This window comes from Perca fluviatilis, chromosome 17, assembly GCF_010015445.1.
Source record: "Perca fluviatilis chromosome 17, GENO_Pfluv_1.0, whole genome shotgun sequence".
Lineage (NCBI taxonomy): Eukaryota > Metazoa > Chordata > Actinopteri > Perciformes > Percidae > Perca > Perca fluviatilis.
Genome location: NC_053128.1, coordinates 33,688,599 through 33,759,952, shown reverse-complemented (window position 1 = coordinate 33,759,952; position 71,354 = coordinate 33,688,599). Strand labels below are relative to the sequence as shown.

Sequence of the window (71,354 nt, the reverse complement as noted above, 5' to 3'; positions counted from 1 at the left end):
AGAGACACACACACACAGAGACACACACACACAGAGACACATACACACACAGACACACACAGAGACAACACACACACACACACACACACACACACAGAGACACACACACACAGAGAGAGACACACACACACACACACACACACACACACACAGAGACACACAATTTGGTGGCGTGATTACACACAAAGTGGGAACACACCACCACTCTCACTGTGGTTACTGTGGTTACTTTATCTATTCAGGGCAGCGTGGTGTAAACACTTTCCCATACTGTATCCATATAACAAACATTGTTGTCATTCTTATTGTTATTATGATTGTGTATGTATAGTTGTTGTGGTGGATGGAGGGGCAGAGATGTATGGTGACTGTTAACAGGACTGACCGATGACTGACTGAATGCATTGATATATAACGTTCCCACTCTCTCTCCATTGGTTTTGGGCATGGCACTGCTACTCACGCTTACACAGCCACCGTAGAGGCAGAAGAGGCACGAGGTATGCAACCATCATTATCTGTCTGTCTGTCTGTCTGTCTGTCTGTCTGTCTGTCTGTCTGTCTGTCTGTCTGTCTGTCTGTCTGTCTGTCTGTCTGTCTGTCTGTCTGTCTGTCTGTCTGTCTGTCTGTCTGTCTGTCTGTCTGTCTGTCTGTCTGTCTGAGCTCTCTTTGTCATGTTTTTAACTATGTCATGATGTCAAAGAAATGTTTAAAAGTCTGTTTTTTTTGTTACTGATTTGGTGTGCGAAGGCTGTCGCAGTTTAACTCTCTGAGGATGAAAGACGCACCAGCGATGTCTGACAAAACTCCGACTCAAAAAGCGATACTACAGAATTTCATTTCAGACATTTTATTTACTATTTTAATCATGAATAACCTACAGACTTTGGTACTAACTCACGTCATGCACCGAAACATTTCGTACAACACACACACACACACACACACACACACACACACACACACACACACACACACACACACACACACACACACACACACACACACATACATAGAAACACACACACACACACACACACACATAGAAACACACACACACACATACATACATAGAAACACACACACACACACACATAGAAACACGCACACACACATACATATAGAAACACACACACCTATAGAAACACGCACACACACACATAGAAACAAACACACACACATATAGAAACACACACACACACAGACAGACAGACACACACAGAGACACACTCACACACAGATGGACAGACACATAGAAACACACACACACACACACACACACACACATACAGACACACACACACTGACCGACAGACACACACACACACACACACACACTGAACGACAGACATACATACACACACACACACACACACACACACACACACAATTTATTTAAAAAAAGTCATTTTTTCAGTTTTTTTGTCACTTTATTTTGTCGATTTTTATTCCAATGTTTTTCTCACTTTATTCCAATTTTTTAGTCTTTTTTTCCTAATTTTTTTGTCACTTTTTTCAATTTATTTAGTCTTTTTTTTGTCTTTTTTTTTTTCAAACTTTTTGTCACTTTATTCAATTTATTTAGTCACATTTTTTTTATTATGATTTTGTCAATTTTCAACATGTTTTTGTTGTTGCTTCTTCCGATGTTCGTTAGCCTGCTGTCAGACGTTATTTACATCACAGCAGGAAGTGATGATCTGCTGCTGAACGAGCGTCACTTTGTTAATAAGAATAATAACCATAACCCTTTTAACGAGAGTCTGTTTCTTTGTCTTCATGCTTTCCTCGTCCTGTTTGGAAGTAAGTTTCCTCTGCTGGTCCAACCAGTGATCCCAGTATTCTCTATATACTTCATGTACTTCACTGTTTTATTGGGTGGATAATTCAAGTTTATTCCATTCTTATAACTGTGTGCAGAGCGATCTGAAATTGTACAGGAGCAAAAAAAAAAGTATGGATACCCTCGGTTTACACCTATCACCATTTCTAGCCACTGGGGGACCATAGGCAGGCTGGGGGAACTCATATTAATGTTAAAAAACCTCATAAAGTGACATTTTCATGCCATGGGACCTTTTAAAAATAGCTATTTTGAGGCTAGCATAGTAGTGCCCCTAGCACTCCCGTTCAAAAGGTTATTTGACCGAAAAACGAGAATACGGTAAATCTTAAAAGTGGCGTTTCCGTCCTAAATATGCTTTTAAACAAAAGTTTACAACTAGGGCTGCTCCCTCTTAGTGGATTAGTGGACTAATCGGTGGTTTTGGTCTTAGTCAACTTAGATCTCTTTACTCCATTAGTCATGTCTGATGCTGTTTTCATGCTGAATGACTTATTTCCAAGAAACGTACGAGCTCATCTCTGGTAAACACAAGAATTAAGGGTTGACATTTGACCTCACAGATATCACCGTGAAACCTACTTTGATAACTTTCATTAAGGCAGTTATTTCTTGTATTACACGTTTTCTGAAATGTTGTGTTTAAACATGCAAAGGAGGTCATTATCTTATTCAGTATATGCATCCTTTTAGCGTGACTCTTTGCGGAGAAACTCAGATTTACAGATCTGTCGATTTTAAATCGACTAATCGATCAGTCGATACAGTTGAATGAGAGTTAGTCGACTAAGAATTTCTTCAATGGAGCACACAGCCCCAATCTTTATTCTAAACCTTAGTGGTGGTTTCCATAAGAATAGTTTCTGTCGTTGTGGATTGTTTTGTCCCCCGGCTCTGCTCTGATACGTGTCTCGTTTCCTCGCAGCCATTCAAGGCTTCAACCCGCAGCACAAGATCCAGAGCTTCGAGGAGGCTCGGGGTCTGGACCGCATCAACGAGAGGATGCCCCCCCGCCGCGACAGCAAGCTGCCCGAAGCCGCCGCTGCCGCCCCCCCCTCCCAAAACAACCTGCCGGCCAGCACCGGGCCTCCGGACAAGAACGGCACCAACGCACAGGCCTAAATCCTCCATTTATTTCCCCTTTCCCTTTATCTCTTCCTCCTCCTCCTCCTCCTCCTCCTCTCCTTGCTTCCTTCCCTTCCCCTCTTCTCTCCTTTTTAAGAGCCGGGAGAAGAGGCCGTTCAGTCCGAGCGACTCTCGCCACGCTTAATTTATTTTATCATCTATTAAGATATCATAGTTTTAAGACTGAACAGGATGAAATCTCAAACCGTACGTGGACTTGCTGCAGGCGGCCACCGCCCGGTCGAATCCATCTTCTGTCTGTCGTCGGGAGGCGGTCGTTTCTCGGGGCAACGACCTGGTTCTGGTTCTGGTTCTGTCAGCGTTTGATTTTGGCGAGGGGAGGAAGTGACGCTGTGTTCATATATATAAATATATATATACACACACTAACACACACGCACACACTCTCTCTCTCTCACACACACACACACACACACACACTCTCTCTAACACACACACACACACACACACACACACACAAAACACACTCACTCATTCACACAAACTCACTCACACACTAACACACACTCACTCACTCACATAAAACACACACACACACACACACACACACTCTCTCACACACTCTCTCACACGCACACACACACACACACACACACACACACACACACACACACACACACTCATTCACACAAACTCACTCACACACTAACACACTCTCTCTCTCTCTCTCACTCACTCACACACACACACACACACACACAAACACACACACACACACACACACACACACAAACACACACACAGACACACACACTGACACTAACACACACACACACACAAACACACACACTGACACTAACACACACTCTCTCTCTCTCTCTCTCTCTCTTACTCACACACACACACACACACACACACAGACCTTCAGATTGCATAACTCCATCCTTTCTTATGCCAATGATAGTGTGACTGAGCTCTACGGAGCGAGTATTGACATTTATATTATATATGTATATTTTAATTGTTCCCTCTTTTCAATGTGATGTTTTTTTTTTTTTTTTTTACAACACATAGATTTAGGCTTAAGTATCCAGAGCGGGCGAAAAGGGATGGATGGAGGGAGGGAGGGAGGGAGGGAGAGAGAGATGAAAGGGTTATTCTGCTTTATTACAACTCGAGTCTCGAGTAGGGCTGCAACTACCGATATTATTCTCTTTGTTGACTGTTTTTCTCGATTTAATGAATTTAGTTGTTTGGTCTCTAAAATGTCCGAAAATGTGGATCAGTGTTTTTTTCCAAAAAAAAAAAAAAAAAGCCCGAGATGACGTCCTCAAATGTCTGGTCAAAGATATTCAGATTCCAGAAGAAACGAGAAACACCTTCACATTTTAACGAGCTGGCGTCACACAGAGTTCCTGAGTTTGATGGTAGAATCTGAACTCGAAGGTCTCGGCAGCTTTTCCCGTCAGATGTACAGTATCTGCGAGCAAACTCCGATCTTTTAGCACGACGTTGGTATGAAAAGCTCCGGGGAAAGGTCAGTGAATGCACCCTGAGTTCAGACTTTCATCACTTCTAAACAAAAAACAACAACACACACACACAAACAAACCAAAGGAAACGCTGAGACGTCGTTGCAACAGAGTCTGATGAGTCGGAAACAAATGTGCAGGCGAGTTTTCTCTTGAAATATTACGTGGACACTGCGTTTATATATATATATATATATATATATATATATATATATATATATATATATATATATATATATATATATATATATATATATATATATATATATATATATATATATATATATATATATATATATATATATATATAATACTGTAACAATGATCCCTCGTAAACACACCTCTCTCATCGCTTCAGCTGGGACCTTCTGTACTTCAGGCAGTCCTTCTGATTCTCTCTCGCTTTAAGATTTAACTCTCCCGTTGTCCTCGGGTCAAGTCTGACCCTTTCTCAAAGTTTTCTATATCAGAAATGTGGGTTTCTTTCAACAAAATTCCCCAAAAAGAGCCAGATGGTTCAACGCATTCAAAGAATGTCGACTACAAAGACATAAAAGTGACAAAAACATAAAAATAAAAAAAAAACCCGACTACAAAGCCTAGAAAACAGCAGAATAATGCGTCAAACAACAAAGCACTTACAATGTTTTAAAAAGAGACAAAAACGTAAAAAAATAAAATTAATTAAAAAATAAAAACGAAATAGGAAAAAGTGAGAGAGAGAAACGTCGGAAAAAGTGACCATAAAATTGGAGAAAAAGTGACAACGAAATTGTGAAACAATGTGACAATAAAATTGGACAAAAGTGGCCATAAAATTGGAGACAAAGTGACGATAAAATTGGACAAAAGTGACCATAAAATTGGACAAAAGTGACAATAAAATTGGGAAAAAAATGACAAAATTTGACAAAAGTGACGATAAAATTGGAGACAAAGTGACAATAAAATTGGAGACAAAGTGACAATAAAATTGGGACAAAAGTGACAATAAAATTGTGAATAAAATTGGACAAAAGTGACAATAAAATTGGGACAAAAGTGACAATAAAATTGGGAAAAAAATGACAAAATTGGACAAAGGTGACGATACAATTGGAGACAAAGTGACAATAAAATTGGGACAAAAGTGACCATAAAATTGGAGACAAAGTGACAATAAAATTGGACAAAAGTGACCATAAAATTGGAGACAAAGTGACAATAAAATTGGGACAAAAGTGACCATAAAATTGGAGACAAAGTGACAATAAAATTGGACAAAAGTGACAAAATTGGGAAAAAGTGACAATAAAATTGGACAAAAATCAACCAATACGTCGAGAAAAGTGTAGAAAAAGAACTCCAAAATGTTGCCATTTTGAGCCAGAAAAACCCAAAGGGGCATGATGTCGACATGAAGACAACCCGAGCGTTGAACCTATAGAACAGATGATATTAAGGCTTTCCGCTCCTACAGAAATTCCTCTGGTGTGAGTTGGTCGACTGGTTGATTATTTGGTGAAATCGACAGAGTTTCTCCGTGAAGAATCATGCAAAAGCACAACGAATATGAGCAAAGTAGACGGTTGGAAATTCCCTTTTGATCATGTGACTAGTGAATGTTTCTGACTCATCGGACTTCTTTTTCAAATATTAATAAGAATCCCGTTACTGATCGAGAAGACGGACAGAAATCTCCCAAAAACAAAGACCCACATTTGCCTAAATGTCTGTTTATAAATCTACAAAGAGAAGCAGGAGAGAAGGGAACCTGGGACCTTTTGGGTGCGTTTGATTTCATGTTGTTTTTCTTTCTGTTTGCGGGCGGGTGGGTGTTTGGAGCGAGGCCTCCTTTCTGACTTCTGTTCGGCTCTCAGAACATATCTCACAGAATGTACAGAAACCGTTTAAAAAGATGAAGTCCACTTTCATGTTCTCTGTGTTGGTATTATTATTATTAATGTGTTTTGTGTTGTGTAATGTTTTTTATTATTATTTTGTTTTGTGTTGTGTGTTTTTTTTTTTTTTTTTTTTTTTTTTTTTTTTTTTTTTTTTTTTTTTTTTTTGTGTGTTGTTGTTGTTGTTGTGTTTTATTGTGTTTGTGTTGTTGTTATTGTTATTATTGTTATTGTGTGTTGTTGTTGTGTATTTTGTTGTTGTTGTTGTTATTGTTGTTGTTGTGTATAGTAGGTGGTTAGGTTATTTGCATGTGTGTTTCCCTGTGTTTGTGTGTGTGTGTGTGTGTGTGTGTATTTGTGAGTGTGTGTGAGAGAGAGAGTGAGTGTGCCTGTGTTTCCCTGTGTGTGAGTGTGTGCGTGTGTGTCTGTGTGCGTGTTTTCTCTCGGTGTGTGTGTATTTGTGTGTGGGTTTCCCTGTGTGTGTGTAGGTAGGTGTGTGCATGTGTGTTTCCCTGTGTTTGTGTGTTTCCCTGTGTGTGTGAGAGTGTGTGTGTGGGTAGGTAGGTAGGTGTGTGCATGTGTGTTTCCCTGTGTGTGTGTGTGTGTGTGTGTGTGTGTGTGTGTGTATGTGTGTGTGTATTTGTGTGTGGGTTTCCTGTGTGTGTGTGTGTGTGTGTGTGTGTGTATTTGTGTGTGGGTTTCCCTGTGTGTGTGTAGGTAGGTGTGTGCATGTGTGTTTCCCTTTGTTGTGTGTGTGTGTGTGTGTGTGTGTGTGTGTGTGTGTGTGTGTGTGTGTGTGTGTGTGTGTGTGTGTGTGTGTGTGTGGCTCTCAAGGACTCCACGTCTCCTTCACCGTGCGGCTGCCAATCACAGCGCGGCGTGGGAGGCGTTGCTTTGTGTTGATGTGTGGGCCCGTCTGTTGCTTAGCAACACATGATTACCTGCAGCTCAGCGAGATGGAGGAAAGGTTAATGAAGAGGGAGGGGGGGGGACACGACACAACAACAGCGCTCCACAATCTGTCACGACAAAGACGTGTGTGTGTGTGTGTGTGTGTGTGTGTGTGTGTGTGTGTGTGTGTGTGTGTGTGTGTGTGTGTGTGTGTGTGTGTGATTGCTTGGTATGTGTTTCTGTGTGTGTGTTGTGTGTGTTGTGTGTGTGTGATTACTGGTATGTGTTTCTCTGTGTGTGTGTGTGTGTGTATTGTTGTGTGTGATTGCTTGGTATGTGTTTCTGTGTGTGTGTGTGTGTGTGTGTGTGTGTGATTGCTTGGTATGTGACATTGTGTGTTTCCCTGTGAGTGTGTGCCTGTATGTGTGTGTATCTGTGTGTTTCCTTGGTATGTGTGTGTTTTGTGTGTGATTGCTTGGTATGTGTTTCTGTGTTGTGTGTTGTTTGTGTTGTGTATGTGTGTTGTGTGTTTCCTGTTTTTGTTGTGTGTGTTTCCTGTGTGTGTGTGTGTTTCCCTGTTTGTGTGTTTTGTTTCCTTTTTTTGTGTGTGTTTTTGTATGTGTGTTTCCTATTTTGTGTGTGTTCTTTTTGTGCATGTGGGTTTCCGTGTGTGTAAAAACCCAGTGAAAATTGGGACAAAAGTGACAATAAAATTGGACAAAAGTGTCTGTGTGTGTTTTCTCTCTGTGTGTGTGTGGGGGGGGGGTTCCCTGTGTGTGTGTTTGTTTCCCTGTGTGTGTGTGTGTGTGTGTGTGTGTGTGTGTAGGTAGGTAGGTGTGTGCATGTGTTTCCCTGTGTTTGTGCGTTTCCCTGTGTGTGTGTGTGTGGGTAGGTAGGTAGGTAGGTGTGTGCCTGTGTTTCCCTGTGTGTGTGTGTGTGTGTGTGTGTGTGTGTGTGTGTGTGTGTGTGTGTGTGTGTGTGTGTGTGTAGGTAGGTAGGTAGGTGTGTGCCTGTGTTTCCCTGTGTGTGTGTGTGTGTGTGTGAGTGTGCCTGTTTAAACCTGTTGCTTTCAGAGCAACAAATGTCCCCCCAGGGCGCGATGGGTTCAAGAGACACACGACATCAGACCAGCGTCTGTTTTTCTCCCATTTATTTCACTCGTTTACACCGTACAACAGAGACACTGAGGACCAGATGGAGTGCAGATGTTTCCAGATGAAACTGGTGAAGAACGGAGAAACGGAGCGTGAAGACGGCGCCCGAGAGACGCTTTCTATCCGGTATAGACGCTACTATGTCGATTAGTACGAACTGCTCCTTTTTAAAATGAAGGTTATGTAGTCGCGGGCGAGTTGAGCGAGGAATAAAGTCTTTTTAAAATGACATCTGTACAGCAGAAATAAAATGTTCAAAGTAAAAACAGTTCACAGTAAAAACTTACAACCTTGAAATGAATACAAAAAAAGCTCCACGTAATAAATAGACATTACAACCTGTTACATGTTGAATACGTGACGTTATTAAGGTCCAAGTTCAGAGCAGAAACTGGGCAGAGGACTGAAGCAGGACGGTCTGTTAACCGCTGTCGTGAAACTGGTTTTAGACACCCCAAAAAACACACAGGGAAGGATGTGTATGATAGGAGATGAAATTAACATAACTGAAATGAAAATTTAGGTTTCTGTGTTTGCAAAAAGTGATGTTTTTAGCTCCGTAGAAAGTGTGATCGGCAGCCAAACGATGGCAAGCTGTTTGAACTTTTTGACCAGTAACGGACCGGCTACATACGAAGACATATCCTAAAGGCAGCTATAGTGAGCGTATACATGGCATGTGTGTATACAGGGGCGTAGCACGACATTCTGGGCCCTGTAGAAAGGCATTTTCTATTTGCCCCTTCCCCGCATCCATAGCTATTAATTCTAGCATCTCTTTGGGCCCTCCTCACATCAGGGCCCTGGGTACTCAGTCCTAGGGAAATCCAAGCAGTTATCCCGAATCCTGCCCTAATTGTCCCGAAAATTGGAGCAAAGTCTCAAGAGCAAGACTCTTGAGTCGTTATAGCCCGATTTGAACATTAAAAACTGTTCAAGGTGATTTTTTTAATTGAGTCGTCCTGCAGCCAGCTACCGTCACCACCTGACTTCATGATTTTAATGATTTGTTTTATTTGTATTGTCGGGTTTATAAGACAAGACAGTTGAGTTTCTGAACAAAAATAATTAATCAGAGTTTTGAAATTCATGTTAAGTGCAGGCAGCCACCAGAAGGAGTGATTGGAGTGGATGTTGCTGATGTTAAAGCGCAGACATGACAGACAGTTGAATTCCTGAATAAAAATAATTAATCATTCCAATCAATCACCCCCCCCAGTCTCGTCCCAAATTTTACCCATTCTCATCTGGTCACCCTACTCAGTCCCCTTTCTCCCCTCTAGTCCGATGCCCCTGTGTGTATAGAATACATATATATATATATATATATATATATATATATATATATATATATATATATATATATATATAATTATATATAATATATATATATCGAGACACGTTCGCGAGTCTGCCCTCTCATTGGCTACCAAACATCGAGCACTTTGTCACAGGGAATGAATTGACTCGCTCCGCTCTGCCGATATTTCGGCTGCCTGTGGAAACCCAGCGTAACGTACGCTGCCGAGATCTGCTCTACAAGAGTAAAAACAGGACCGTCTTCTATTTGTATGTTTTACGCGAGATGTGTGTGGCTCTTTTTACACAGAAATGGATCACAAAGTGTCTATATGTCTTTTAAATTAAACTACCGATACACAGGAAACAACGTATTGACTGTCAGTGAGCGTGTTGGCAGTTTTATATTGTTTTTATTTCTTGTTTCCCTCCCCTGCGTCCTCTGATAACAGCTGACAGTAGGTTGATGTTTCCACAGCTCTGTGCCGGCTCCCAAATTCCCAAATCAAAAAGCGCTCCGTCTCTCGCCTGGGACTCCCACAATCCTACGCTGCGTGGCGCTGCAGGTGGACACGGTTAAAAGATACATTCAGCGGCACAGATACGCTCCGCTAACGGTCCGCATACGTTACACGGTCAATGCAGCCAAAACGTAACAAATTAAGTACATATATCTGCAATAAATATCCTGTTTTTTTTGTAATTTTTGCAGACAAAAAAAACCTGCCTGCCACAGCTTTAATTAGTGGATGTTAGAAGTGTGTTTTCTTTTACTTTGGATACAATATTCTAATGTTTTAACAGTCTTGAGTCTGTAGTTTTTTTAGCTTAATTGACCTTAACTGAACAGCTTCGGAGTCATTGGAACGGTTATGTGACTTTTTTCGGGTTGAATGGTGGCCGTCTCGCTTCCCCCCTAGCGCCTGTGAGCGGAAAAACCTCCCTCGCAACTTTGGGACGGCGAGCCAGCGGCCTCAGCGTCAGGAAGTATGGCGTGATATCAGGTCTCAGCGTCAGGAAGTATGGCGTGATATCAGGTCTCAGCGTCATGAAGTATGGCATGATATCAGGTCTCAGCGTCAGCAAGTATGGCATGATATCAGGTCTCAGCGTCATGAAGTATGGCATGATATCAGGTCTCTGGGTCATGAAGTATGGCATGATATCAGGTCTCTGCGTCAGCAAGTATGGCATTATCGTTACCGCGCTAAGTATGGCATGATATCAGGTCTCTGGGTCATGAAGTATGGCATGATATCAGGTCTCTGCGTCAGCAAGTATGGCATGATATCAGGTCTCAGCGTCATGAAGTATGGCATGATATCAGGTCTCAGCGTCATGAAGTATGGCATGATATCAGGTCTCAGCGTCATGAAGTATGGCATGATATCAGGTCTCAGCGTCATGAAGTATGGCATGATATCAGGTCTCAGCGTCATGAAGTATGGCATGATATCAGGTCTCAGCGTCAGCAAGTATGGCATGATATCAGGTCTCAGCGTCATGAAGTATGGCATGATATCAGGTCTCAGCGTCATGAAGTATGGCATGATATCAGGTCTCTGCGTCAGCAAGTATGGCATGATATCAGGTCTCAGCGTCATGAAGTATGGCATGATATCAGGTCTCTGGGTCAGGAAGTATGGCATGATATCAGGTCTCAGCGTCATGAAGTATGGCATGATATCAGGTCTCTGCGTCAAGGGTATGGCATGATATCAGGTCTCTGCGTCATGAAGTATGGCATGATATCAGGTCTCAGCGTCAGCAAGTATGGCATGATATCAGGTCTCTGCGTCATGAAGTATGGCATGATATCAGGTCTCTGGGTCAGGAAGTATGGCATGATATCAGGTCTCAGCGTCATGAAGTATGGCATGATATCAGGTCTCTGGGTCAGGAAGTATGGCATGATATCAGGTCTCAGCGTCATGAAGTATGGCATGATATCAGGTCTCTGGGTCAGGAAGTATGGCATGATATCAGGTCTCTGGGTCAGGAAGTATGGCATGATATCAGGTCTCTGGGTCAGGAAGTATGGCATGATATCAGGTCTCAGCGTCATGAAGTATGGCATGATATCAGGTCTCAGCGTCAGGAAGTATGGCGTGATATCAGGTCTCAGCGTCATGAAGTATGGCATGATATCAGGTCTCAGCGTCAGGAAGTATGGCATGATATCAGGTCTCAGCGTCAGGAAGTATGGCATGATATCAGGTCTCAGCGTCAGGAAGTATGGCATGATATCAGGTCTCAGCGTCAGGAAGTATGGCATGATATCAGGTCTCAGCGTCATGAAGTATGGCATGATATCAGGTCTCAGCGTCAGGAAGTATGGCATGATATCAGGTCACAGCGTTAGGAAGTATGGCATGATATCAGGTCACAGCGTCAGGAAGTATGGCATGATATCAGGTCACAGCGTCAGGAAGTATGGCATGATATCAGGTCTCTGGGTCAGGAAGTATGGCATGATATCAGGTCACAGCGTCAGGAAGTATGGCATGATATCAGGTCTCAGCGTCAGGAAGTATGGCATGATATCAGGTCTCTGGGTCAGGAAGTATGGCATGATATCAGGTCACAGCGTCAGGAAGTATGGCATGATATCAGGTCTCTGGGTCAGGAAGTATGGCATGATATCAGGTCTCAGCGTCAGGAAGTATGGCATGATATCAGGTCACAGCGTCAGGAAGTATGGCATGATATCAGGTCACAGCGTCAGGAAGTATGGCATGATATCAGGTCTCTGGGTCAGGAAGTATGGCATGATATCAGGTCTCTGGGTCAGGAAGTATGGCATGATATCAGGTCACAGCGTCAGGAAGTATGGCATGATATCAGGTCTCAGCGTCAGGAAGTATGGCATGATATCAGGTCTCAGCGTCAGGAAGTATGGCATGATATCAGGTCTCTGGGTCAGGAAGTATGGCATGATATCAGGTCTCAGGAAGTATGGCATGATATCAGGTCACAGCGTCAGGAAGTATGGCATGATATCAGGTCTCAGCGTCAGGAAGTATGGCATGATATCAGGTCTCAGGAAGTATGGCATGATATCAGGTCTCATGAAGTATGGCATGATATCAGGTCTCTGGGTCAGGAAGTATGGCATGATATCAGGTCTCAGGAAGTATGGCATGATATCAGGTCACAGCGTCAGGAAGTATGGCATGATATCAGGTCTCATGAAGTATGGCATGATATCAGGTCACAGCGTCAGGAAGTATGGCATGATATCAGGTCTCATGAAGTATGGCATGATATCAGGTCTCATGAAGTATGGTGTGATATCAGGTCTCGCCATGTAACGAATCGCTTCACGGCACTGCACACACACAGGAACCGGCCAGCTATAAGAACAAGGTAGCGATGGAGTTTATCACACTATCGTCATGGCTGAGCCGGCTAAGAAGAAGCAGAAAGCCTCGTCGGAGGAACAGAGGAAGAGGAAACGGCAGACTGACCGAGAGAGGAGTCAGACACGAGGAAACATCGGAGCTGTAGTTTCCGAATGGCGAGAACGGAGACAAACGGAAGCCTGCAAATCCGATGCTGACCTGGCGTTCTGGCTGTTGCAATGGTAAGTATCTTTGGGATAAACTCAGTTTAATCTTTGTATTTCTTGTTATTGTGACCTCACGATGTTTGCTATTGTCTGTAAAGGTTTTTATTATGATCGCTGTCTGTTACGGGCTTACTAGCTAGCTGTTTACCTCAGTGGACAGCTAGTCTACCTCAGTGGACATGGCTCTGTGTGTTCTTATTGGACATGGCTCTGTGTGTTCTTATTGGACATGGTTCTGTGTGTTCTTATTGGACATGGTTCTGTGTGTTCTTATTGGACATGGCTCCTTGCGTTCGCTGGCTTCTTTGAAAACAAATGCACATGACCAGAGAGAGAAGATGGGGGGGGGAGAGTCGGCAACGAGTTTTTAGGACAGTGTTGCCAAATATCAAGAAATAACTGGAAAACAACGAAGAAATGGCCAAAACTGCATAGCGCCCCTTTAATTTCAGTTAAAGGTGGTCAGTGTAGAGCCAGAGTCTCTATAAAAGAAGCAGATTGAACATCCCATAATCACATTCTTTTAGTCTTGAGACGTAATCCGTCTTCTAATGGCAGTCGTTATATTTAATTATAAATATTTAAAAAAAAGTCACTTTATTATAAATAAACTCGTGACTTTTGTCCCTGTCAGGATCCTGTAGGAATGATTCTTTGCAAGATTTATTTTTTTTTTTTGGTCGGTAGTCGTAGGGTATCCCTGCAAAAAAAAAATAAATAAATAAAAAAGTGACCCAGCTTCAAGACACCAAAAGAGTTCGACAGCTGCTCAATAACACGCAAACTTCTCACGTTTTTATTTCGTTTTTCACGTGGTATTTTTGGGCGGAGGGATTTGCTCGCAGCACCTGAGAAGCCCCGAGCAGAGAGTAGCAGTGCTTCGCCTCCTGAGAATATAGTCCCCAGTATGTATACGGTTAGAAGATGCCTGTGTGTCATGTGACCTTGTTATCTGTACACGCTGTGACTCTACAAATCACAACATGGAAATAGGAACATGTTGGTGTTATTTTGTCACTTATTGGGAGCAGTAGGCTAGATGGAGCCGTTTACCTCCAGGATCTGTGCTAAGCTAGGCTAGATGGAGCCGGTTACCACCAGGATCTGTGCTAAGCTAGGCTAGATGGAGCCGGTTACCTCCAGGATCTGTGCTAAGCTAGGCTAGATGGAGCCGGTTACCTCCAGGATCTGTGCTAGGCTAGATGGAGCCGGTTACCTCCAGGATCTGTGCTAGGCTAGATGGAGCCGGTTACCTCCAGGATCTGTGCTAAGCTAGGCTAGATGGAGCCGGTTACCTCCAGGATCTGTGCTAAACTAGGCTAGATGGAGCCTGTTACCTCCAGGATGTGTGCTAAGCTAGGCTAGATGGAGCCGGTTACCTCCAGGATCTGTGCTAAGCTAGGCTAGATGGAGCCGGTTACCTCCAGGATCTGTGCTAAACTAGGCTAGATGGAGCCTGTTACCTCCAGGATGTGTGCTAAGCTAGGCTAGATGGAGCCGGTTACCTCCAGGATCTGTGCTAGGCTAAGCTAGGCTAGATGGAGCCAGTTACCTCCAGGATGTGTGCTAAGCTAGGCTAGCGATGGGTGCATCAGACACTGTTAGGACACGCACAGAGATGAGAAGGGTATGTATGGACTTCTCTAACTCTGGGGATACGCTGAATAAGACAAAGTACCGATAAGTCGGTGTGTTCCTTTTAACCAAATAGTTTAGTTTGACATTGTTGTTTAAACCAGACGAGTTGGGGATGAGAACGAGGCTTTAAATGACACAGGAAAAACTTAAAATGCTTCAACATGATGCGTGAAATGTCCTTAAAAGTGGGCGTGTTATTAATATGTTTGGCTAATGTGCTAATGTGCTAACGTCTGACGTCCTGCCGCAGACCTCTGGAGCTCAGAGAAACAAACTGTGTGATGATGATGATGATGATGGTGATGACGGGCGGACACGTAACGAGCGGGTGGGGGTGGGGGGGGGCAGTTATAAGTGCAGCACAGGTAACATGTCTGAGTGTCAGTGCATCCGTTAGTAAAGGGTCGGTCCAGCGACGTGATTGGTTAGTTAGATGGCGGACATGTTTTGTGGGGTTTTTTCACATTTGATGTTGTTTTTTTCTCTCCTTCCTTTTTCCCAAAAAGCAGGCGGTTCATCAAAAGTTATCTGCGCGGGCAGCGAGGTCACTTCCTGTTAGAAGAGCGAGGCTTTCTTCTTGAGTTCGTTTCGTCTCCACAGCGAGAGGCGGTCGAACTCGCCGATCGGCATCCCGAAGATCTCCTCAAACTGCTCCGTGGACAGATGCCTCTGTGAGAAGAAGAAGAAGCAGAAGCAGAAGCAGAAGAAGAAGGAGTGGAAGAAGAAGCAGAAGAAGAAGGAGTGGAAGAAGAACCATTCAGAAAACATAACAGAAGGTATGGAAGCACATTGGTGCCACAAAAAAACACAAAAACATCGAGTAACGCCTACCAAACACTGGAAGACTTTGAACTAGAGGGTGACACGGGAATCAATTGTCGCTCCCACCCATACCCGAGCCCACGAAAATACTCCAGTCACATCCCGATCACATGACTGCCCCCCAAAAAAATCCTTTCCTGCAAAATCCAGAGAGAAAGACTCCTGTATCCCATCCCGTTCCCTATGTTGTCTAAAGTTATCAGACTCTGTGTGTGTGTGTGTGTGTGTGTGTGTGTGTGTGTGTGTGTGTGTGTGTGTGTGTGTGTGTGTGTGTGTACAGCTGCAGCGATGGCCCGAGGGAGCGAGAGCAGCTCCTCTGCAGCACGTAACCCGTGGGAGTCCCGAAAAATTGTGACCCTCTACTTTGAACAGACTGAAGTCTGACATCATCTCACAAAGACATAATATGTAGAGACTGGGGATCTTGCAGGTGTCACACATTGCAAGACTACAACTAGATTCATTTTGAAAAATGTCACCAATTTAAAGGAGAATTCTGATCGATTTCAACACGTAGCTCTGTCGTTTGTGGTCACGTAGAGCTGTCAGTAGCGAGAAAAACGAAAACAATCGCTGCTGCCTACTCCGTGTTTTCCTCCTGCTAGCGTTAGCACCCAGGAGGCTGAAACAGGGCAGGTTTTAAAATGGGATTTTTAGCCTCTTAACATGTTGGAGATGTCATTACAAGTGCCTAGCCATGTGAAGGGATTCCTTGAACACTGAATCTGACTGCTGCAGATGTGAAAGAAATGCATAAAAGTTGTGCTAATTTAGCCAGTAGACACATACCTCTGTTTAGTTCTGGTGTTTGCTGGCGAAGTCCACACAAGTCGATTGTCGAACTCATACAATCCAATATTCCAAAACGTATTTTTTTCCACCAAATAAACGATGGTCACGAATTGCCGTGGTTATGTCCATAGTAATGACTATGTAGCAACATAGATCTGTGTGGACTTCACCGGAAATAAACCGAGGTATGTGTGCAGTGGCTGAATTAGCACAACTTTTATGCATTTCTTTCACATCTACTGCAGTCAGATTCTAACCTGACTCCACCAGATGGATCGCTTCGCATTTGCTCGGCATATCCATCTGGGAACTTTCCATTGGAGAACTTTTGGGAAGAGGAGAAAATCCTGGTTAGCTGATTGGATAAATCATCTGTCTATCACCTATGTTGGTGATAGACGGGCCAAATCAACCAATCAGATCAACGAAGCGTATGCAAATACAACCACAAGCCAGGCTAACCCCTGCTGCTGCTGCTGCAGGCAAAGCATAACTCGTTAGCTCAGCAAGCTAGCAGCATGTCGGTAAAGGATATTTGCCGTTTGTGTAACGAGAATTTAGGAATAAAAGGCCCCATTTCAGGTTCCTGGTCCATACTCCAAAAGAAGGATCCAAGAGGAAAAAGCATTAGCGAGCGGCTAACAGAATTAGGGCTACCGCTGTCTGAAAATCCTGGTTAGCTGATTGGATAAACGCTCTCACCAGGCTACTCAGATTCACTGTGTTCACTCAGAAGGAATCGCTTCACGTGGGTAGGCACTAGTACTGACATTTTGATTTTTTTCCTGGCATTTTTTAAGCTTTTTCCAACAATTTTGTCACTTTATTTTCCAAATTCTTTTGTCAAAACACCCAAATTCAATAAAAAAAGTGAACTGTTCATTTCATTTACTTGTGAAGAGCGTTGTAGGGAACCATCCAAGTTATTTTCTTTGACAAGTTGGTTGAAAGAAACCCAAAATGTCTGAAATGTTGGAGGGTTAAGTAGATGTGCTCGGTTACTCAGCACAGATGGAAGTACTTTCACAAGTTCTTTAAAATGCTTTGACTCAAGAGACACAGACAAGAGGTTTTTTTGGGCAGTTAGGACTTGTTTTCTGCTCTGATAAATCCAGCCGCGGAGGGATAATTGATGCGTGAGTCATTATTGACGCAGGCCGACACATGCAGACTGATCATACCTCCAGGCGAGTGCGGTCGACCCCGGGCGGCAGCTTACAGCGCCCTCTGTGGGTCACGAGCAGCGCTTCATACGGATAGATCTGGAAACAGAAAACAGACAAACATCAGGAGTAGGGCTGGGCGATGGGGAGAAAACCAGATATCACGATATTCCTGACCAAATACCTCGATATCGATATTGCGGCGATATTCTAGGGTTGATAATTGGTGCTTTAACAAAATATCTTCACACTTAGATTTTAGATAAATAATCAGTAATGTGGATGTAATGACTGAGTGGGTAAAGGCAAATAATAGAACAGCTAGAACAGTCTTGTAAGTTCAGAAAAGTACATCACTTTACTGTAATGCAGCCTATAAAACCAGGAAAACACACTCATGTCATATCAGGATATTACGATATCCAAAATCTTAGGCAATATCTAGTCTCATATCACGATATATCGCTATAATATCAGGAGCTGTTACATCACCGGGCGGCTGTGTGAATAGGGCTCAGGTCTTTAAAAAATCAAGGACCGTGCACAAAAGAATTTACTTCTGAATGTGTCTTAAAATGAGAAGAGATGCTTTGTGATTGCAGGTAAAAAAATTAAATATATTATGAAAATAGGTTATGATTCAGGGCTTAGCTCACCTTCTGCTCCAGGATACTTGGCAGAGAGTTTCCTCTGTCCATCCTCTCCCTCCGAGCTTCTCCGTTCTGCACACACACACACACACACACACACACGAAAAAAAAAAAAAAAAAAAAAAAAAAAAAAAAAAAAAAAAAATATTATGAAAGATAGTCCTGAACAATCCGTTAGACACAAACACTGTCACAGTGATGCAGAGCCGAAGAAAGCAAGGTTAGAAATCGGTGCGTGGTGATAGTGTAAAGATGCAGCTGTAGCACACACACACACACACACACACACACACGCGCACGCACACGCACGCATACACACAGTCGTGCAGAAACTGAAGCTGAGTGCAGGTGAGTTAGAGCAGACTTGCAGTTGTTCAGTAAGACGGCAGGTGTCATGCACGTGCCACACACGCACGCACACACACACACACACACACACACACACACACACACACACACATATACCTCCCCACACAAACACACACACACATACACACGCACACAGACACATTGTGACGAGACATCTTGCTTACCTGAGCAGCTGCAGAGACACGACGACAGAAGAGAGAGTGAGATGAGAGCAGCAGATTTAAAGTCCTATCAGAAGGGGTTTCATGCTCCCAAAATGTGATTGAAAAGTGTGAACAAAAGTCTTAAATTAAATAAGAAATACTGTAACGCCATGTAACGGAGGCGTGAGGTGATTCTCCTCTGAGTCATGACTCGGTCAGGTCTGAACACACACACGTGAAACACACCTTTACAGATTCAGTGTGACTCAGGATGTCTTTATACATCATGAATGGAGATATCTGTCCATAAATCTGCTGAGAAATCTTAACCGCAGAACTTGCCTGGGAATCATCCCCTGTGTGTGTGTGTGTGTGTGTGTGTGTGTGTGTGTGTGTGTGTGTGTGTGTGTGTGTGTGTGTGTGTGTGTGTGTGTGTGTGTGTGTGTGTGTGTGTGTGTGTGTGTGTGTGTGTGTGTGTGTGTGTGTGTGTGTGTGTGTGTGTGTGTGTGTGTGTGTGTGTGTGGATATAAAAGGTGGTAGTAAATCTTTTTGGTGCTGGTTAATATACCAGCAGATGAGCTAATCCAGCACAATTTAGTGCATAAAAGTCACCAAAAAGAAGTATTTTACACTCATAATTAAATACAAAAATGAGGGAAAAACTTAAAAAATATCCACTTCTTGAAAAGGAACCATGTATATGACAGATAATACTAATAAACGGTCTCTGATACTGTGTATATGACAGATAATACTAATAAACGGTCTCTGATACTGTGTATATGACAGATAATACTAATAAATGGTCTCTGATACTGTGTATATCACAGATAATACTAATAAACGGTCTCTGATACTGTGTATATGAAAGATAATACTAATAAACGGTCTCTGATACTGTGTATATCACAGATAATACTAATAAATGGTCTCTGATACTGTGTATATCGCAGATAATACTAATAAACGGTCTCTGATACTGTGTATATCGCAGATAATACTAATAAACGGTCTCTGATACTGTATATATGACAGATAATACTAATAAACGGTCTCTGATACTGTGTATATCGCAATAATACTAATAAAGGTCTTGATACTGTGTATATGACAGTAATACTAATAACAGTCTCTGACGTGTATATCACAGATAATACTAATAAACAGTCTCTGATACTGTGTATATGACAGATAATACTAATAAACAGTCTCTGATACTTGTATTACAGATAATACTAATAAACATTCTGATACTGTATATAATAATAAATCTGATACTGTGTATATCACAGATATACTATAAACGCTTTGTACTTGTATATGACAGATAATACTAATAACAGTCTCTGATACTGTGTATATGACAGATAATACTAATAAATGGTTCTGATATGTGTATATTATACTATAGTTATGTGTATATACAGATAATACTAATAAAGGTCTCTGATACTGTGTATATAAGATAATACTAATAAACGGTCTCTGATACTGTGTATATCAAGATAATACTAATAAAGTCTCTTACTGTTATATAGATAATACTATAAAGGTCTCTATACTGTGTATATCAAATACTAATAAAGGTCTCTGATACTGTATATATGACAGATAATACTAATAAACGTCTCTGATACTGTGTATATCAGATAATACTAATAACCGTTCTGATACTGTGTATATGACAGATAATACTAATAAACAGCTCTGATACTGTGTATATCAGATAATACTAATAAACGTTCTGATACTGTGTATATGACAGATAATACTAATAAACAGTTCTGTACTGTGTATATCAATAATACTAATACAGTCTGATATGTATATATGACAGATAATACTAATAAACAGTCTCTGATACTGTTATATCACAGATAATACTAATAAACGCTCTCTGATACTGTGTATATGACAGATAATACTAATAAACAGTCTCTGATACTGTGTATATGACAGATAATACTAATAAATGGTCTCTGATACTGTGTATATGACAGATAATACTAATAAATGGTCTCTGATACTGTGTATATCACAGATAATACTAATAAACGGTCTCTGATACTGTGTATATGACAGATAATACTAATAAACGCTCTCTGATACTGTGTATATGACAGATAATACTAATAAACAGTCTCTGATACTGTGTATATCACAGATAATACTAATAAACAGTCTCTGATACTGTGTATATCACAGATAATACTAATAAACGCTCTCTGATACTGTGTATATGACAGATAATACTAATAAACAGTCTCTGATACTGTGTATATCACAGATAATACTAATAAACAGTCTCTGATACTGTGTATATCACAGATAATACTAATAAACGCTCTCTGATACTGTGTATATGACAGATAATACTAATAAACGCTCTCTGATACTGTGTATATGACAGATAATACTAATAAATGGTCTCTGATACTGTGTATATCACAGATAATACTAATAAACGGTCTCTGATACTGTGTATATGACAGATAATACTAATAAATGGTCTCTGATACTGTGTATATGACAGATAATACTAATAAACGGTCTCTGATACTGTGTATATGACAGATAATACTAATAAACGGTCTCTGATACTGTGTATATGACAGATAATACTAATAAATGGTCTCTGATACTGTGTATATCACAGATAATACTAATAAATGGTCTCTGATACTGTGTATATGACAGATAATACTAATAAACACTCTCTGATACTCTGTATATCACAGATAATACTAATAAACTGTCTCTGATACTGTGTATATGACAGATAATACTAATAAACAGTCTCTGATACTGTGTATATGACAGATAATACTAATAAATGGTCTCTGATACTGTGTATATGACAGATAATACTAATAAACGCTCTCTGATACTGTGTATATGACAGATAATACTAATAAACGCTCTCTGATACTGTGTATATGACCGATGATCTGAAACATATCTGACTGTTTTACACTCTTTGACCAGCAGGTGGTGTTCATCTCGCCATCACTAGGTTACACTCCCTGTGTGTGTGTGTGTGTGTGTGTGTGTGTGTGTGTCTCTGTATGTATGTGTCTCTGTATGTGTGTGTGTGTGTGTGTGTGTGTGTCTCTGTATGTATGTGTGTGTGTGTGTCTCTGTGTGTCTCTGTGTGCGTGTGTGTGTCTCTCTGTATGTTTCTGTGTGTGTGTGTCTCTGTGTGTGTCTGTGTGCGTGTGTGTGTGTGTCTCTCTGTATGTATGTGTCTCTGTATGTGTATGTGTCTCTGTATGTGTGTGTGTCTCTGTGTGTTTCTGTGTGTGTGTGTGTGTGTGTGTGTGTGTGTGTTAGCTGTGCATAAGGACTGGAAGCAGGGGGAATAAACTAAAAAGCAATCTCTTTAACTGGCAGTCAGAAATGAGTCTATCGCCTGTTTTTAGTTTTTTTATGTGTTTAAAAAAGTTAAGGGTTTATCTGTTTATCTTATAACGATAAGGGCTTTAAGTTAAGGGTTTATCTGTTTATCTTATAACGATAAGGGCTTTAAGTTAAGGGTTTATCTGTTTATCTTATAACGATAAGGGCTTTAAGTTAAGGGTTTATCTGTTTATCTTATAACGATAAGGGCTTTAAGTTAAGGGTTTATCTGTTTATCTTATAACGATAAGGGCTTTAAGTTAAGGGTTTATCTGTTTATCTTATAACGATAAGGGCTTTAAGTTAAGGGTTTATCTGCACCGATGCGGCAGAAACGCAGCTCTTTGCAGAAGATGTCTGTGTTTCCGTTATTCGTGATGTATTCTTTGTAACTTTCCCCGGAGGAGTCCTACCTGTCAGTCCTTTATCTCCGTCCGTAGAGAACTCTGCAGACTGCATCTGCAAACAAATGCAAACTATTATACACGTATTAACGCTTCTCTTAAAGGATATTTAAAGAGAGAGGGGAGGACATGAGGGCTGGAATAAAACCCAGTAAAATAATATTTAATAAAGGATTTATTAACCCTAACAAGGCTTTGTTCTCGCTTTAGATGCGGTAGCTGCAAAAAGCATAGTTAACTGTTAATAAGTGCTTATAAATGTCTTTATAATCTAACAATACATGTGTTTATGATGCTATTTTTAACACTTAAAATAGGCCTACAGACACAACGACACAGACTAATGCATACGTCACCATGAAACAGGAAGATCATTCATGGTCAGTGTAACGCTCATCAGTTCAATTCTCTAAGCACAGACAGACATTTGGAAAAACAGAAAAATGGGTTCCAAAAATTTGATCTTTAACCTGTTTTTCCAATTTTCAGTTTTTTATTCAGAGGATCAGAAATTGAGAAAATTACAAAATTGCGTCTGAGCTCCAATTATTCAGAATACTGCCATGGTATTCGCCTAGCTATCTGTCTATCACCAACATAGGTGGTGATAGACAGATGGTTTATCCAATCAGCTAACCAGTATTTTCAGACAGCGGTAGCCCTAATTCTGTTAGCCGCTCGCTAATGCTTTTTCCTCTTGGATCCTTCTTTTGGAATATGGACCAGGAACCTGAAATGGTGTCTTTTATTCCTAAATTCTCGTTACACAAACGGCAAATCTCCTTTACCGACATGCTGCTAGCTTGCTGAGCTAACGAGTTATGCTCTGCCTGCAGCAGCAGCAGCAGGGGTAGCCTGGCTTGTGGTTGTATTTGCATACGCTTCTCTGATCTGATTGGTTGATTTGACCCGTCTATCACCAACTATAGGTGGTAGATAGACAGATGGTTTATCCAATCAGCTAACCAGGATTTTCGCCCCTTCCCAAAAGTTCTCCAACGGTAAGTTCCCAGATGGATGTGCCGAGCAAATGCGAAGCGATCCATCTGGTGGAGTCAGGTTAGAAGAGAATACCACGGCAGTATTATGAATAATTGGAGCTCAGATGCAATTTTGTAATTTTCTCAATTTCTGATCCTTTGAATAAAAAACAGAAAATTGGAAAAACAGTTTCAAGATCAAATTTTTTAATTTGTCAAGCTGGAAAAAAAAATGAAAAATTTGATATTTTAACCCATTTTTCCGTTTTTTCCAAATGTCTGTTTGTCTTTAGAAGATTGAACCGATAAGCGTTACACGGACCGTTCATGACTACGGGACAGCTCCCTCTTCAAGAACTGTTTTGCGTTTGTGTTGAACTGTCTCGGCCACCGTACAAAGACCTTCATATGAAGCGTTACCGTGTGCAGAATCTGCAGAACTTACTCGGGTCAGGCCGATGCCGGCGCGTGAAGGAGACTTGGATGCGCTCGCTGACAAACCTGCAGAAGAACGAAAAGACAGACAGACAGACAGACAGACAGACAGACGAGATCAGATCCATCCTGAAACATTAAAGGACAATTCCGGCGCAAAATGAACCTAGGGCACATGTGTCAAACTCGAGGCCCCAGGGCTCTGGTTTATTGGCATTTCTTTAAACCAATCACAATCATCGTGGGCGGGGCTAAGCTCCGGACGGAGCCACGGTGCCTCTGCTAAATAGTCTCGGGAAGGAACTTGTTTTGGTGGAACATGTGGACGTTCAGAAGTAGTTTTAGTCGTGCAACAGAAGACTCAGATTGGACAGATAGTCAAACTCAAGGCCCGAGGGCCAAATCCGGCCCCTGGCATATTTTCATCTGGTCCATATATCAATTTAGGTCCACAATACATTTTGGCCCACCAAGTTTTTGTCGCGTTTTTAATGTTTTGCCACTTTTTCAGTGTTTTTTGGTGCTTTTCCGACTTTTGGGGGGGCTTTTTTAAGCCGTTTTTTTTTTCCCCAATGTTTCTGTCCCTTTTGCTACCTTTTTCCTATTTTGTTTTTCTATGATCAATAAGGAACTTTTTTCTGACTTTTTCTGACTTTATGTCGACCAAACTGTAAATGAGAAGACTTTATAAGACGGTCAAAGATATTTTACTTGAACTTTACATCTGGCCCTGTGTGGTGGGATTCTTATTTTCCAGTGTGGACCAATGCTTTTTTATTAATAAGGGAAATAATTCCACTAATGAACCCTGACAAAGCACACCTGTGAAGGTAAAACCATTTCAGGTGACTACCTCATGAAGCTCATTGAGAGAACACCAAGGGTTTGCAGAGTTATCAAAAAAAGCAAAGGGTGGCTACTTTGAAGAATCTAAAATATAAGACATGTTTTCAGTTATTTCACACTTTTTTGTTAAGTACATAATTCCATATGTGTTCATTCATAGTTTTGATGCCTTCAGTGAGAATCTACAATGTAAATAGTCGCATTGAATGAGAAGGTGTGTCCAAACGTTTGGTCTGTACTGTATATGTAATTTATAAAAGGTCTCTAGTGTCAGTGTACTGGCCGTGCAGTGGCTGCTTGAGCTTTTTCTTCAATCGTGTGTTGAACATGATCGAAGAACGCTGCTACGTCAGAGCGGCCAAAGCGTCAATAAGCTTCCCCGAACTTTCTGACAAGCGTCCTCGACAGGACGGCCAGAGCTTCTTTGCAGCTCAAGTCGGCGGCGGTGTGTATGTACAGTAACCGGAGTCTCGGGGGCAGCAACTGCAAAAGCCTGACCCTCCACCCCCCCCTGTTTATACCTTGACCTCGGCACTTCTAAAACTCGCTGATTTGAAGAACGCAATGACCGGTTGTGCTCCCGCAAAGTTAAAATTTCAGACAAATACTCCGGGGCCAGACCATTTAATATGTAGATATAGACTAGCGTCGCTGCAACGTGTAGTTACATTTAAACCGATTTTAACTCAGGTGAAAGATGCTCAAACCTCGAGACTTTCAAACATCAAATCAACATGTAATTTGTTAATATGTATTTGTGTCTAAATGACATATAAACATCTTTTCCTATTCTAGTTTGCCTGGAAACGCTTCCAACACGCTGGCGTGTCGCGTGAAAAATAGGCGTCGGTCCTATTTCTAGCAGGCACACATTTTTTTCGCCGCTGCTCGAGTCGCGCCGGAGACGTGCGTGTCATGCAGGCAGTGTGCACGCTCTAACCTGTTAACACGGGAGCGGAAATAAAAACGCTCACGCCACGCAGCCAGTGTGTAACCGGCCTAATCCTAATGCCTTCCAGGCAGCGCTGCCTGGAAGACGACGCTGGGGGCTTAAAACACCAAACACTGAACTGGAAGGTCAAGGATACAGACTAGTAAGTAAGTAAAGTTTATTTCTATAGCACATTTAAAAACAGCTCGCGCTGTACATAGCGCATTAGCCACAGGTTGATAAAATAAAAATAAAACACACGTACAAATCAGGGATTTAGGCTGTCGCTGCAACGTGTAGTTACATTTAAACCGATTTTAACGCAGCTGCATCAGTTGGCCTTTACTCGCAAAGCACGGCGCACGACGAAGCCAGCACATACCAGGGAGACGTAAGAACAGAAAGGAATGTGATTGGCTGGCGTGCGAGCGTGAGAACAGAAAGGAATGTGATTGGCTGGCGTGCGAGCGTGAGAACAGAAAGGAATGTGATTGGCTGGCGTGCGAGCGTGAGAACAGAAAGGAATGTGATTGGCTGGCGTGCGAGCGTGAGAACAGAAAGGAATGTGATTGGCTGGCGTGCGAGCGTGAGAACAGAAAGGAATGTGATTGGCTGGCGTGCGAGCCTAAGAACAGAAAGGAATGTGATTGGCTGGCGTGCGAGCGTGAGAACAGAAAGGAATGTGATTGGCTGGCGTGCGAGCGTGAGAACAGAAAGGAATGTGATTGGCTGGCGTGCGGCGTGAGAGAAAAAGGAATGTGATTGGCTGGTAGTAGCGAAAGATGTGATTGGCTGGCGTGCGAGCGTGAGAACAGAAAGGAATGTGATTGGCTGGCGTGCGAGCGTGAGAACAGAAAGGAATGTGATTGGCTGGCGTGCGAGCGTGAGAACAGAAAGGAATGTGATTGGCTGGCGTGCGAGCCTAAGAACAGAAAGGAATGTGATTGGCTGGCGTGCAAGCGTGAGAACAGAAAGGAATGTGATTGGCTGCCGTGCGAGCGCGGAGTCTTACTGGTGTGCAGGTGCGTTCTGTCGGGCAGCGACTGGGTCTTCCTCCGGAAGTGAACGGCCTTCTCCTTCTCCTCCTTCAGGATGAGCCGGCCCAGGTTGGACTTGATCTGGATTCACCACGGACACAGAAACCGTCATTCAGTCAGTCATTACCCCTGGTCATTACTCTCATTCCCCCCTGCTCTGGCGTTTCCCCCTCTCATTCCCCCTGCAGATTACTGTAACTGCTTTAATGTAAACATTAGTACTTTTAGTAATGCAGCAGGCCAGAGGGAACCCTGTACAGCTGTAGAAGCTTTCATATCCATAGATCAGCCAACTAACATATCCAAACTGGGCATTGAATCGGAGATGTAATGGATTCAGGAAGGCATTGATGATACCCCGCCCTGGTTATTACTGCGTGTGTGTGTGTGTGTTTGTGTGTGTGTCTGTGTGTGTGTGTGTGTGTGTGTGTGTGTGTGTCTGTTACCGACTGACCTTTTCCAGCTCTTGCTCCCGCAGCGTCTCGGCCTCGCCGGTCAGGTCTTCAAACTCGTCTTCCTCCTGCAGCTCCTCTTTCTTCTTCCTCCTCTCGATCTCTGCCGGAGTTCAAACGCAGCAAAACCACAACTTTCAGGGGTTGAAAACTCAATGTGTGTGTGTGTGTGTGTCTTTGTGCATGTGTGTGTGCACATGTATGTGCGGTGTATCTGCGTGTGTGTGTCTGTATGTCTGTGCGTGTGTCTGTGTCTGTCTGTATGTATGTCTGTGTGTGTCTGTGTGTGTGTGTGTGTGTCTCTGTGTGTGTCTGTATGTCTGTGTGTGAGTGTGTGCGTGTCTGTGTGTGTGTGTCTGTGTGTGTCTGCGTGCCTGTGTGTGTGTGTGTCTGTGCGTGTGTGTCTTTGTGTCTGTGTGTGTCTGTATGTCTGTGTGTGAGTGTGTGTGTCTGTGTGCGTGCGTGTCTGTGCATGTGTGTGTGTGTGTCGGTGTGTGTGTGTCGGTGTGTGTGTGTGTGTGTCTGCATGTCTGTGCGTGTGTGTCGGTGTGTGTGTATGTGTCTGTGTGTGTGTGTGTGTGTGTGTGTGTGTCTGCCATGTCTGTCGGGCGCGGTGTGTGTGTGTGTGTCTGTCTGTGTCGGTGTGTGTGTGTGTGTGTCTGTGTGTGTGTGTCTGCATGTCTGTGTGTGTGTGTCGGTGTGTGTGTGTGTGTCTGTCTGTGTCGGTGTGTGTGTGTGTGTGTCGGTGTGTGTGTGTATGTGTCTGTGTGTGTGTCTGTGTTACCCATGGCAGCCGTGGAGGGGGGGCAGGGCCAGTATTCGGTCTCTATCTTGGACGGCAGGTTGGGGTCCGGTGGCTGAGCTGCAGGAAACTTTGCCGACTGAATGACGCCAGTTCCCTCCACATGTTTAACATCTGGAGACACGCAGAACGTTAACCACGCGAGGAAGAGAAAACTCAGAAAGAGCCGCGACGAAGGTGAAGAAGACCTCACCTTGTTTGTAGATGGGAGGCTTCCTGTAGATGTTGGCTCCGTTATCTGAAAAGAGTTGAGATGTCACAGTGTGGAAGTCCAAGGCTGCACCCATCAAAACATTCTCATCTCCTATTGGTGTGCATCATTTATGACAACATTTAGATTGAAAATTCAAATCAAATGCAATCTAAATTATTCAATTAGTAAATGGCTTTTAAGAAATGCAAGTTTATTAATTTATAGACTGAGTCAGCATGTCTGTGTGTCTGTGTGTGTCTGTGTCTGTGTGCGTGTGTGTGTCTGTGTGTCTGAGTGTGTGCGTGTGTATGTGTCTGCGTGTGTCTGTGTGTGTGTGTATGTGTCTGCGTGTGTCTGTGTGTGTGTCTGTGTCTGTCTGCGTGTGTGTGTATGTGTCTGCGTGTGTGTCTGTGTCTGTCTGCGTGTGTCTGTGTATGTGTCTGCGTGTGTCTGTGTGTGTGCGTATGTGTGTGTCTGTGTGTGTCTGAGTGTGTCTGTGTGTGTATGTGCGTATGTGTGTCTGAGTGTGTGTGTGTGTGTGTGTGTGTGTATGTGTCTGTCTGAGTGTGTGTGTGTGTGTGTGTGTGTGTGTGGGTCTGTGTCTGTGTGCGTGTGTGTGTGTGTCTGTCTGCGTGTGTGTGTGTATGTGTCTGCGTGTGTCTGTGTGTGTGCGTATGTGTGTGTGTGTGTGTGTCTGCGTGTGTCTGTGTGTGTCTGTGCGTATGTGTGTCTGAGTGTGTGTGTGTGTGTGTGTGTGTGTGTATGTGTCTGTCTGTGTGTGTGTGTGTGTGTGTGTGTGTGTGTGTGTCTGTGTCTGTGTGTGTGTGTGTATGTGTGTGTGTGTGTCTGTGTGTGTGTATGTGTGTCTGATGTCGCACTAACACAAAACATGACTTCTTGTTGACAACTGGCTGTTTTAGAAACTGGAAACTCCCATTTTAGAAAGTTTAATGGTCTCATCATCAGTGTGACTTTGTAGCCGTTATATTGTCGGCTAGTTTACTGTAGAATCAAACATCAGATTTATAAACTACATGTGTTTAGTGTGCAGAAATCTTAGCGTCCTATTTTAATGATCTAAGCGTGCGGTGTGAAGCGCCTGGTGCAGGTGTGTTTAGGGCGTGTCCAAATCTACTTTTTGCTAGTTTGACGGCTGATAAAAGGGTCTGTGCGCCGGGCGCCTGGTTCTAAAGGGTTGTACTTAGTGTCTTCATTAATCAGAGGTGTGTTTTGGGCGTAACATGCAATCAACCAATCAGAGATCATCTCCCATTCCCTTTAAAAGCCAGGCGCGTTTGGACCTTGGAGCATTGCTGTTATGATGGAGGATTTACACCCTAATATTTTTATTTGTAATCTTCTGCATGTGTGTGTGTGTGTGTGTGTGTGTGTGTGTGTGCTGCTGTGTGTCCCTGTGTGTGTAACAAGCATAGTGTGTGTGCGCTGTGTACGAGCCTAGGAGCATTTTACTAATGCTCTGTTAAAATAACAATGAAATGCTGCGTTATTGACTTTAGACCAGGTTTCTGTTGGTCAATGGCGCGATCACTTCCCGCTGCCTCAAGATAGCAATACTCCCAGAATGCACCTGAACACACCTCCCTGTAAGACCAGCACGCCCACAATGCACCTGAACACACAGAGTTACTAGTGGAGTAACTAGTAACTAAAGCTGTACCAGATGAATGTAGCGGAGTGACTAAAGTAACTAGTAACTAAAGCTGGAAGAGATGAATGTAGCGGAGTGACTAAAGTAACTAGTAACTAAAGCTGGAACAGATGAATGTAGTGGAGTAACTAAAGTAACTAGTAACTAAAGCTGGAACAGATGAATGTAGCGGAGTAACTAAAGTAACTAGTAACTAAAGCTGGAACAGATGAATGTAGCGGAGTAACTAAAGTAACTAGTAACTAAAGCTGGAACAGATGAATGTAGCGGATTAACTAAAGTAACTAGTAACTAAAGCTGGAACAGATGAATGTAGCGGAGTAACTAAAGTAACTAGTAACTAAAGCTGGAAGAGATGATATGTAGGTGACTAAAGTAACTAGTAACTAAAGCTGGAACAGATGAATGTAGTGGAGTAACTAAAGTAACTAGTAACTAAAGCTGGAACAGATGAATGTAGCGGAGTAACTAAAGTAACTAGTAACTAAAGCTGGAACAGATGAATGTAGCGGAGTAACTAAAGTAACTAGTAACTAAAGCTGGAACAGATGAATGTAGCGGAGTAACTAAAGTAACTAGTAACTAAAGCTGTAACAGATGAATGTAGCGGAGTAACTAAAGTAACTAGTAACTAAAGCTGGAACAGATGAATGTAGTGGAGTAACTAAAGTAACTAGTAACTAAAGCTGTAACAGATGAATGTAGCGGAGTAACTAAAGTAACTAGTAACTAAAGCTGTAACAGATGAATGTAGTGGAGTAAAAAGTACAATATTTCTCTCTGAAATGTAGCGGAGTAGAAGTAGAAAGTGGCATGAAGAGAAAAGTCTCAGAACGGGACGGAGGAGTTTTATAACCGGGAAGTTCCTGGAAACAGACGTTGTGATTGGCCGTGTTGAGTGTGTGTTACCCGGTCTGTGGAAATGCTGCTGGCTGGCGCTGATCTTGCGTCCAGACTGCAGTTGCAGCGTGGATCCTCCAGGAGAACCACTCTCACTCTCACTCTCTGCTCCGCGCGCCTTCACCTGGAAAACACAAACACAGAAAAGGGTTACGTCTGTAACTGTAACGCAAGACGACTTTTAAAAAAATGTGGAGAACTAGAGGTGATGCAACTTTAGCCGACAGGTAGAATTCTGTAATAAAAAATAAAAAAAGCAGCCTTGTTCTAGTCTTGTAAAGGTAAAACCCTGAGGAGCGTTTCACAAATTAGCATCTCCTAGTGGTGGCAGGAAATAAGTCCTCATATCTAAACCAGACAAGGTAACGATCATGGTTTTAAACACTTCATTAAAGGTGTGAAACGGTCCCAGTTTGGTTAGGTCTAGACACCAAAACTACTGAGTTAACCCTTGTGTTGACTTAGGGTCAAATTGACCAGTTTTCAACTACTACTCTAGGGGAAGTGATATCTGTTCCTAGCCTAGAAATCCAGACGCCCCCTAGCGGCAGCAAATGAAATTTGCAGCCAGGGTCAGTCTAGCAACTCTCCGTTGGTTTGCGAACTGGAAAAACCAAACTTTAGTCAGGCCAATCACATCGTGTATAGAGTCGGTGGGCGGGGCTTAACATAATGACAGCAGAGTTGCGACGGTCCCGCATGAATTCCCTGCTACTTGAAAACAAAGAAGATGGCTGCTGCTGCTGCTGGAGAACAGCGGTCTTTGGAATCGGCTTTGGCCGCGCGCGACTCTGGAAGACTTGGAGTTCAGCTTTTCTTTGAGAAAAGAACAAAGAACGGCACTGAAGTCATTCTTAATAAAAGGAAGATGTGTTCGGAGTTCAAAGTTTAATCTATCAACTAGCGTTGCTCTGGTTGGTTGGAGCGCTATCCTATTGGTGCAGAGGGAATTTGAAATGGTGAGTTCCCGGACCCAACATCTGGATGTGGGGCTGGCGTGTTAACCCTTGTGTTGACAACACAAGGATTATGTACTTCCGTTTACTTTGTTGAGAATTGCTCTCTAAACAAGGGTTAATACAGCACCTTAGTTCTTGTTTGTACAGCATTTTGGTCAGCTTAAACTGTGTTTAAATGTGATCTAGAAATAAACTTTACTTACTTACTTACTTTACAAGAAACAGGGTTTAGAGAGCAATTCTCAACAAAGTAAAGGGAAGTACATAATCCTTGTGTGGTCCTTCGGGTCACTGGGACCCGAAGGACCACACAAGGGTTAAGCTACTTACTTCCTCCTTGGCTCCCATCAGAACTGCTACGGCCACTAGAGGGCGCCGCCACTAGAAACCTAAATATAGGTCAGAACGATGCTGGAACTAACCACTTATGGGGGCGTTTCTCAGAGGAAGACAGTCTCCAGACAACTGAACTACATGCCGCTGCAGAAGTCTCAACAGAGACGCTTTCTGTTCTCAGAGGCTGCAGGAAAACTGGAGGCATTAAATGTCACATTTTTAACTCTGTGATGAAGACAAAGCAGCGATTGAAACTCAAGAACTAGACAAGAATACAAAGACTCCAACCATTGTTTTTGTTTTTTAAAATGTCAGGATCGTGACCTGCTGCTGACTCACGATTCTGAATGGGTCACCGAGGGTTCGTCTACAGTGCACGGTGCACTAACCGCTAATTCATGTGTTTAATTCAAACACACATTGCTTGTTTAAACTCTAGTCTACATTAAATCTTGCGGCTTTACTTCTGCACCACAGCAGTCAAGAAAAGTCAGGATGAAGTTATGGATATTTGACAAAAAACTTAATAATGCTTAATAATAATAATGTATACTTTATTAATCCCGCAAGGGTAAATTACAATGTTTTCACTCTCTTGTTATTACACACATTACACACAGGCCTGAATTACACACACATGCTCAGTACCTCTACATGCACTAATGGAGAGATGTCAGGGTGAGGGAGCTGCCCATGGAAAGGCGCCCCAAGCAGTTGGGGGTGTGCTCAAGAGTACCTGGGCAGTGCCCAGGAGGTGAACTGTCCTTACCACCATACTTTGGTCCATATGAGGACTTGAACCAGCAACCCTCTGGTTCCCAACCCAACTCCCTACTGACTGAGCTACTGCCAGCCCCGAGCTACTGCTAGCCCCAATAAAACACAGCACGTGTGCTTGTTCTGGAAAGGTCTTTGACTATAACTTTTTTAGATTTGGAATCAATAGTTTGTCTACGGAAACTCAAGCCCGCAATTATGGTTCGGCAAAATTTAGAGGATAAGGCGCCCGGGCCATAGACGTACAGTACAGTTCGTAGGCTCTGGTGCACATTTTAGTTAGAAATTAAGTAAGTAAAGTTTATTTCTAGAGCCCATTTAAACACAGCTTAAGCCACCTACACATGATAGGCAGCAAAACCGCTCTGTGCCGGCCGTTCCATTGATTTCCTACGGAGGGGGAGGAGATCGGTGGCGCCCAACTAGTCGCTGCGCTACCCTTGGCGTTGAGCACCGCTCGGATTTACCACTTTGTGCTGCGCTCAAGTTCAAATTATTTAAACTTTGACTTAGCTGCCGCTGACCTTTCGAAAGTGCAACCAATGAGATAACTGCACTTTGTTACCTGGTACCTGCCAACGGGAAATAGCTTCCAGCATCAAATAGCTTGATGACGAATACCTGCGCTGTGCTTTGCTCTCTGCGCCCTGCCAGCGGTGTAGTCTACGTGATACGCAGGTATACGGAGTATACCCACTACGAAAGGTCAAGGATTTCCATATACCCACTTAAAAAAAATGTGAGGGTACCATTATGTAACGATGATTGTTTTGTGAGAGAACTTTCACACTTACGTTCATAAATTCACCGTCTGTGTTGCGAGTTGCCTAGGAACAACTACACTGCACATATTTGAAATTAACAAATGTTAATCACTAAAGTAGATATATGAAACGAAAAAGCAAACTCAAACTACACTCTTTCAGTGTTTTGGTAAGCCTGCCCCTGAAGCTATACTGCCGCTTCGGATGACACGGCAGCAGACGGTAACGTTACAGAAACTACAGAAAATGAGCCAGATGAGGCTGATGTTTTACGCTGTAACGTTACAAAAAACCTATGGGGTTGTCGCTCTGGGATGGGCTAGTCTAATGCTTGGAGGAAAAAATGACAGTATACTCACTACAAAAAACTAGACCACAAAGTAGAGGTGTGAATCTTCACTGATCTCCCGATTCGATTACGATTATCATGTCAGCAATTCGATTCGATATCTCGATGCATCACGATGTGTCAAATACATTTTTACTATTAAAGCCATGTAGGATATTTAATTCATAGCTTTTCAAGCTTCAAAAACCAAACATTCTGCAGTGCTCTAATACTAAATAAATTAGATACATAAAACTATACAGCACTGAGCACATTGCACTTCCTGAATGTGCAAAACATACCAGAATATGTAAACAGAAATGTTGTCAGGCCTACATTAAATTGTAAACGGAAATAATCGATTACAAGCCTGCCGATTATCGATGCAGCATCGTCCACAATTCAATGCATCGATTATTTGATTAATTTCAACACCTCTACACACCACTGCGCCCTACCTAGCAGTGCGCAGAGAGCAAATTGCTTATCATGTGTAGGCGGCTTTAAGCTGACCAAAGTGCTGCACAAAAAAGCACTAAGGTGCTGTTTAAAAGAACAATGAAAAAACTAAAATTTTATGTAAAATGGAATCACTTTCAAATGAAAACTAAAATGTTTAAATATGACCGTTACTTATTTACATATAACGTTTTCATCAAAGCCACAGGGAGCCACTGAAGATGGGATAAAGGGCCGCAGGTTGCAGACCCCTGAATTAGACAAACATACGTTAATTTCAGTTCAAAACTGAAGCAGTTGAAAGCAGCTCTTACCTCAGGAGACCTGGTGGAAGACGTAGGCGGAGGAGACAGAGATCGCTGCAGATCACAGAAACACAACAACGACACATTAGCACTCAAAATCATAAAACTACTCAGTCCTACTGCTGCCCACACTCGGGCCGACATCACAGGACAATGAAAACACAAAAAAACAGACTAAAAAACTGTTTTTATCCACTCGAGTTTTGAGTTGAAGGATGAATCGTGCAGCGAATGTCTTGTTTTGTGGTATGCCTGTGTTTTGTGCCTTTCCTTTTCAACAAATACCCTACCCCCTATATATATATATATATATATATATATATATATATATATATACACATATATATATAACATATATATACACATATATAACATATATTTATTTACTTATTTACCTACTTTGCCCTTTTACTGATGCTTTGGCAATGAAAGGACTGCTTCAATTTCGTTGTACATGTACAATGACAGACTATTATGTTCTACAAAGGCAGGGAGCAGTTATAATAATAATAATAACGATAATAATAATAATAATAATAATAATAATAATAATAATAATAATAATAATAATAACAACAACAACAACAACAACAACAACTTTATTTAATGTAGCACCTTTTACAGAACAAAGTTACAAAGTGCTTCACAAGAGTGAAATCAACCAAAGGCGAAGCATGTACGATACAAATCATATAGGACCGAACACAGAACCCTGAGGCACACCACAGGAAAGAGCAACAGATTCAGACATTTACAGACATAAACTGCAGAAACTATTTCCTGTCCAAGTAGCCGTTTAATACTATGACTTTTTTCAACACTATATTATAACTTCTTTGTGACTTTTTTTGACACTATATTATAACTTCTTTGTGACTTTTTTCGACACTATATTATAACTTATTTGTGACTTTTTTGACACTATAAAATTACCTTTTTTTGTCATATTTTTATAACTTGAAAAACTAAAATAGTTTTAATCGGGCAGAGGACAAAATATAGTTAGAGGAGTGTTTGAGGATTCTGGAAATACCTTCAGAACAAGCGTTTCTTGATGGTCTTCTGGGGTTTTCAAACATCGCCAGTTAATTATCTTTTACAGAAACAGATGTTTACCTCTGTGACTTACACGCTGAAAATATATAAAATGTTTTGAAGAAGATGTGGATGGTGGATTCTTTTGGGGAATGATTATAAAGATTTACAAAGAATATGTTTAGGGCATTTCCTCTAACTGGGATGTTTTGGGACCGATTGGTGGGATTGCTGTGGATGAAGTGCACACAGAGATACACTGGTAAGAGCCAATGAGGTTTAACCATGTATCCGCTCATTTAAATAGCTCACGTTACTGTATTGTGTCAACAGTTAATTTAATATTGGATGTGGAGTTTTCTTTTGCAGGGTGCAAATGTTCCACCAAAACAAGTTCCTTCCCGAGACTATTCTGCAGAGCCACGGTTGCTGCGTCCAGAGCTTAGCGCCGGCCAAGACCGTTGTGATTGGTTTAAAGAAATGCAAACAACCCAGAGCCTGTTATTTTCTCCTATCCCAAAATGCATCTGTGGTAGTAGCCAGACCTTACTCTGCGGCTCTGTTGAGATAGAGCTGGCAATGCGAGAATATATGTAACGTGAGTGTTTGTGTACTTCTCTGGGTGGAGCGTCGAGTGGGGAGAAGGTGAGGTGTGGTTGGTACGACATCAGGTCGGGTCTCTCCACCTGCAGGATGGCTTTGTCTCGGGGCAGCGCTGCCAGGTCTCTGTAGCCCACCACGTGGTCGTTCACTCGGGCCTGGACGCACCACACACAGGCGACGTGATGTGGAGAGTTTTGAGAGTGTTTGTGTGTGGAGACTGAGAAGTGTCTTTGAGCTGGTATACTGCATACAGGGTCCAAAATTAGCACTATCTAATCCAAATGCTGGTAAAACATGCAAGTGGCTTGTAGATTTGCTTCACTCACCAGCCCAAAAAACTATGGTTATCTATTGAGTGGCTGTTAAAATTTGAACATTCACTAGCAATTTGTCTTGTGCACAATTAAGGACCCTAAATTTTGGATCCTGGGAATTGAGCTCAATAGTGAGCGCCAACATCTCTGGTTCCAGAAGTGTTTGTCCCAGTTCAATATCTCCGTTGTTGTTTCATTAAATGCTGCAGACTGATCTCATGAAGTTGCGAATGAATGACACGCCAATTCGTATGCCATTATTGCCGTGTTGTCAAGACGCATACTCGATTTTTAGCGTGTTTATCAACGCCGTTTGGCCTCCATTGACTTACACTACCTTGAGTTTGCGTGTGAATTTACGCCGTAGCGAGTAGTATGAAAGGGCGAAAATCTGCGAAGGGAGGTTGGTCGGGGGGGAGGGGAGGATGAGTCAAACACAGGACTTTCACCCAGGAGACCGGGGATCGGGTCCCACGTGTCACGTTTCCTAAATCCAACCGTCCCATAATTTTTGTACTAAATCCAACCTGTCCGCTGTATACGGTGCTCAAAATGCATCCAGATAACACGCCAATTGGCTTAAGAAAGTGGGCGTGTATGTTTATGTGAAGTCATGATGTCACGTTGAATGCTGATAGAAAGAGTTTTGAGTCTGGAACCGAGCCAACCAGCTACGAGGTGAATCAGGACCATAAAACATTTGATTCTGCTAAAAAGAAAAAAAACGAAGGTTTCAGCTCCTGTAGAAGCATGTACAATGCAAATAATATGGGCTGAACACAGAACCCTGAGGCACACCACAGGAAAGCATCAGTTTAAGACATTTACAGACAGTAACTCTAGAAACAATTTCCTGTCCAAGTAGCCGGCGGGCCACGGTGGCCCGGCCACCATCTTTGTTTTAAACATTAAACATTTGATTCGATGCAAAAAATATATACAGTATAAAACGTCAAAAATGGCAAAGAAACAAGACTGTGTACAGAAACAATCAAAGACTTCAGTGGTAGCAGCTCCCTCTAGCCGTTCGCGGGTACGGTAAACATTTCCATGGAAACAGCGAGTTGGACCAATCAAAGATGGTCATGTGTTTTTTTTTCCATGACATCGCAAATCAAACCTTCGTTTCACAACCTTGTAGCTCAGAGTCAGTCTGCCTCGGATTGGTTTAGTCATTATGGCTGATAATCTAAATCCTTACGGAGAAGTTGAACGGGAATTTTACTTCCGGAACCACACTGTTGAGCTCTCTAAATATACTGAACAAAATTATAAACACTTTTGTTTTTGCCCCCATTGTTCATAAGCTGAACTCAAAGATATAATACTTTTCTATGTACACAAAAGGCTTATTTCTCTCAAATATTGTTCACAAACACCAGATACTGACTGGTTTTCAGACCCCCAGTAAAACTGCACATTTCAGAGTGGCCTTTCATTGTGTCCAGCCTAAGTCACAACTGTGCAATAATCATGCTGTCTATTCAGCATCTTGATATGCCACACCTGTGAGGTGGATGGATTATCTCGGCCAAGGAGAAGTGCTCACTAACACAGATTTAGACAGATCGGTGAACAATATGTGAGAGAAATCGGCCTTTTGTGTACGTAGAACAAGTCTTAGATCTTTGAGTTCAGCTCATGAAAAATGGGGGCAAAAACTCAAGTGTTATAATGTCATAATTTTGTTCGGTGTAAGAGTGTGTTGTTACCGTGATGCCGGTGGCGGGAGACCCTGGGGTGCTCGGGCCCCTGGAAGAAGGCAGGTTGACCGGGGTTAACCGTCCCTCCACCTGGAACACCGTCAGAAACATTTCGGAGCTGAAATCATTCCAGTTTTTTTTTTACAACGTAGGTCTTATGTAGAGATGTTGCGATACCAATATTTCCTTACCGATATCATTACCTGAACATGCGTATCGATTTAAATATCTCACGTTACTGTATTGTGTCAACAGTTAACTTCATTTAATATTGTATGTGGCGTTTTCTTTTGCTGGGTGCAAATGTTTCACCAAAACCAGTTCCTTCCTGAGACTATTCTGCAGAGCCACTGTCGATGCGTCCGGAGCTTAATGCCGCCCAAGACCGTTGTGATTGGTTTAAAGAAATGCAAACAACCCAGAGCCTGTTATTTTGTCCTATCCCAGAATGCATCTGTGTGGATTGCGAGACTACAATTCCTTTAATGCAAGATACAAGTTCCTCTTTCAGGAGACAATAGAAACAAAGAACAACAAACTTGACCTCTATATTAACCTGAGATCCATCATAACAAGGTGATTTCATGGGCTGATATTCAGGGATTCTTTGTGCTGACTTCATCGTGTGACTCCCCCAGCCCCACTAAATGATAAAAATCCAAACGGTGAGCTCCTCGGGGAGATTAACTATCTAACAGAGCCGTTGCTGAACACTATTTCATTGAATGTACCTCAAGCCCGGACAGAGTTGTTTTAAAAAGGTTTTAATGTTTGCTGCACAGAAAACACTCAAACTACAGTGTCTAATGTCCTTAAATGATTTTAAAGGTTATGTTAAAACCATAAAACATGAGTCCATCCACACGTGCAAATGTTTTAACTTATGGTACTTTTATTTAATTTAAATGCACATGAGATGTCTTTGCCTCTTTTGTGATTGTTTTGTGATTGTAAATAGTTTTTATATGTAACTTGTTCTGCTATCTTGGCCAGGTCTCTCTTGAAAAAGAGATTTTATATCTCAATGAGACTAACCTGGTTAAATAAAGGTTAAATAAAAAATCGTGTGACTCCCCAGCCCCCCGAAATGATAAAAATCCAAACAGTGAGCTCCTCGGGGACATTAACTATCTAACAGAGCCGTTGCTGCTGTAGCGTGTCCTGTAGTAAAGCTGCGAGCAGATATTGAGTACCGATCCAATACGAGTGTTAAACATGAAAAAACGCAAACAATGAATGCCACAGAACTTTCTTTTACCATCCAGATAGACAGTGATTCATAACAGAAAAAGAAACATACATTAAAGTAGATTTTCTTCAGGGCTAAATTACACTGTATCGGATCGGTGCATGAACTCCAGTACTCTAGTAGCGGAGGCATCTCTAATTTGATGCTGCCTTCAAATGGGCTCGTGTTTACAATGTTAAAATGACGGTGCTGTTACATTATTATCCTGAATAGAAAAGAGTTAAAACATACCAGAAAGTACTTGTTATATTTACATTTTTATGACTATTTTTTTAAGCAAAAAATAATCTAATAATAATAAACAGAGGAACAAATAGTCAAATATTTGTATTGAACAAACAAATCCAATTAAAATCGAAAAAATCTGATTCGGTATAGCCTTAAAAGTAATTCATACATATGTTAGTAAGCAAATGTGCTTTAAAGATTAGCTTTCTGTTTACGGTGATACGCGTTAGTCGTTGAAGTTACTGCAACGTTACCTTTCATTCTGAGTGAACACAGGTTCAAAAATACTGGAAAATATCTTTTCTACAGTATCTTATGAATATGTTTTGAAAGCAGTTTAGCTTTCTAACATGCTAGTAAGCTAATGCTGTTGAAGATTAGCTTGCTGTATACGGTAAGTTACGGTGCCGTTACCTCTGATTCTGAACAACACAGTTTAAAAAAATTGCCATTTATGAGTCTCTAAGAAGTTGATTGATTACCTTCTGCATGACTGGAGAGAAACCTTCTTCCTGTTTGGTTTTAACCAGCTGGAACAGAAACGAGAGAGAGAGAGAGAGAGAGAGAGAGAGAGAGAGAGAGAGAGAATCAATCAGCTAATGCATTAGCCATTACACAGCATCTTATCACAGGCTGACATTTTATGAACGAGTTTGGGAATGACTCATCGAAAAAGCAAAGTAATGAAATTTAATTTCCGCTGCACAACATTTTTTTCAGCAGGCATTTTAAAAGACGAAACCACGCTACAAAATGTTCAGCATTTTCCTAAAACAGCTGGTCACTGTTAGCCTGACAAGCCAGACCCACGTCAAGATGTTGGGTCTGGGAACTCACCATTGGCAGGGCTCAATCTGAGATTTCTAGGCTAGGTCACTGTAGTTTTTCACAAACATTACTCAAACGGGAGGAAATACTGCATTTGTTGAGGACTTTTTTCAAACTTTTTGGCAGATAAATAGCTTGTTAGCTTGTTTGCTAACGTGACAATAGAGACAGAGCGCAGTTAAGTCCCGCCCCCATCGGCAGGGGAAACAACTCTCTGCTCTCCGTTGACTTGTATTGCGTGAAGGTTGATTTTAGACCCCCTCACCCACTCTGATAACTGCTTTACTGCTGCACCACAGTCATATACAGTGATAAGACATAGTATTTTGTATCCTAAGTTTCTTGGACTGCAAGAGTAGAACAGCTTTAAAACGACGACACTGCACAACCTGAAACAAAAAGCTGTTCCATACTTTGAATTCAAATGTCAGTGATCGTTTAAAGTTTTAAAGTCTGCACATTCAGTTCATTTACAAATAAAGCAAAAAGGAGATTTGAGGGCACGGAACAATTATTAAAGCCCCAGTGTGTAACGTTTGTAGTTGTTCATTATCAAAATCTGTGTTGCCCGTTCACCAACTTGTCCTTTCTCATGAATATTGACCACCACCATCAATTTCAAGTATTCCTATTAGCTTGGAATTTAACATTTGCGTTTGCATGAACTGGGGTAGACGCTCCATATTCATGCTCCATCTTGAAATATGTTAGCTGGTAAGGGACATACAGGACATACTGCTCCGCCTTTCGCGTTTTCGACTCACAGCTGCTGCTAATGGGTATCGTCGCTTCCCGCTGCCCGCTGGTGGTGTCCGCGCCACTCTCCGACATGAACTCACGGATGTATTAAGAGAACGCCTGAACTCCTACAATGACGGCTGATAGAAGGCCTTTTGTACTCCTTCACTTTTTGAAGCGTGAAGGCTACCGTAGCTGCAGTACTGCGTGGCGAGAGAGAGTTGATTGCGATATGTGATCTAAACGCTAGATGGGAGTTATTCTTACACAATGTAGCTTTAATGAAAGAGGCCAAATTACTTCAGTATAATCAGCTAACAAATTACTTTACTGTACAACAAATTGCCTCTCGGGGACATTAAAGTTTTCTAAGTCTAAGGTTTCCTCCTTGTCCATTTCGTCTGCTAACAACCAACAGAAACGTGCCTAAAAGCTGCTGTGTGGTGATATTCGCTACCAACAACGTAAAAGAACACAGAACTTAAGTTTTTATAAGCTGCCGACCCGAAAAAATGAGCGATGTGACGCTTAAATTGTCCTTAAAAGTGGCGCGTTATGTATAAGCCTTGTCATGGTTTCTGAATACGACCTGTGTGCATGTATCTGTGGATTGGAGTGTTTTGATATTTTCACAATATTTATATAACACCTCTGCTGCAACTGCAAGCGCTTTTACTTAAAAAGACATGGGCATCAAAAACATGTACTAGGTTCTCCAGTCAGTGCCCTTGAGCAAGGCTCTGGATCAGATCTGGAGCTGTGATTGGCTGCCCACTGCTCCCTTGAAGGGATGGGTTAAATACAGAGAATGAATTTCACTACATGTATGTGTATGTGACAACAAAGTACCTTTACTTAATTACAATATGGGACCTTTAAAAAGTCAAAAAGATGTATGTTAGATTAGTCCAGTAATACCTCAGCAGCTTCCCAGTTTATTCATACTTTGACAAAGCTGTGATGAGTTGAGCATTTTTTCCATTTAACTGACAAATAACGTGAATTTTCTGTAACTGTAATCACAGCTGGACTGTTGAGAGAAGCTAATGGATCGTCTTTCCTTTTTTTTTGAGTTGCTTTCAGAACAAAACAACAGATCCTGTTTCACACGCACGGAGACATCGCGTCCCTCGGGGTGAAGGCCGGACTGGCGGAGACAAGGAGCCTGAATGTAAAAACAACACGATGACTCAGATTCAGGTTATCAAAGCGTCCTCGCGGGACGGACAGAGGACACAGGAGAGGAATTGATATGGGTGCTTGTAGCTTTCTCCAGAACCATTGTACCCCAAAAGAGGAGGAGGTTTCCAACGGGATGGCAGACAGCAGATGCACCAGCCACGTTTAAAGGTATGCTGTGTAGTGTTTTAAGTAGTTTATTAGCTCAAATCATTCAATTAGTCTTCATTCATAAATATGGCAGGGGCGTAGCACAACATTCTGGGCCCTGTAGAAAGGCATTTTCTATGGGCCCTTTCCCGCATCCACAGATATTCATTCTAGCATCTTTTTGGGCCCTCCTCACATGAGGGCCCTGGGTACTCAGTCCCCTTTTTCCCCACAGTCCGACACCCCTGCTCATTGGTGTAAAATTACCTCTGCCAATGATCTGACTTATCCTCGTACGCGAAGAATTTCTTATCTGTATTTACATTGGACGGGCAAGTCCAAGGAGGCTTCCATGTTGTTCCACCATTTTGAAAAACTCTAATCGCTGAGAGGGACATAAAGCACTAGCCGACCTGTCTAGCTAATCCACAACGCGCTTTCGTTCAGAGCCAGCGTCATGGGACTGAAACCAGCTGAAACGGAGAAGGAGATCAGTGAGAGGCGCTTGTCACTGCCCCGGCAAATTTGAAAGCATGCAACTGCCCTTTAGTTCATAATGGAGGATCAGACTTATGCCGAGCCACGGGAGAAGGAATCCTCGTCGCCAAAAAAGCCAAAATTGGAAGACATGTTGTCGTAGCTTCTTGGTACATAATGGCTACCGTAGTTGTTACATGCATTTGAAAAAGCGAGGTGCTAGAGAGCACTTTTAGTTTGAATGCAAAATACAAATTCACCGCTAGATGGGAGAAAGTCCCACACAGTGTACCTTTAAGTCCAAAGTCTGGACCCAGAGTTGCTCTGTAGTTGTCACATTTTAAAGTGGCTATATGTAATTTTCAGTTTGTGTTGATTCTAGCACCCGGTTGGACAAAAGCGGTAGTGTTTTTACCAAACCTGCTGTCGTAAAGGCCTATATATTTTGCCTTCCTACAGTTGCTTGATAAAAGCTTTCCACACAAACAAACGTACATGTGTCATTAGTATGAGAAAAAAACGAGATTTTAACTGTGTCGGGCTCGGGTCGGGCTCGGACATAAATATCTTAATGCCTGTCGGACGCGGGCCGGGCTCGGACTGAAAAATGCGGGCCGATCACCACTCTGGACCGGATCCCAAACCCTGTTCAACTGGTTTACTGTTGCACAGTGTTTGGGATCCGGTCCATTTCGCTTTGTGGATGTGAAACGTTCCAAGTTGGATTAGGAGCTACACGATATATATACTTCAAACTGTCCGGACCACAGAGTACAAAATATAATCTATCTATATATATCTTACTTACTTGTCTTTCTGTTGATAAAATGTTCCAAATCTTTTCCAAAATACATTTGTATGTTAACAATTATAAACCACATTAAACAACAGTTTCTCTTGCAAACAATCAACATTAGATTGAAATCATTGCAACACATCTTTGGTGGGTGAATTCAATGTAATGTCTTAAAGCAGAGACCTTCAACAGGGGGTCTGGGACCCATAGGGGGTCCTCAGAGGGGGGGCCACCAAATCATTAATTTTTCAAAAAGTAAAATGTCTTAAAATGAATCCAACATATTGTTAGCAAATCATTGAACATAGGCTTACTGGGCCATAGGTAAGACAGTTGTAAGACCCCTGCTATGGGACACTTCTTTTACCTTATTATTACAACAATATGTGTGGCATTGTAGTCCTGCTAACAGGAAATACACCATAACCAACATGAGAGCCTCTCTGCTAACGTCTCGGCTGCAGGAGGAGGATATCCTGTGAAACCCCTCCTCTTGTGTCTTCTCTTTCATCTGCCTCTCTCTTCTTCTTCCTCCATCTCCATCCCACCCTTCCCCTCCCTCCCCTCCTCTACCGTCTCCTCGCTGGCTGTTTATCTGCGCGCCCAGCCGGGCCAACGCCCAGCCAGTCCTTTAACAGTTATTGCTGTGGTTACCGTCACACCCCTCCCTCCCGAGAATCAACCAAACACAGCCGGGGAGCTTCACCTTCCCTCCCTCTTCCAACTATAATCTAACCATCATATGTCCTCAGATCAACCCTCCCAAAAAAAACACCAGATCAGTGAGAGAGGATATTTTTTACATATGTTTGACTTTCTTATACATTTTTTAAAAGTTGTATTATTTAGTCAAGGGGTGCCAGCCGCGCCTCTCTCCTGACATTTAAGATTGTCTTAATTTTATGTCAGTTGTTTGTGTATTTTAGGATATAAAATAAAACCACAACCGTGCACGTTAAGATGTACAGCCTGCACACATTGAAGGACCCTTTAAAGTTAAACCCAGCAAAAAAATCGACACAAATGCGCAATTCAAGGGCCAAATCAAATGGTCATATATTTATATATGCAAAACAATCAAAGCACTCAATATCCCACGGTCCCAACGTCCAAAAAAAATGTATTAACCAAAATCCCCAACACATTCTCACTCAATATTTTTATAGTGTGGTGTTAGTACTTTAACTGAAGTAAAGGATGTGAATACTTCTTTCCATGGGTGTATTAGTGAATTAGCTGCCTGTCTCTGAGTCTCTGGGGATGGACGGGTCCATCATCCATCATGTGACCGGCAGCAGTCTGAGTGCTTTCTGTGTCCGATAGTCTTCTTATCACTCAGAGCTTTTAACTGCCAGAGACTCTCAGCATGTGTCTGTGTCTGTGTGTGTGTGTGTGTATGTATGTGTGTGTGCGTGCGTGCGTGCGGACAAATGTGCCACACACACATCAATTAAACACACATCCTCAGGCAGGCCCGTATCCAGGATTTTAGCAATACTGAGGTCCAAATGTTTTATGGGGCAAATGTGCCTCGTCAGTAAGCGTCCACTAAAAGTTCTGTTGTTGCCGCTGACGGACTCAGATTATTATTCTAAGTGTCTGACAACATTATGGAAAGGATCCCTACAGAGATAAGACCTTTTAAAACCTATTTAAGACCTTTCTGTTTAACCAGAAACAGCTCTTAAGTCGCTAGCGCTAAACGCACCAGACTCCATATAAAAAGCAGTAATTTTAGCGTGTATAGAGCCAACATATTTTAACATGTAAATCAGTAAACTATGTGTTTATTTCAACCAAAACTAGAGTTGTGATGGTTGGAAAAGTGAAAAGACGACCCAAAATGGCTTTTCATAGTGTGATTTTTGTTTCTGTCGACTCTGAATGAAGTGTATTTTAAAATGCTAAAATTACTGATTATTTACATGGAGTCTGGTGGGTTTAGCGAACGCAACTTTGCAGATGTTTTGACGTTTAAAAAAAGGATCTTACGCTTTAACGGAAAGGTCGACCTCCTTAGAAATCATTCCCATAATGTTGTCAGACACCATGTCCATGAAAAGCGCTATACAAATTAAATTTATTATTATTAATCTGAGCCTGTCAGCAGCAAAAACAGAACTTTTTTTACAGGTTGAAAAAAACGGTAGTTACCATTTAAATCACTTTTTTTTTTGTTATTGGGAGGAGGGAGGGGAATAATCCTCAATGGTAGATATGGCCATGCCAGGCAAACGTCCAAAATCACACAGGACGGTTTAATGTCTACACTAATATTCTCTTAGTTTGTGTAAAGACAAAAGATTATTTTCATCATTGGTTAATGCGTGGCATATTTTTTAAAACATTTTTGTTATTTTTTTCCGACATTTTTGTCGCTGTTTTGCCGTTTTTATCCGACGTTTTTGTCGCTTGTTTTTTGTAATTCTTTTCCACTTTTTCCGACATTTCCCCCCAGGGTTTGGTACAACTAACCCAGACTATGGGGTAAAATATGGGCTTTTGTGTTCGTACTAGAACATGTTTACATGCATTAATGTAAAAAAAAAAACACCATTTTTCTCACACTGCCCATGACTGCTGCACCTGTATCACGCTCTGTATCATACAGAGCGCCAGTCTCTTTAACCCCTCCTCCCGAAAAAGCCCAGTCTGCTCTGATTGGCCAGCGTGCTTCCTGGAAACTCTGGAGCCTCCGCTCCGTGTTTCACTGGTTGAAGCTGAGCTACTGCAACGTAGTAGTATATACAAGTATATAGCAGGATTTGTACCGTGAAAAATCACCAATAAAGGCTTCAGTTACAGGTTTTGACGTCACACACACATAAACAACAATGGCGACCCTTGTTGATGCTGTTCAGACGCCGGTGATTAACGGTGAGAAATTGAAATAAATAGACATAAATAGGCAACGTCAAGTAATTCTGCACATTGTAATCAAAACAATACACATACGATTGTGTACTACTACAGGTTTGTTAAATGAAGCCCAAAATATGTCGCTGACTAGAAATCGCTAGTATCAGCTAGCGCTAGCTAATGTCAACGTTAGGTAGCCGTTAGCTAATGCTAGCTAACGCTAGCTAGAAGGGTTTGTCGTGACTTTTGTCTGGAACGCTACCAAGTCGTGACTTGAAGTTGTAACTTATGGGCTAAAAATTGTGTCTGGAACGCAGCAATTGTTTACTACCGTTAGCATGTAGTTACACGGGACAATGTTAACACCTTTTTAATAAAAAAAACACTCCAATCCTGCCTGCCTGGAGCAGATGACCAATCAGAGAAGGCCGGCTTAGAGTGGCGCAAGACTTAGCCGAGAGTAGAAAAAACTGTTGAAACCGGAGCATTCAGAATAGTTGGAAATCTGAACGTTTTAGCTCATATGAATTTGTCTAAAATAAGTTTACCCCATTATTTAAACATGAAAATCCAACATTATAACATTGTATATATGACAGCAAAAACAGAAAAGGAGAAACTATCCCCTTTAAAAGAGCTCCAAGATACAGACAGAAAAGTCAAAACTGTAAAAAATATCCCCGGTCTTATTGCTGCGGTTACCGCCACACCCCTCCCTCCCGAGAATCAACCAAACACAGCCGGGGAGCTTCACCTTCCCTCCCTCTTCCTACTATAATCTAACCATCAAATGTCCTCAGATGAACCTTCCCTTCGTATCCGTTTTTTAAAAGTTGTATTATTTATTCAAGAAGTGCCAGCCGCGCGTCTCTCTCCTGACATTTAAGATTGTCTTAATGTTATGTCAGTTTGTTGTGTGGTTAGGATATAAAATCAAACCACAAGCGTGCACATGTTAAGATGTATACAGCCTGTACACATTGAAGGACCATTTAAATCAAGATCAGATCAACCCTCCCAAAAGAACCTGACACCAGATCAGTAACAGACGATTAGCGTATTTTCCGGACTATAAGTCGCACTGGACTATAAGTCGCATTTATTTAGAAATGTATTTCACTAAATAAATAAAAAAAAGACCAAGAACAGACATTTAATGTGGAAAGGCAAGTTATTCAACTACACAACAACACGCAGAACAACCAGCCGAATAGGTGTCCGGTGTGTTAACGTAACACATTAACAGTTATTCAGCTACACAATAGCACACAGAACATACCTGGGAGGCTGGATAGGCCATATTAACACAACAAGCCAGTGAGTCCAACAATCAAGTTACCGGTAAGCCATGTCAGTCAGTATGAATTAACATTTAAACACATCTTAAATTATATATATTTTAGGGCTGTCAGCATTTATGCGTTAATTGCGTTGCGACTAAGGCCGGTTACACACTGGCTGCGTGGTGTGAGCGTGGCGTTTCTGTTGCGTTTCAGCTGCGTGGCGTTTTCTACGTCTTTGCACACCAGAAAGGTGTCTGACGCGGCGCTGCTGCTGCTGCTGCTAGCCTTGTCTGTACACATTTATGTTTCCCATAAACATAAACGTAAATATAAACTGATCTGATTACAGCAAAGACAACATCGGCAGTATTGACGGCAAAATAGGCTCCAGAATATTTCCTTCTGTGTTGACAGGTGACATATTAGATAATCTATTTTTTTATTACATTTATATCAAAACCTCGAGACTTTCAAACATCAACATGTCATTTATTAATATGTATTTGTGTCTAAATGACATATAAACATCTTTTCCTATTTTATTTTGTCTGGAAACGCTTCCAACACGCTTGCGTGTCGCGTGACGAATAGGCGTCAGTCTTATTTCTAGCATGCACGCGTTTTCTGAGACGTATAGGCAGTGTGTAAGCCCTATCCTGTTACCATGGGATCCGAAATATGAACGGACACGCCACGCAGCCAGTGTTAATTTGCTTTTAATCGCATGCCACCATTTATTAATTTATTTTACACTTGACTCGGCTTCGCGTCGTGCCTAACTACGCCCCTTAGCTGTTCTAAAATCACTAGAATCTACGGCCTCTTGCCACACCTTTACTTTATCATCAAGCTGCCATACTTCCTCCTAACACATCCTCCTGCTGCAGGCTGCAGCCATGATGGAGAAATGCAGCAGCAACGCAACTCTGAACGGCGCTTTTTATTTTCCAAAACTCCCGGACGGCTCGGTAGACAAGTCGAAAGCCATATGCACATTGTGTAAAGCCGAATTAAAATATCACCGAAGCAGCTTGAGCTACCACCTACGAGCTAAGCATAGTAGTACAGTTAACGTGACTCAGGTTGATGCTAGCGGGCTCAGGCAAAGCACTGTTGCTACTCGCTGACCTGTGGATGAAAGCAAATCCCAAAACATTTCTACACCTCTTGTGAAATGGGTGAAATAATAAACAAATACAAATCTTAAAGTCGAGTTCATAAAGTCACTTTCTTTGCATTCATTTGATTCCCAATCAAGATACACTGGTAAGAACTACTTTCCATTGTTATGTATTTAAAAACTGTTCTGTAATGCAAAATAATAGAATTTTAATGTGATATAACATGTGATTAATCGCGGTTTAAGAAAAGATTTTATCGTTTGACAGCCCTAATATATTTTGATATATATGTCGCACCTGACTATAGGTCGCAGGACCAGCAGGACCAGCAGGACCAGCCAAACTATGAAAAAAAGTGCGACTTAAAATAAATAAATACGGTAGTTGATTATAAATTTTGGTGATAAATGTTCTGGGAAAAGACTTTAGATGAATCGATCAGTTGATTGACAGACAAAAACATTTCATTTATTATTATTGATTGAATGTTTCAGGCTTTTCTTATAGCAACAATTTTACAATTTCACTGATTCCATGTTCTCAAATGTGAATATTTTCTTGTTTTCTTTGTGTTTTTATGACAGTAAACTGAATATATTTGAGATTTTGAACCAAAGGCTCTGAGACACTGCCAAAACGCATTATAACAGCCTTAAAAATAACAAATATTTGCTAGTCCCGCCTTCCTAAATGTCCCAGATTTGTCTTTAACGCTGTAAGTTGAATATATTTGGATTTTGGGGGCTTTTAGTCAACAACATATAAAATCTTAAGACATTAACTTGGATCTGAGGAATGTTTTCTGACAGTAAACTGAATATAAACTGAATATATTTGGGTTTTGAACCCTAAAAATAGCAAATATTTGCTAGTTCTACCTTCTTAAATGTCTCAGATTGGTCTGCTGAAGTATTTTTATCACTGTAAGTTGAATATATTTTTTTAATGACAGTAAACTAAATATATTTAAGTTTTGAACCCTTAAAATAGCAAATATTTTGCTAGTTCTACCTTCCTCAATGTCTCATATTTGTCTGCGGACAAAAATCTGAATATATTGGAGGTTTTTGGGACATTTAGCCAGGACAAAATATACAATTTAAAGACCTTTCCTTGCGATGTGAAGACTTATATTGACCGTTTTAGCTTGAAAATCACAATTCACATGATTGTATGTACACTGGAGCCAATTAGGAGCCTCATATCTGTTTATATCTGTCTAATTATCAGAATAAAACAGTGTTTATTATGATTATCTGTGTTGCGATGCAAGCAGAAGCTGTGAGGCCTACGCTGCTAAAAACATGATGAAATATTAAAACAAACTGCCCTATTTATTTTGATTTTATCCAGCTGATTTTGAGAGAAAAAAAGGTCCGAAATGATCCTTCGACGTTTAAAAACAGCATCGCACGCGTCCTTCAGGCTTCATAACGCGGATGATGGGAGGGAAAGGAGGGAGGAAAGGAGGGAGGGATGGAGGGGGCGAGGGGACAAGTGCGTCTGCAGCAACACGATAAAAACACAGCACGTATGTTCCGTGTAAGACTCGGCAAACACACGGGATCCGCTCCGTGAATAGTCTGTTTATTTTCTGTATTGTAATGTGGAGGAAAAGAAGCGGCTTACCTCCAAAACAGCGGGGAATAAAATCACAGGGTGCCCGAGGAAATCAGCCGGAATTCATCCAGAGACTGACGGTGACGCTCTCCTGCAGGAGGAAGGTGGAAGGAGGGGAGGCGGAGGGGAGGCGGAGGAAGAGAGGGAGGGAGGAGGAAGTGAGGAGGAAAGGCAGGAAGGGTGGAGAGGAGAAGGAAGGGGAGTTATGTGATGAGGCTGTGTGACCCCGGGAGGACGGATAGAGAGAGAGAGAGAGAGAGAGAGAAGAGAGAGAGAGAGAGAGAGAGAGAGAGAGAGAGAGATAGATATAGAGAGAGGAAGATAGATAGATAGATAGATAGATAGAAAGAGAGAGAGAGAGAGACAGATAGATAATAACAGTAAATAACGTATATACAGGTGGAACCTATTTAAATAACATGTTTGTTCAAGTTGCACTAGTGCAATACAAGACAACAGACAGACAGACAGACAGACAGACAGAGAGACAGACAGAGAGACAGAGAGACTAGAGAGAGAGAGAGAGAGAGAGAGAGGACCAGTCTGTTTCACTGTTGCTCCACACTGATTATTGCCATTTGCACATGTGTGTGTGTGTGTGTAAAGAAGAACAATATAAAAGAAAAAAAAGGTGTCAGATATATAATTACATTAAAACACTATTTTATTTCCATTCTAATTTATTTCCGTTTTAGTTTTATTTCATTCATGCAAATAGTTATTGTGGCCAAAAAAAGGCAGGTGTGTGTGTGTGTGTGTGTGTGTGTGTGTGTGTGTGTGTGTGTGTGTGTGTGTGTGTGTGTGTGTGTGTGTGTGTGTGTGTGTGTGTGTATGTAATGTACCATTTAGTCCACACAGTGGCAGAATAAACACTGGTTTGATTCAGTTGGTGACATTTGGAAAGTCTAAAAGAGCCATTTTATTATTTAATCGTAAAAATAATAAAATTCTCATTTAAGTTTATTTGTTATGCTTTTATATATAACAACAGGCCTTCGCTCGATTATCCGATTAATTTTGTACGCGAAAGTTCAACTTCTTTTGGATTCATGCTCAAAATAAGCAACTGAATTTGTGCTCTGCCTTTAAAGTTGTTTGTTATTAAAACATTTATATTCATGCGTGTGTGTGTGTGTGTATGTATGTAAAGAAGAACAATATAAAAGAGAAAACAGCTGTCAGATATATAAAGTTATAATTGCAATAATACTCGTGTTTCTATAATCTCTGTGTTTGTTACTTTCGTCTTTGGGGACAAAACAGAACGACGCATGCGCAGTGTTTCAGCTCGATCTGTAGCCGAAACAGAACGACGCATGCGCAGTGGTTCATCTCGATTTGTAGGCGTTCTTTGGTTGAGAGAAATGGCGTCGGATAATGGACTCGCCTCTCTGGTAAAGTGTCTTTAATGTGAATATATGAACTGTCTGTTTGGCTGTCTATCAGCGCCCTGCTCTCATTAAAGTCTCTGTAACGAGTCTGAGAGATACATACAGTTTAAAAGGTTTATACCCAAGCAGGCTAGTGAGCTAAGCTAACTTTGCTAATGCTAGCGAGCCGAGAGGAAAACACGTGTAGAAACAGTCCTGCAGATAAAGCAGGCTGGGAGGGGGGGCTTACTTCATGAAATAAGATGTGTAACAAAGTCTCACATCGTGTCAGGATAACTGGAGATTATTGGCGTTGTTAATTGTTATTTTAGATAGTGTTAGACCTCCGTTTGTTGGCTGTTTTAATAGATGTTGTAGCTTCTTTACACATGGTTCCTACCCGCTGGCACACGGTCGTACTTCAGTGTGACACCGGCACTAAAGTCTTTAGTATTTTCATTTTTGTTTGTTTACATTTTATTTGAACTTGGTATTCATTGCAAATATGTGAAAAACGCGGTATTAATCACTTGTTTTTAAGTAGATATAAACATACACAAATTTAAAAAATAGACACAATAACAAACGAGTAGAAAAGCAAAAAAAAGAAACACGCAGGCATATGGAGCTAGATTTGTTACTTTATTACATGCGAGAAAATAAATGATCTGAGAGGAAAAAATAATGTCATGGGCGGGGCCACGTTCCTATTGGCCAGTCGGGTGAGCACCGTCTTGTCTTGGGAGTCGAACTGAATCATTACACTGGCTGAGCAAGCTCAGCATCACTGAAGATTAAACATTAAATAGGCTAACCCTAAATGTAAGCTAGTTTGCCATTACTGATGCGTTTGTCAGATTGACATGGACAAAGAATAGCACTCATATTTATGAATGTGTATTATATTATTAGCATGCTAATTGCTAGAAAAGCTAATCACTAATTTGCCATCATGCTAGGTAAACTTGCAAACTCACCTGGTTTGTACCATTTTTAAATCAAATGCCAAATGAATATGTTGATTTAGATAGTTTCACTCCTTATTTAGTGAGCTAGTTTCTACCTTTGCCCTTGCTAGCCTCAAAGCACCTGAAGAGTAACTGCTTGATCATCATATACAACCTCCTGTACAACTTTCAGCTAGTCTGCATGGAAGGTGGCAACCCTATAGCTAGCCAACGTTAGATAGTGATTGATTATCTACCACGTGAGACGCCACTTGGGTACATCATCATATATACTTAGGTCTGTTTGCAATCAATATTTCTATACACTGCATGGTGTGTTTATCTGTTTCAGTTATCACTGTTTTGAATGTCATTGATGTTCAGAAACACTTTTTGTTAAAAAAAGTCTTTATTTCCCAAAAAAATAAACATAGCATGCAAAAACATTATAGAAAAATGTAGAGAACCATTATCAACTATTAGAACAATAACTTAGATGTCACACTAAAAAAGGCACTCAAATGTATAAAACTAAAAGACACACAAGACCACAAACAAACAAAACTACAGCTATTCTGAAATTCCAGACCATAGTGTGATGCCTGTTGGCCAGTAACCTTTCCCTCCAACCCCATTTCTTTCATTAGTGTCCTGTATCATAACCAACAACAATGTACAGGTACATGAACAGGAATGAATTCAAATGATTACTGCTCGTTCTCAGCCAGAAAGTGGATCAGCTGCTGGGTTTCCTCCGGCGTCCCTGTGTGATACAGGACGGTATATGTAAAGCATGTGTCTCCAAAGCAAGTAGTGTTATGCACTGATATCAAACTAATTTCGCTGCTAATGGAGTTTAGTTAACAATGTAGACATGCATGCAGTCAAGGCAGAGAAATGCGGGATTGTTGTGCAAATCAGCAATGTAACGTTAACGTTAGCATAGCAAGCTAGCGATTTTTAAAAACGTTTCAGTTACAAATATAGCTGCAAATATCTATGTACATGATTGTGTAGAGCACAAAACAAGAATGTCGTAATTTTTAAATCAATTCTTTAAGCCAAAAATACTTACATTTATGGGTCTCTCTGGTCGACCTGGCAGCCATTGTTCCTTGTTGGGCAATGTATCTGGATACCTCTGGCTGGCATTGCTCAGCCAGTGTAATGATTCAGTTCGACTCCCAAGACAAGACGGTGCTCACCCGACTGGCCAATAGGAACGTGGCCCCGCCCATGACATTATTTTCACAGCGAGAGAAAAATCCTGACACGAGAGCAAGAAATTGCATCGAGAGCAAAGACTTAGGTTTTGAGAGCAAGAAGAAAAACGTTTTGAGAGAAACACTTCTTTTTTTTTTGAGAAAATGTTTTCACACTGATAGCAAAAAATATATATTTGAGAGTTTAAAAAAGTATTTTGAGAGAGATTTTCTTTTCTCAGAAATAATTTAAAAAATTTCAAATTTATATTTTTTTATGTTTTATGAGAAAATACTTTCTCTCAAAACTTTTTTTAGTCTCAAATATTATTATTTTTTGCTGTTGGTATGAAAACTTTTTCTCTCAAATATTTTTTTTTCTCTCATAAAATGCTTTTTTGCTATCAGTGTGATAACTTTTGCTCTCAAACTTTTTTTTCCCTCTCAGATCATTTATTTTCTCGCATGTAATAAAGAAACAAATCTAGCTCCACACACACACACACACACACACACACACACACACACACACACAAAATAAATTACCATAAACGGGGAGCATAATCTTACAGTTTTAATGGCTTTTCTGTTTTTTTTTTTTTTTTATGAAGAATATTTTAGCACCGTTTCTTTTTTTGACATTAAAGTTTAACTTTCTGGCAAATGTACAATTTTGCAGACGTGGAAAGCGTTCAAAACTATTCTACTTAAAGTGACTATATGTAACTTTTTAAACTGTTTCTGAAACTGTAATTTTTCATTGATAAAATGACCTGTAGCAGCAAAGTGTCCATTGGCAGCGTCATTTCAACGCTTCCCATTCATCTCTATGGGAGGAGCCGTGCAATGCATTCTGGGAGTGTCACGGTGCTCGCTCGTCATTTGCATAAAGTTGAATCCAGCCAACTTTTTGCAAATGAGGAGTAGGGCTGTTGGAACTAGAGATGTACCGATAGAGCGGCCGGTGACCGGACTTGTCCGGTTTTCACGTGCTCGGCCATGACCGGCGACCTGCAGGTCAGTCTGACATATGGCGATTTCATGCCGGTCAACGCTACAATTAACTGACAACAGAAGTTCTACGAGTTACAGTTCTCAAGGACGCACGCACACACTCAACTTCTCCGCCGTGTGTGGCGCGTACCCGCTCGCGGTGTGAAGCGCGTGTCGGCGCTATTCTCCCACATGTAGGGAACCTGGTGAATTAACCTGCAACATGTCAGCTGTTTGGACATTCTTCAGCGTGTGAGCAGAAGATAACAAGTTTACAATACGCAACACCTGCAAGGAGACAGTAGGGCGTGGAGGGACCACACCAAAAACCAGAATCACATTATTTTAGTTGGATATTGGATGTGAAAAGAAGGAAATGGTTCTAACATTGCTCTTTAGATGTGTGTTAATGTCCCCCACCAGGAGTCATTCATATAGTTCTATTTTATAGTGATCCATTATCTGTTCAAAACATGTTCTATTAAAGAAAAGATAGAAAATAAATATTTGTGTGTGCTGTAAAGTGGTAAACGATGAAATCGGAATCGGCTAAAATCGGTATCGGCCGGCCTAACTCAAAGAAAATCGGAATCAGCCTAGAAAGTTGTAATTGGTGCAGCTCGAGTTGGAACGAATTCCAAAAGTCGAATATAATTCGAATAGTAAAAAAAATCAATAGTATTCGAATGCTGAAATTACTATTCGAATGTGATGTTTTTTAGTTTTTTTTTATAAATATGTTGGCTAAAGTTAGCTAATCTCCCTCTTTTCACCTTGGCCTACTCAGCATGGGAAAACTAAATGCTTTTGTCATGTCTGATGAGCGATAACTTAGCAGGAGTGAGAAACACAAGGCGTTGTGATGGCTTTAGATCACGGAGCTAACGTTCACGTTACGTACCGAGTAACGTTAGTACAGGGGGGAGAGACAGGCTGCGGCTGGGAATCGGAAGAAGGATGGGAAATAGTTTTAACATGAGCCAAAAGTGCTTACGTTATCATTAGTTAGCTCGTTCTGGTTTTCTAAATGTGTTGTGAGTTATAGTAACGTTAGCTTAGCTGGGAGCTTCATCGAGACAGCTAGCTAAAGTTAATGTTAGCTGCCCTACAGCTGTCAGTTAGCTTAGCTGGGAGCTTCATGGAGACAGCTAAAGTTAATGTTAGCTGTCCTACAGCTGTCATAGTTAGCTTCTACTTCATACAGCTGGATTCGTGGCTAACACTATTGTTACTTAGTTTATGGCAAATTGTTTTGGCTGTGCTTTCTAACATGATGTCATTGTGCTAACCGAGCACCGTTAGCCTTTATAACAGAGCTGCTTCCAGTGTTTCCTTTAGGATTCTTTTTAGCAGTGGGGACAGGTCCGAACACATATCCTCGTGTGTCCGCCCTATTCTCCAGCATGCACTCTAACAATGCAGCCCTATTTTCTGATACCGTGGGGGTGGGGGCGCCACGGTCAAATCAACATAGAGGAAACACTGGCTTCACTACACTTGTTTCACACAATGTTTCATTCCAGAGTTCTCTGTTGATTTGTGTTTGTCGCTGTGTGGTCGTGGTGGACAATTATGTAAACAGAGAGCGGCGTGCCAGAAATGTAATGCGCCATGATGTAGGTCCCTTTCAAGGCCAGGTTGATGTTGGTAGTCCCTCTAGTGGACAGAACGTGTAACAACAACCACATGCTTATAGTGGTATTGACAATGCATAAGCCTGAGTAGTGTAGTACATATTTATAACAGGCTGCATTTGAGCATTTAATATTCGAATATTATTCGAATACAAAAAAAAATTGTAAACTATTTTTTCAAATTATTTTTCGTAAAATACGAGTTTGTATTCTGAACGAACCGCCATGTTGGTTAGTTTTAAAATCTGGGAGCAGCCAGCCCCAATGTGACTCGTTCGTCCAATCAGCTGCAGCCATCGCGGTAGTAGGAGTGTTTTCTTGGCTTGTCATTGGTCAGTGAAGAGAAACTGGTGGCGAGCCCACTAGTGTGCAATGCTGGGAAGCGTGGCGATCCCATCCGTGACAACAACGCGTATATGGACACGTACTATAACAGTGAAATGAACGCAGGTAGGCGGCTCTGCAGTCACACATTCTGACGGGTCACAGATTTCTTTGTAACACCAGAAAAGCCTGTTTTATTTTACTGTATCCAGCCTTTTGAGCCTGGTAAAAGGTAGCAGGAGATGTCTTTATATAGGCCTAATTGTATTTTAATGGTATTTGAGAAGTTATCTGCTGTAGTTATGGCTGATACTGGGAAAGGACCATCACAGGAGAGAAGGAAAGTAAACAAACGACTAAAAGATAGTGTAAGACTTGTCTATTCCGTGTGCTAGCAAACAACAGAAACATGCCTAAAAGCTGCTGTGTGCTGACATGAACTACCAACAATGTACAATCTTACAAACTTCTACTTTAGTACGAACTGCAGCTGCTCTTACAAGGTACGTACTGTTGCCTGCAGTTGAGTCTGCAGACAGTCGGGACATCAAACTCTGTGATAACATCACAGCTTGAACTTTGAGCCTCTTGCTCAGATATGCTGCACAGAGGATTGTGGGTCAGAAAAGCACACTGGCTTGCATACTGCAAAATGCAACAATATTGGCATATTGCATTTGATATACTATGTATTGGGACATATTAAATCTTTCCCTGTCATACTAATGGTAGTATGGGCATTGCAACACAGCCAGTATCTCTCTCAAAGTGCTCCTCTTCCAGGAATGAACAAAGCTTGATAACTCCTCCATCCTCTTCCTGCTCTCAAACACAGCCAGCTCCACTCTGTGCTCATATTTCCTTGTTCCCTCCCCTTCAGAGCTACAGTTTGCAGATGGGTGTAACCAACATGCTGGGGGAGGTACAACAGCGTATCACTGCTGTTTTTACATCAGAGCTCAGACTACTTTCACTTCTCAGGAACGGAGACTCAGACGGTCGTTGTCACTGAGCGAGAGGTGAAATGGCGCAGAAAAGAGTTAAGCTGGACCGGGAAGCCTTCTCTTGTTCCATCTGTCTGGATCTACTGAAGGAGCCGGTGACTACTCCCTGTGGACACAGCTACTGCATGAACTGTATTAAAAGCCACTGGGATGAAGAGGATGAGAAGGAAACCCACAGCTGCCCTCAGTGCAGGAAGACGTTCACACAGAGGCCTGTCCTGCTGAAAAGCACCATGTTAGCAGATTTAGTGGAGGAGCTGAAGAAGACTGGACTCCAAGCTGCTCCTGCTGATCACGGCTATGCTGGAGCTGAAGATGTGGCCTGTGATGTCTGCACCGGGAGAAAACTCAAAGCACACAAGTCCTGTCTGATCTGTCTGGCTTCTTTCTGTGAGAAACACCTTCAATGTCATTTTGACATTCAAGAAACACAAGCTGGTGGAGCCGTCCAAGAAGCTCCAGGAGAACGTCTGCTCTCGTCATGATGAGGTGATGAAGATTTTCTGTCGTACTGATCAGCAGCTTATCTGTTATCTCTGCTCTGTGGAGGAACATAAAGGCCACGACACAGTCTCAGCTGCAGCAGAGAGAGCTGAGAGGCAGAGAGAGCTCGAGGGGAGTCGACAAAACATCCAGCAGAGAATCCAGGACAGAGAGAAAGATGTGAAGCTGCTTCAACAGCAGGCGGAGGAAATCAATCTCTCTGCTGATAAAGCAGTGGAGGACAGTGAGAAGATCTTCACCGAGCTGATCCGTCTCCTGGAGAAAAGAAGCTCTGATGTGAAGCAGCAGGTCAGATCCCAGCAGAAAAGTGAAGAGCGTCGAGTCAAAGAGCTTCAGGAGAAGCTGGAGCAGGAGATCACTGAGCTGAAGAGGAAAGACGCTGAGCTGAAGAAGCTCTCACACACAGAGGATCACAACCAGTTTCTACACAACTACCCCTCACTGTCACCACTCAGCCAATCAGCATCCAGCATCCATATCCGTCCTCTGAGCTGCTTTGAGGACGTGACAGCGGCCGTGTCAGAAGTCAGAGATAAACTACAGGACGTCCTGAGAGAGAAGAGGACAAAGGTCTCACTGACAGGGACTGAAGTGGACATTTTACTGCCACAACCAGAGCCCAAGACCAGAGCTGGATTCTTAAAATATTCACATGCAATCACACTGGATCCAAACACAGCAAGCACACGGCTGTTGTTATCTGAGGGGAACAGGAAAGCGACAGTAATGAGTCAACAACAGTCTTATTCTAGTCACCCAGACAGATTCACTGGCTGGTGTCAGGTCCTGACTAGAGAGAGTCTGACTGGACGTTGTTACTGGGAGGTGGAGAGGAGAGGGAGAGGAGTTGTAGCAGTCGCATACAAGAATATCAGCAGAGCAAGGATGTCTGATGAATGTGGATTTGGACGAAATGATAAATCTTGGGCGTTAGATTGTATCAACAACAAATATACATTTTATTACAACAAAGTCTAAACTCCCATCTCAGATCCATGGTCCTCCAGAGTAGGAGTGTACCTGGATCACAGTGCAGGTATTCTGTCCTTCTACAGCGTCTCTGAAACCATGACTCTCCTCCACAGAGTCCAGACCACATTCACTCAGCCGCTCTATGCTGGACTCTGGTTTGATTATTGGTCTCCTGGAGACTCTGCTGAGTTGTGTAAACTGAAATAGACAGAAGTCATTTAAGGGTTAAATTCTGTGTTTTAACTCTTTGACTTATTTAGTCTCCATGTTTGTTGCTGAGAGCTGATCATTGTGGTGTTTCTTCACTGCACAGAGATCAGCTGTCAATCAAACCTTATGGGATCTTGTTGTTTTGTTTAAAGATTGTATTTTTGGTAGGGCTGCACGATTATGGCCAAAATGATAATCACGATTATTTTGATCAATATTGAGATCATGATTAATTATCACAATTATTTGTTGATTTTAACCACAACTAATTTTATGGTCACATAGGCTAATTATAACTGCTTTTACATCCATATTGTGCTACATTCCTCCTTTTATTGAAGAATACTGTGAAGGAGTACGCCATTTCATCTGTTATGCGACCACCTTCCACAAATTTGTGTTTGCCGTGAAAAGATAAAGGCAACGAAATTTTCTCTTCACGTTAACGGCGCATCCCAGTATCTGCCGGACGAAATATCAACACGGATTACGGTGCAACTTACATGTCTGCGTTGCCCTCTGATGCTCCAAAACAGACATTAGAGGAAACCGAACCATCGCTGCATATCATGCTAGTAAACATTAATAACACGTTACACAGCAGGTAACGTTAGCCTACCATTATCTACAGTAGTAACTGGATTAAACACGGCTAAAATGCTGACCGCTAAACGGTGTAGTGTGACTGTATTTCACTATAGCAGTCTGCCGCTAAAGCTATGAACTAAAAGACTCAAACTAACACTGGTCACTGCTGTTGCCTGAAAAACAACACAGACTGGAGTAAATGTTGCGTTTACTGGTAAACTGGTAAACCTCGTGACGACTTATGACCGACTGCTATCTGTTGTGGAACTTTCCTTACGTTACTCTGTCCTCTATGACTGTCTAGATCTAAACTAAGCTGCGCGGTGCAGGGAACAACTCTGATTGGCTCATGGAGGCATGTGATCAGAGAGTGGTTTACGGAGCTAGGTAAATAAAGAAAAAACTTTGATACAGAGCATTCGATGAATGGAATTGCATATTAAAACATCAAACGCAATATTGGTGAACAAACTCGCAATTAGATTATTTTCCAAAATCGTTCAGCCCTAATCTGTAGATATTAGTTGTTTGTTATTTATGTATTTCTCCGCGTTATGTATCTGCGGGATGGGAAGATGTCTGTTAAATAGCGGTGTCTTGTAATCCAGTGGGACAGGCCAAATGTTTGGCCTGACCCAGAAATGTGTTGTTTAATGATAGAGAATGAGTTCCATTTGGTTTTCTACTGTCCTTTATTTAAAGTGGCTATATGTAACTTTCAGTTTGTGTTGATTGAAAAATGTTTTTAGCGAGGCAAACGTCAGGAAATATTGTGAAGTGTGAGCTGCAAGGTCTGTAGTACAATATCCCATTTACATTCATTGAGTTATAGGCCAAAAAGCGTCTGCGTTGATTATAGCGCCCCCTAATGATCGATCTTCACCAAATGTAGTACAGAGCCTCAGAGCAGCATACCAAACAATCCTCACAAGTTTTATGTTGACAACATTTATGGTGGCAGAGAAATTGCAATTGCAAATGTTCCATTTACATGCATTGAGCAAAACGCATCTACGTTGATTATAGCGCCCTCTAATGGCTGATCTTTGACAAATTTGGTACAGAGCACTTATCATGATCATAATCAATAAGTCATTCTTCTCTTTTACAAAGCTGAGATTCTGGTTCAAACAAAGTGATTGTGTGGATGAAGTGAATGTGTTGATGAAATCATTGAACAAGAGTCTTTCAACTTTTCTCACTAAAACTGCTCCGTCACAGAGAAACGAGCAGTTTTCTATCACTTATTCACAGCGTTTAAGTAGTGTGTGTTAGAGCATTAAAATAGTGTATATTAGAGTATTTAAGTAGTGTGTGTGACAGTTTCTTATTAATGTGTGTGAGAGTGTTTCAATAGAGAAACGTGCATCAGTCGCAGGAGTAAAAAGTAACACCTAATATACAGAGCATTTATAAAAACACGCAGTTACAAAGTTCTGTCACAGAGAAATGAGCAGAGTTTTCTATCACTTGTTGCTTTTTACAGCCAATATTTCCTCTCTGTACGGAGTAAACACTAAACCTAACTGTGTGTGTGTGTGTGTGTGTGTGTGTGTGTGTGTGTGTGTGTTTGTTTGTTTTGTTTTTGGTTCCCAGGGCGTGGAGGGAGCCTCCGCAGCTGCACATGCTCTGTCTCTTCCAGCAGACGCGTACGGGAATGATGTAAGTGGACTATAAAAACTATAAAAACAATTATGCAAGTTTTGAAATAGTCTCCGTTACTTGGATGTAAAAAAACAAACAAAACAGAAAGTAGACATATCAGAGAAGCTGGAACCATATTTGATGTATTTATTGGAAATGTAACATGCAACATAATATACCTATTCCTTTTACTATCCTCCTTGGTGATACATCTTTATTCAGGAGCACGGTTTGCACACAGATGCAACCTGCTGAAGAAAAACATCTCCCCCCCCCCCTTAAAAAAATGTGTTTATCTGATAATTTTTGCTGCAAATGAACAAGAAGATGTGGTTGCAGAGATAACTCCCAGCATGCACTGGGCTTAAAAACAACAGCCAGTAGCCGAATAACCTTTGACCTTTTTGTGTTCTTCTTCTTTCAGCCCCGGTTGGAAGTCATGTGGGCGATGAAGGCCTACAACCACGCAGAAGTTTACTTCAATGTAAGAGCTTTTTTTTCAGATTTTTTAATTCTGGATCATTACTGAAAAGTGTAAGAAGTCTCCCGGCTAATCCTGCCTTGTACAAGCCGAAATTGGAGAAACAGCTAGCTAGCTCATGTAGTCCTTACCTAGCTACTGAGCATGTGCGATTGCCAACAAAGATGTTACAGAAGTTGAGAGGTCTAACTCTGTAGCTAAAATAGAGAGTTGAACACAGGGTGAAAAGAGGAGCTGCAGAAATGTGCAGTACAACAAAAATATGGTGTTTTTTGAAAATTAAACGATGTAAACCTATTCTGGTACAATCTCAAAATACAATTATGAACCTGAAAATGAGCATAATATCAGTTTCTGTGCATGTCGGTTAAAGTTCTTCATAGTCCTGTGCACAACATTGGTAACAATGTTCCTAGTTCTCAGGCTTCCTCTAACAACGCTCATAAAGATATGTGTACAAGAAAACAGGCAAATAAAAATACATAAAATAGTGCAGTAGTTAAAATATAGGCATAAAATATATTCTATAAAATGAACTACTGTGGTAGACAGGTGTACAGGAATGGCAAAATGCATCAACTGTAATGTAAACAGGTTGTGCAGTAAAGTATGTATGTTGTAGACAGGTGTGTGTACGTTTATTGTATTATTCTACTAAAAGATGAACTAAAACTCTTCTTTTCTCTTCAGCTCATTTCATCCGTGGATCCAAAGTTCCTGAAGCTGACGAAACTGGACGACAAAATCTACTCGACGTTCAGAGAAACCTTCAAAGAGCTCGACATAAAGCTGCTGAAACCAGACGACCTGAAATCTGACGAGGCCAAAGAGGTCAGTGTGACATACTATACTATGACTTTTTTCAACATAACATACTATACTATGACTTTTTTCAACATACTATAACATGACTTTTTTTCGAAATACTATACTATGACTTTCGACATATGGGCTCCTCAGATCATCTCATCAACTGCAACCTTGACATTTACTCGATCCAGCCATTATACGTTTAGATTTTCATATGTATAGATTTGTTGGGGGGCATTTTTAGGTCATTAAAGTAACTCAGTGTATAAGATGTGAAATGTTTGTTTGCAGACGTGGCGTCCGTTCTGTAACCAGTTTGAAGGGCTCATTGAAGATTTTAACTACGGCACTCTTCTCCGTCTGGACTGTGAGAAAGATTACACGGAGGAGAATACTATATTTGGTAAGTTTGTGTCTCACAGTGGGAAATCAATACTTTTTTTAAAAGAGTGAGACAAAAAGCAAGTAATTCTTTCTGTTTTTCAGCCACCAGGGTGCAGTTCTTCGCTGTTGAAATCGCCCGCAACAGAGAAGGCTACAACAACACTGTGTTCATGTCCAAATCTTCAAAGAGCTAGTCACCAAATGAACCTATCCAACCATGTGTAAAACCACCAGGACCGCCCCTCCAGGAAACATAAAGATGAACTAAAGATGAAGTCTTTGCTCTTCTGAGGATACAGCGTTTTATTTTCATTTAAAAAGGTCTGTTTAAATCTCTGCCATTTCATCAGTGCTGTCTGTTAAACAGCCTCATCACTGTTTGGACACTTCAACGTCCCTTCTGCATTTTGTATTTACTGTAAAGTTGTATTGTGCCAATCATAAATGGGTGTTTATTTTGTAATACTTAAGTTGCATTTCTTTTCCAGTTACCAAGGAAATCACGAATAAAAAAAGTAATTTTACTTAGAATTGTGAAACTGTTTATTACTGTTCTTATTCTTTGGAGAAGAGTGGGAGATCTGTTCTAGAGAGACGGGGTTGACAAAGCCAATCATACATCTTCTCAAAAAGTCAGTTGGAAAAAGTCATAGTATAGTATGTCAAAAAAAAGTGATAAAAGAGTCCTAGATTAGATTAGATGATTAGATTCAAATGTATTGTCATTGTACAGAGTACAAATACAAAGACAGCGAAATGCAGTTTGCGTCCAACCAGAAGTGCAAAAAAAAAGGATAGTACAATGTGATATTCAAGTATAGACAGGCACGACAATATAGGAAGGACAGTACGTACATTGCAGTGTTATAAGAGCAGAATAAATATGGCTATGTAATATGAACAATGTATAAACAAGATGTACAGATATGTGCAATGTAGCAGCAGTGACATGCTAGTAGTAAGAATAATATAGATATATGTAGTGTATTAGCAGAATATATAATAAGAAAAACAGAATAAATATGGATATACTGAATGAGCCATATAGACATATGTACAGCTATGTGCTAGGGCTGGGCGATAAATCGATTTTATCGATTAACTCGAATGTGTAGTTAACGATTTGTTAAAATGAAAAACGATTTTCTCCTTAATATCCGCTGATGCTCCCCTCCGGGGTCCCGTTGCTCTGAACGGGCTCAGCCCTCCCTCATATATATGTATATATATATATATATATGTATGTAATAACTAGTCGTTTCATTACTTACTTATCCGTAATCTCCGCCAAAAGGACCGGCAGCTTGCGGTGCTCTGTCCCCGGCTGAGAGTCACCTAATCTCGGATAACTGAACCATCAGCTACCACTGACCTGAAGGAGCACCATACGGGGCACCAGAGGCGGTGTTGAGGAACTCTGTTGCGCCTCAACACATCTACTAAATGCTGCTGATACGACAGAGCTGTGATGGAGGTCTGTAGCGGCTTAAACAACTAGCAATCGCCGCTCTGTAGCACGGAACTCCTCTTCGACGTTTGTTTTTATCGCTACGAAGGAGCTTGCTACAGGTATGCTACATTCAAGAGACCATGGGATGTTAATGTACGTTACTGCAGTGTAACGTGCAGATTTCGGCATTGTATTGTTTTTTGGTAGAGGCAAAAGTAGGTCCAAGCAAGTCTGCCAAAGCATATGAGCTCCTTGGTCTCTTGCTGGGGGACTGGGTGGATACAGGGCCATCCTCGTAGTTTGGCTGATCAACCTCCTCTGACCGGCCAGTTTCCTCCATTGGACTTTCTACCTCCCCTTGCTGCTGAAAAACATTAAATCAAACTAGTATTAGTTTTACAGTAAATGTAAAATGTACACCAACACTAAATCTTAGCCCAGATTCATCATATTTTTGTACATAGATTCAAGTCCAATTAAATGGAGATTATATTACTATTCATACTTTAGACCTAATGTGATCACCCTCAATCAACATAAAAACATCCTGTGGCGAACTGCATTTGCCTCAAGCAACCCCCATAACATGCAAGTCTTCATAGAAGCCAGGAACTGGTACACTCAGGCAGTCCGAGTAGCTAAGGCTCGCTACTTCAAACTTACACCTATCATGCCAGCTGACATGTTAAGGGAGTTGCTAAATCTTGACCCATACAAATCAGCTACGCTAGACAACCTGGATACCAATTTCCTAAAATTATCTGCAAATATTATCGCTTCCCCATTACCAACCTGCTTAAGCTATCTCTCGCATCTTCAGAAATTCCCAGAGATTGGAAATCTGCCGCAGTCATCCCTCTCTTCAAAGGGTGAGACACCCTAGACTCAAACTGCTATAGACCCATATATATCTTACCATGTCTTTCGAAAGTCCTCGAAAGATTGGTCAATAAACAGATTACCAACCATCTCGAATCCCACCGTATCCTTTGCGCTATGTAATCTGGCTTCCGTGCGGGAATCTGAGGGCCCTGCTGTCTGAACCTATGGATGTCTCTATGAGGGTTCCACGAGGTTTGATTCTCGGGCCGACTCTTTTCTCCCTATACATCAATGATGTGGCTCTTGCTGTTGGGAACTCTCAAATCCACCTATACGCAGACAACACCATCCTGTACATAGCCCCTCTTTGGACACTGTGCTATCAAACCTCCAGGAGAGCTTCAACGCCATTCAGCACTGCTTCCAAAACCTCCAACCACTGCTAAACTCTGGCAAAACCAAGTTCATGCTTTTTAATCGTTTGCTGCCCATCCCTTCCCACCCGATTAGCATTACCACACTCGATGGCTTGGAACTAGAAAATGTGGCGGTGTACAAATACGTAGCCTAGGTGTCGGGTTAGACAGTTCCCTCTCCTTCCTGCAATAGATAGCCCACCTTCAATCTAAAGTTAAGTCTAGGATTGGTTTCCTATTCCACAACAGGGCCTCTTTCACTCATGTTGCCAAACTCGCCTTGGTGAAAATGACAATTTTACCAATTCTTGATTTCAGTGATGTCATTTACAGAACTGCCTCAAACTCTCTCCTGAAAACACTAGATGTTGTCTACTATAGTGCCATATGTTTTGTGACCAGCGCCCCCTATAACACCCACCACTGCAACCTCTATGCTTTAATCTGCTGCACACTCGTCGCTTAACTCACTGGTACCAACTCATTTACAAGTCCTTCCTAGGCAAAGCCCCGCTGTACCTATGCTCACCTAGTCACTATAGTTTTACCCACCCGCAACCTGCACTCAAGCAGTTACATCTCCTTGGTCACCCCAAATGCCCACACCTCCTTTGGCTGCCACTACTTCCAGTTCTCAGCTGCAAATGACTGGAATGCACTTCAAAAAACCCTGAAACTCAAAACCCCTAACTTAACGCCCCACTAACTGCCTGCAAAGCAGGTCTGTCTGAGCTCCTGTTCGATCACTGTACGTGCTAACTGTTCTCCATCATTCATGCTCTGTTTTCGCACACTCCTACTGCATTATAGCATTCCATTATCTCTGTCATGCCCTGTTGCATATTTGCACAGATGCACATCTTGCTATCACATTCTGTTTACATTCTTTTGCACTATTCATCCGCCCTGCTATGCTCAACTGTCACACAATTTTTGTACACCACAATCTGCACTAACTGTATATTGGTACACATACATACACACTACTAAATGCTCTCATACACACTATGACAATTATTTTAACATACTACTTAAACACTCCCATACACACTATTACAATTATTTTTTTTAAACTTTTTATGGGCATTTTTCACCTTTAATGACAGAGGGGGAAGACATGCAGGAAAACCGTCACAGGTCGGACTCGAACCCTTCTGCATTGAGGAATAAACCTCTATATATGTGTGCCTGCTTTAGCAACAGAGCTAACCGGCCAACACTATTACAATTATTTTAACACACTACTTAAACACTGTCATATACACTATTATAATGCTCTTTTATGTCTGTGTAATATTTATAGACTCAGTGCAGAGAGGAAATGTTGGCTGTAAAAAGCAACAAGTGATAGAAAACTCTGCTCAGTTCTCTGTGACGGAGCAGTTTTAGTGAGGAAAGTTGAGAGGACATAGACTGACTCTAAACATGAACACTGTACTTTGTGGTGTTTCTGGAGGAAAAGTGCCTCAGTTATACTCTCATATCACTTTCAAATTTTCTCTGTCAGTTTTGTATTAAACCCTGGAATGAAGACAGGAAGAAAATACTTTGTTCATGTTAGTTTATTCATCATGTAAAGCTTCAGTTTGTTCACACATCCCATCACTAAAGTCTGTTCAAAGACTCTTGATCAATGATTTCATCAACACATTCACTTCATCCACAGTCATTTAGTTTGAACCAGAATCTCAGCTATGTAAAAGAGAAGAATGAGTTATTGATTATGATTATGATAACAACATTTGGTCTGCCAAACAAATAAATGCAAATCTAGATTTCTTTACAAATGTCCACAAAGAGAACAAAGTGTGTAGGATAAAGGAGGTCTGGTGCTTTCTCTCTTCAGAGCCATGCAGTGGAAGAGAAACTAAATACACTTTTAGTTTGATTTGATTTCTGGGTCACGCCAATGATTTGGCCCGTCCCACATGAGATTACAAGACACCGCTATTTAACAGACATCTTCCTGTCCCGCACATACATAACATGGATAAAATACATGAATAACAAACAACTAATATCTACAGATCATCTCGGTAAAGATCTTTTTTAACATATCGTCCTGTTTCAACAATCAAAGGTAAAATAACAGATCTCAACTGAGCACATTGAGAGCTCCTGGGGCTCCCTGAATAGTTTTCTCAACAAACACAAAACATCTCATCACTTCTAAAACGTCAATACAAGCAAAAAATAACGTCTAACTTATTTACAAAAATGTTGATAAAAGCAAAGAAATAAGAAAAAGCAACAAAACACATGAAAAACGTTGAAAACACTGACAAAAAATGTCTAAAAAATAGAATGCCATAACAATCAGCTCTCAGCAACAAACATGGAGACTAAATAAGTCGAAGGGTTAAAACAGAATTTAACCCTTAAATGATTTCTGTCTATTTCAGTTTACACAACTCAGCAGAGGCTCCATTAGTCGAAAAAAGGCCCCAAAGATCAGAGTATCCAGACCCATAAAGCCAAAGTCCAGCATAGAGTGGCTGAGTGAATGTGGTCTGGACTCTGTGGAGGAGAGTCATGGTTTCAGAGACGCTGTAGAAGGACAGAATACCTGCACTGTGATCCAGGTACACTCCTACTCTGGAGGACACAGGACCTGAGACGGGAGTTTGGACTTTGTTGTAACAAAATCTATATTTGTTGTTGTTACAATCTAATGCCCAAGATTTGTCATTTCGTCCAAATCTACATTCATTCGACCACCCTGCTCTGCTGATATTCTTGTATGCGACTGCTACAGAAACTCTCCCTCTCCTCTCCACCTCCCAGTAACAACGTCCAGTCAGACCCTCTCTACTCAGGACCTGACACCAGTAAGTGAATCTGTCTGGGTGACTAGAATAAGACTGTTGTTGACTCATTAATGTTGCTTTCCTGTTCCCCTCAGATAATAACTGCCATGTGTGTGCTGTGTTTGGATCCAGTGTGATTTCACATGAATATTTTAAGAATTCAGCTCTGGTCTTGGGCTCTGGTGGTGGCAGTAAAAAGTCCACTTCAGTCCCTGTCAGTGAGACATTTGTCCACTTCTCTCTCAGGACGTCCTGTAGTTTATCTCTGACTTCTGAGATGGCGGCTGTCACGTCCTCATAGTACAGAGGGTGGATATGGATGCTGGATGTTGATTGGCTGAGTGGTGACAGTGAGGGGTAGTTGTGCAGAAACTGGTTGTGATCCTCTGTGTGTGAGAGCTTCTTCAGCTCAGCGTCTTTCCTCTTCAGCTCAGTGATCTCCTGCTCCAGCTTCTCCTGAAGCTCTTTGACTCCACTCACTTCCCTTTTCTGCTGGGATCTGACCTGCTGCTTCACATCAGAGCTTCTTTTCTCCAGGAGACGGATCAGCTCAGTGAAGATCTTCTCGCTGTCCTCCACTGCTTTATCAGCAGAGAGATTGATGGCCTCCGCCTGCTGTTGAAGCAGCTTCACATCTTTCTCTCTGTCCTGGATTCTCTGTTGGATGTTTTCTCGACTCCCCTCGAGCTCTCTCTGCCTCTGAGCTCTCTCTGCTGCAGCTGAGACTGTGTCGTGGCCTTTATGTTCATCCACAGAGCAGAGAGAACAGATAAGCTGCTGATCAGTACGACAGAACATCTTCATCACCTCATCATGACGAGAGCAGATGTTCTCCTGGAGCTTCTTGGACGGCTCCACCAGCTTGTGTTTCTTGAATATCTCTGATTCATAATGAAGCTGAAGGTGTTTCTCACAGTAAGAAGCCAGACATTGCAGACAGGACTTGTGTGCTTTGAGTTTTCTCTCGCAAACATCACAGGTCACATCTTCAGCTCCAGCATAGCAGTGATCAGCAGGAGCAGCTTGGAGTCTAGTCTTCTTCAGCTCCTCCACTAAATCTGCTAACATGGTGCTTTTCAGCAGGACAGGCCTCGGTGTGAACGTCTTCCTGCACTGAGGACAGCTGTAGCTGGACTTACAATCCTCTTCATCCCAGTGGCTTTTAATACAGTTCATGCAGTAGCTGTGTCCACAGGGAGTAGTCACCGGATCCTTCAGTAGATCCAGACAGATGGAACAAGAGGTCTCCTGGTCCAGCTGAACTCCTTTCTGCGCCATTTCACCTCTCGCTCAGTGACAACGACTGTCTGAGTGAAACTAGTTTGAGCTCAGATCTAAAAACAGCATGTGTTTGGGAGGAGTCATCAAGTTTAGCTTCATTCCTAAAAGAGGAGTGCTTGGTGTTGCAATGCCCATACTACCATTAGTATGCCAGGAAAAGATTTAGTATGTCCCAATGCATAGGCTATGTCAAAAAATTTCCTAATGTAACCGTTCACATTTTATGTATGTGCATAATATTATAATCATTCAATACATAAAAGGTCTTTATGTCTATTTCTTTTTAATAAATAATAAAATGGTGCTATGATTTTGCTGTAATTCATTAGTAAAGTTGGCTTGGTTGACTGACGTGGTACCATGGTAACAACAGCCACCAGGATGTGGTGATGTTCAGTCTCCTGTAAGATTACGTGTTGTTACGTCATCCACACGTGACAGCAGTTGGCGGCAGACAGGCAGTCAGCAGTTGCTTTCAGTTTCCTACACAACAGTCGGATCTATAGCCTAGTTTCTTAAAATATG

The 71,354-nt window shown here is 41.6% G+C and overlaps 5 protein-coding genes, 1 long non-coding RNA gene and 1 pseudogene across 13 annotated transcripts in view; 3 read left to right on the top strand and 4 right to left on the bottom strand.

Annotated features, from left to right (window-relative positions):
* Positions 1-3,416, top strand: part of ppp3ccb (protein phosphatase 3, catalytic subunit, gamma isozyme, b) — a 50,551-nt gene extending 47,135 nt beyond the window's left edge. The window contains exons 13-14 of one of the 4 annotated variants that reach the window (XM_039779118.1): positions 474-500; positions 2,769-3,416. In XM_039779118.1, the coding sequence (XP_039635052.1) occupies positions 474-500; positions 2,769-2,965 (224 nt within the window). In that variant the 3' untranslated portion in view covers positions 2,966-3,416. The remainder of the gene's footprint in view (positions 1-473; positions 501-2,768) is intronic. The other 3 variants (XM_039779117.1, XM_039779116.1, XM_039779120.1) reach the window with 3 other exon arrangements.
* A 6,774-nt stretch (positions 3,417-10,190) lies between these two features.
* LOC120545091 lies at positions 10,191-11,630 on the bottom strand. Its single transcript, XM_039779081.1, has 4 exons — positions 11,405-11,630; positions 11,150-11,339; positions 10,713-10,859; positions 10,191-10,245 (listed from the first exon to the last, which is right to left on the bottom strand). The coding sequence occupies exons 1-4, from the start codon at positions 11,628-11,630 to the stop codon at positions 10,191-10,193; spliced, it is 618 nt and encodes a 205-aa protein (XP_039635015.1).
* Positions 11,631-14,759: 3,129 nt separating this feature from the next.
* dmtn (dematin actin binding protein) lies at positions 14,760-51,228 on the bottom strand. 5 transcript variants are annotated; one of them, XM_039779121.1, is made up of 16 exons: positions 50,996-51,225; positions 40,418-40,465; positions 38,468-38,548; positions 36,453-36,596; positions 34,813-34,857; positions 30,885-30,999; positions 28,307-28,351; positions 28,096-28,227; positions 27,314-27,414; positions 26,835-26,940; positions 24,056-24,111; positions 22,640-22,685; positions 18,852-18,859; positions 18,325-18,390; positions 17,687-17,767; positions 14,760-15,560 (listed from the first exon to the last, which is right to left on the bottom strand). In XM_039779121.1, exons 2-16 carry the CDS (start codon positions 40,424-40,426, stop codon positions 15,447-15,449), a joined length of 1,149 nt encoding a protein of 382 aa, XP_039635055.1. In that variant the 5' UTR covers positions 40,427-40,465; positions 50,996-51,225; the 3' UTR covers positions 14,760-15,446. The 5 variants fall into 5 exon arrangements, 4 of the variants coding, with proteins under 4 accessions (XP_039635055.1, XP_039635056.1, XP_039635058.1 ...); XM_039779122.1 differs by lacking the exon at positions 36,453-36,596 and having other exon boundaries at positions 50,996-51,224; XR_005636627.1 differs by lacking the exon at positions 18,852-18,859 and having other exon boundaries at positions 15,425-15,560; positions 50,996-51,226.
* A 1,014-nt stretch (positions 51,229-52,242) lies between these two features.
* On the top strand, positions 52,243-64,577 carry LOC120545887 (protein PBDC1-like). The gene is made up of 6 exons (XM_039780516.1): positions 52,243-52,380; positions 62,331-62,396; positions 62,803-62,862; positions 63,550-63,690; positions 63,961-64,072; positions 64,156-64,577. The coding sequence occupies exons 1-6, from the start codon at positions 52,258-52,260 to the stop codon at positions 64,245-64,247; spliced, it is 594 nt and encodes a 197-aa protein (XP_039636450.1). The 5' UTR covers positions 52,243-52,257; the 3' UTR covers positions 64,248-64,577.
* Positions 53,696-54,443, bottom strand: LOC120545890. Its single transcript, XR_005636752.1, has 2 exons — positions 54,379-54,443; positions 53,696-54,066 (listed from the first exon to the last, which is right to left on the bottom strand). It is a non-coding gene; the product is annotated as an uncharacterized LOC120545890 (long non-coding RNA).
* On the top strand, positions 57,713-60,326 carry LOC120545886 (annotated as a pseudogene).
* A 3,711-nt stretch (positions 64,578-68,288) lies between the features above and the next one.
* On the bottom strand, positions 68,289-70,856 carry LOC120545885 (tripartite motif-containing protein 16-like). Its single transcript, XM_039780515.1, has one exon. It carries the CDS (start codon positions 70,824-70,826, stop codon positions 69,135-69,137), a length of 1,692 nt encoding a protein of 563 aa, XP_039636449.1. The 5' UTR covers positions 70,827-70,856; the 3' UTR covers positions 68,289-69,134.
* Between the last annotated feature and the right edge of the window lie 498 nt (positions 70,857-71,354).

Excerpts from the sequence above, each read along its gene's own strand:
- LOC120545887 (XM_039780516.1), top strand. The coding sequence starts at position 52,258 with ATGCGCAGTGTTTCAGCTCGATCTGTAGCCGAAACAGAACGACGCATG. Across the intron at positions 52,381-62,330 it reads ATAATGGACTCGCCTCTCTG|GGCGTGGAGGGAGCCTCCGC; the intron begins GTAAAGTGTCTT and ends TTTGGTTCCCAG. Across the intron at positions 64,073-64,155 it reads GGAGGAGAATACTATATTTG|CCACCAGGGTGCAGTTCTTC; the intron begins GTAAGTTTGTGT and ends TCTGTTTTTCAG.
- LOC120545091 (XM_039779081.1), bottom strand. The coding sequence starts at position 11,630 with ATGCCATACTTCATGACGCTGAGACCTGATATCATGCCATACTTCCTG. Across the intron at positions 10,860-11,149 it reads ATGCCATACTTGCTGACGCT|GAGACCTGATATCATGCCAT; the intron begins GAGACCTGATAT and ends CTTGCTGACGCA. Across the intron at positions 10,246-10,712 it reads ACGCTGAGACCTGATATCAC|CGCCACGCAGCGTAGGATTG; the intron begins GCCATACTTCCT and ends GTCCACCTGCAG.
- LOC120545885 (XM_039780515.1), bottom strand. The coding sequence starts at position 70,826 with ATGGCGCAGAAAGGAGTTCAGCTGGACCAGGAGACCTCTTGTTCCATC.
- dmtn (XM_039779121.1), bottom strand. Across the intron at positions 31,000-34,812 it reads CTTCCACCAGGTCTCCTGAG|GTGAAGGCGCGCGGAGCAGA; the intron begins GTAAGAGCTGCT and ends TGTGTTTTCCAG. Across the intron at positions 28,352-30,884 it reads GCAGCATTTCCACAGACCGG|ATAACGGAGCCAACATCTAC; the intron begins GTAACACACACT and ends AACTCTTTTCAG.